At 46.6% G+C, this 70,244-nt stretch overlaps 3 protein-coding genes across 7 annotated transcripts; 2 read left to right on the top strand and 1 right to left on the bottom strand.

Moving 5' to 3' along the window:
* The first annotated feature begins 49,448 nt into the window (after positions 1-49,448).
* LOC101615166 (transmembrane immune signaling adaptor TYROBP) lies at positions 49,449-53,984 on the top strand. The gene is made up of 5 exons (XM_045155115.1): positions 49,449-49,566; positions 50,031-50,057; positions 50,196-50,330; positions 51,018-51,061; positions 53,756-53,984. Exons 1-5 carry the CDS (start codon positions 49,506-49,508, stop codon positions 53,819-53,821), a joined length of 333 nt encoding a protein of 110 aa, XP_045011050.1. The 5' UTR covers positions 49,449-49,505; the 3' UTR covers positions 53,822-53,984.
* Positions 53,985-54,136: 152 nt separating this feature from the next.
* Hcst (hematopoietic cell signal transducer) lies at positions 54,137-58,442 on the bottom strand. 5 transcript variants are annotated; one of them, XM_045155193.1, is made up of 4 exons: positions 58,021-58,442; positions 54,975-54,998; positions 54,587-54,733; positions 54,137-54,276 (listed from the first exon to the last, which is right to left on the bottom strand). In XM_045155193.1, the coding sequence occupies exons 1-4, from the start codon at positions 58,062-58,064 to the stop codon at positions 54,150-54,152; spliced, it is 342 nt and encodes a 113-aa protein (XP_045011128.1). In that variant the 5' UTR covers positions 58,065-58,442; the 3' UTR covers positions 54,137-54,149. The 5 variants fall into 5 exon arrangements, with proteins under 5 accessions (XP_045011128.1, XP_045011131.1, XP_045011129.1 ...); XM_045155196.1 differs by having other exon boundaries at positions 54,496-54,621; XM_045155194.1 differs by lacking the exon at positions 58,021-58,442 and adding an exon at positions 55,288-55,432 and having other exon boundaries at positions 54,496-54,621.
* Positions 58,443-59,256: 814 nt separating this feature from the next.
* Positions 59,257-68,828, top strand: Nfkbid (NFKB inhibitor delta). Its single transcript, XM_045155056.1, has 11 exons — positions 59,257-59,356; positions 60,103-60,203; positions 61,169-61,386; positions 62,588-62,775; positions 62,856-62,961; positions 63,085-63,231; positions 63,350-63,401; positions 63,488-63,636; positions 66,286-66,402; positions 66,650-66,814; positions 68,227-68,828. The coding sequence occupies exons 3-11, from the start codon at positions 61,321-61,323 to the stop codon at positions 68,278-68,280; spliced, it is 1,044 nt and encodes a 347-aa protein (XP_045010991.1). The 5' UTR covers positions 59,257-59,356; positions 60,103-60,203; positions 61,169-61,320; the 3' UTR covers positions 68,281-68,828.
* The last annotated feature ends 1,416 nt before the right edge of the window (positions 68,829-70,244 follow it).

Genomic DNA, 70,244 nt, shown 5'->3' with positions numbered 1-70,244 from the left:
GAAGGCTCATGGGCAAGTGCCCACTCCCATAGAGCACCACAAAGACCACAGAGGCAAGAGGTTTTTCCTCACAGTGGTGGAAGACCCAACCCCTCCAACCATAGGGATGTGCTGTTAATGGCTTCCAGCTACAAACATGAAAGAAGACACCTTTAAGCATGACCCTAGCTAGCAGGTGGGTTCTTCTTCATCCATAAGGAATTAAGAGATGATAAGACAGATGTAGCAAGATGGAAGTAAGTCTGTTGATAGGAAAGCTCCCTTCAAGGTGGCCGCTGACTGCAGAAGGGAATGGGTTCTTATTAATTTGGAATGTCCCTCCCATTTCTCTTGTTTGTCCTTGGGTTGGTCTGCAGGGAATGCAGGCTCTGTTCCTCTGCTATTTCTGGACTCATGACCAGATCCCCCACCTTGGTCCATGTCCCATCTTGGTCCAGCCAGGGAGGATCTGGATTCATTAGTTGGATCTGATTTCTTGTCCTCTTAGGGTACCCACCACCTTGGAGCCCCTAAGATTCTGGGACTGCTGGTGTCAAGCACATGAGGAAAAGTTTGCATTTGTATAAAGGATGGAGGAAATGTCTTTTTTTTTTTTTTTCTTTTGAGGTAGGGGTCTCACTCTAGCTCAGGCTGACCTGGAATTCACTATGGAGTCTCAGGGTAGCCTTGAACTCACGTCAATCCTCCTACCTCTGCCTCCTGAGTGCTGAGATTAAAGGCGTGCGCCACCAATGCCTGGCTGGAAACGTCCTTTTTAACTGTCAAGCTTAGATACTTCGGGCCACTGCACAAACCTCTGTATGAAAGCTCGAATGCCACAATTGGGATTCGTACATTTCACACACTGACTGCTGCTGAAGCTTTACGGATGTCAGGGCTCAGAGAGGCAGGGCAAATGGATTGCATTAGTGTAATACCAGCTGCTATAACAAATATTCCCCTGGATTTCAGTGACTTTATACAATATTTTATTTCTTATAGCGTTCTGGTTGGTTGGAAGCTGCCCTCCACATGGTGATTCATGCACCATGTGTGAATACTGTGACCCCATTATTTCTGTAACTAACACACCTACAAACTGAACTATTGGCTTCCACTTGGCAAATGGGAGGAAACAGGATGGAGTCTTACCAGCTTCTAAAAAGCTTGTCCTTGGCTAGGAAAACAGCTCAGCAGCTAGGAGCACTTGCCTTGCAAGTATGAGGACCTGAGAAGGTCCAACAGTCTTTCAATCCTCAGAACCCATGTGAGGAGATGGGTATGGGGCTGGAGAAATGGGATAGCAGTTAAGGTGTTTGCCTTCAAAGTCTAAGGACCCAGGTTCAACTCTCCAGTAACTATTTAAAACCAGATGCACAAAGTGGTGGATGTATCTGGAGTTTGTTTGTAGTGGTGAGAAGCCCTGGTGTGCCCATTCTCCCTTCCTCCCTCCCTCCCCACCTCTCTCATAAGTAAATTAATAAAATATTTTGGGTGTGGTGGTGCATGCCTTTAGTCCCAGCACTTGGGAGGCAGAAGTAGGAGAATCGTTGTGAGTTTGAGGCCACTCTGAGACTACATAGTGAATTACAGGTTAGTCTGGGTTAGAGGGAGACCCTACCTCAAAAAACAAATTAAAAAAAAAACACAACACAACAACCAGAACACAGACAAACAAAAAAGTTGGTTATGGCCATGCATGCCTGTAACCCCAATCCTGTGTTGGGGCTCGAGATCAGAGATTTTCTGGGAACTACTGGTCACACACCACACATACTACACATACACACACACACACACACACACACACACACACACACACACAAACTTTTCCAGGGGCTGGGAAGATCCTCAGTGGATAAAGTAAGTAATTGTCAAGCAAGCATGAGGACCTGAGTTTGGATCCCAAGAACCCATGCAAACAAAACAAAACAAAGCAAAACAACAACAACAAAATTGGTGGCAGGGATGGAAAGATTGCTTAGTGGTTAAGGTGTTTGCCTGCAAAGCCAAAGGTCCCAGGTTCAATTCCCCAGGATACGTATAAGTCAACAAGGGGGTCCATGCATCTGGAGTTCGTTTGCAGCAGTTGGAGGCCCTGGTGCCTATTCTGTCTATATACATCTCTCTCGCTCTCTTAAAATAAATAAATAAATAATTTTCTTGAGGCAAGCTGTTGCAGTTACACTGCTGGCAGAAAACACCTGACCAGCAATAACTTGTGGATTAAAGAGTTTATTTTGGCTTTCAGACTTCAGGGGAAGCTACCTGATGGCAGGGGAAAACTATGGCATTAGCAGAGGGTGGTCATAACCTCCTTACCAACATCAGGTGGACAACAGCAACAGGAGACTGTACCAAACCCTGGCAAAGGGAAACTGGTTATAATGCCCATGAGCCCACCCCCCAAAATACACTCCCTCCAGGAGACACTAATTCCCAAATCTCCATTAGCTGGAAACCTAGCATTCAGAACACCTAAGTTTACAGTGGGCACCTGAATCAAACCACCACATTCCACCCCTGGACCCCATAAACTGATAATCATCCATAATGTAAAATGCAATGCATTCAGTCCAACTTTAAAAGTCCCCATAGTTTTTATCAATCCCAATGATGTTCAAACATCCCCATAGTCCAAGGTCTTTTAACAGAGCCATGATACAAAAAAAAGAAAAAGAAAAAGAAAAACCAACCAAACAACAACAACAATCATGGCACACAATAAACACTCATACTACAAAAGACGGCATTGGGCATAGCAAAGAAATATTCAACCAATACAAGATCTAAACAGGGAAGCACATATACACAATGGAATTCTACTCAGCAGTAAAGAAAACTGAAGTTATGAAATTTGCAGGAAAATGGATAGATCTGGAAAAGATTATACTAAGTGAGGTAACTCAGGCCCAGAAAACCAAGCGTCGCATGTCCTTTCTCATATGTGGATCCTAGCTACAGATGATTGGACTTCTATGTGAGTAGAAAGAAAACTCAATAGCAAAGGCCAGTAGCTAGAAAAGAAATATAAATGGAAGAGAAAGGAAGGGAGGGGGGGTACTTAATAGGATGGTATTGTATATATGTAAGTAGAAGAATAGATTAATGGGGTGAAAAGGCCCAAAGTGAGGTCAGGGGAAGAGATTGAGTAAAGGAAAGGTAGAGGGAGGGCTAATCAAAATCTAAGAGGATAAAAATAAATCATATGGAATCCTACTTTTCTGGACAATGGAACACTCAGGAGGCATAGATTGTTGCTAGAAAATTTTCAGTGCCAGGGATGGGATACCCTCCAGTGAGTTGTTGGCCAGGGAAGTCCCTGATGCCCCTAAAACATTATAGGTCATTGCTGAGGCCCTTGGTTTCCCACCAGGAATAGATGGTAAGACCCTATTGCTGAAGACTTCACATACTTGGGCTCCAAGGCCTCTGAGAAATACTGCTGGAACTGAGCTGATAACCTTCTCCATGTAGATTAGCTGACAGAAAGCTGGAAGAAGCCATTCTGCATGCAGTTCAATGGGAGAAAGAGAAAACATCAGTGAAGATACTCAACAGTGGACACTGCAAGCCTTATATTTGGACAGCCAGGCCAAATGAGCCAATGGGTGCAATAGTAGCACATCTGTCATGCTGGAAACCAACTGCCCTCTAATTGGAATGGAGGCCTGTTCCATGGGAGGGAATACATCCCTGATACTGAAAACTTAAAACAGGGGTAGTCATGAGCCCTAGGGGTGTAATGTCTGCTGATGTCTGGATAAATGTATATACTATGCTTATCAAACTGCCCAGTACGCACTTCACTTAATGTTCATACCCTTATATTAATGCTACTCTCACTTTTGGTAGAGAATCTTCTCTTTTCAGATGGCAGTGACCTTGGGATGACTCAGAAGGCATCATGGTGCTGGAAAGAAGTGACCAGAGTGCTCAGTACTGTAATATCTCTATCATACCTTCCAAGGCTCAGGGTCTAATGCAGAAGAGGTGGTGGAAAGAATTTAAGAGCCAAGGGTAGGACTCCTTACAACGTGCTCCCCCCCAGACAGAAAATGGCTCGGATATCCATGACCTCACAATGCCTGACACTACCTACACAAGACCATCCTAAGAGGAGGAAAAGATGATGACATCAAAATAAAAAAGAGACTGATTGAGATGGGGAGGAGATTTGATGGAGAATGGAGTTTTAAAGGGGAAAATTAGGTGGGGGGGGGAGGGAGGATATTACTATGGGATATTTTTTATAATCATGGAAGTTGTTAATAAAATTTTGAAATTAAAAAAAAGAAAAAGAAAGGATTTAAACAGGGCAAACATCAAACTCTGTAGCTCCAAGTCCAACAACTCTAGTCAGTGACAAGTCTTCAAGCCTGATAATTCTAACCAGCAACAAGTCTCGGAGTTCCAATTCTGTGCCTCCAGCTAGGCTACTCACAGTCTTGGAAAAATTCATATGGGCTTGGCAGCTCTCCTTAGCAGCCATCTCATGGTCCTGTTATCTCCACTGGGTCTCCACTGCAACCCATGGTCTATCCTCACAGCTCCATCAGGTCTCCATGCAGGCATCCAGCAAACCTGCTTCACACTGCCATGGCCATTTCCAAAACACAAGACCGTGTTGCAAACTCAATGACCCTCTCCTACATTTCTTATGCTCTATACTACCAGGTGGCATGTCAATTTATTAATTCAGGTGGGAATAAAGCAGACTTTGAAGAATAGGACACTCCTTGAACATTCAGGCCCCTTTAAAAGAGTCTGCATTCTTCCTGTTGTCCCAATGCAGGTCAGCTGTCCCAATCTCAATGGTTATAATCTCTCAAACAATTGCAGGTGAATGGGCAGCAGTTCACCCAAAGATTTCAATTTTTCTGTGCCATATCCCTCTGCTCACACCAGTCCATTTATACACAGTGCAACCCTGCACAAAATCTCAAAACATGGGTGCAACAGCAAGTCTCTCACACAAACTTAGCCCAGTCTAGGCAAAACTCTTTTTCACCCTCACAAACCAAACCTCAGTCCATAGTTCTTACTGCATTCAGGTATTTTAACTCTGACCAGGACAGTCCATCAAGCTGTACTTACAGCACTGCAAGGCATCTCTTAGGCCAGGGATTCAAATCCTTCCACATTCCTCTTGAAAATCAGCTCCAAAAAACCAAAGCCACACAGTCAGGTTTCTAGCAGTAATGATCCCACTTCTTGGTACCAACTTTACTGTTGCAGTCAGGTTCTCATTGCTGGCAGAAAACACCCGGCCAAAACAGCTTGTGGGGGACAAAAGGTTTATTTTGGCTTACAGTCTTGAGAGGAAGCTCCATGATGGCAGGGGGAAATTGTGGCATGAGCAGATGGTGGATATCACCTCCTTACTAACATCAGGCAGAAAACAGTAAAAGGAGAGTGTGCCAAACATTAGCAAAGGGAAACTGGCTATAATACTCATAAGCCCACCCCCAACAATACACTGCCTCCAGGAGGCATTAATTCCCAAATTTCCACTAGCTGGGAACATAGCATTCAGAACACCTAAGTTTTGGGGGGGACACCTGAATCAAACCACCACATAAGCCCAACAGACTGGCCCTTATTTTTTTCTAATTCAGAGAGCAAGAGCGAGAATGAGAGGTGGGGGGAGATTGGCATGCCAGGGTCTCAGCCACTGCAATCAAACCCCAGACGTGTGCACCCACTTGTGTGCATGTGTGACCTTGCACACTTGAGTCACTTTGTGTGTCTGGCTAATGTGGGATCTAGAGAGTTGAACATGGATCCTTAGTCTTCACGGGCAAGTGCTTTAACCTCTAAGCCGTCTCTCCAGCCCAAATAAATAATTTTTAAAATGTTGGTGACAGGGCTGGAGAGATGACTTAGTAGTTAAGACGTTTGCCTGCAAAGCCAAAGGATCCTGATTTGATTCTTCAGGACTCATGTAAGCCAGATGCACAAGGGGGCGCATGCATCTGGAGTTTGTTTGCAGTGGCTGAAGGCCCTGGCGTGCCCATTATCTCTGTCTATCTCTCTGCCTCTTTCTCTCTCTCAAATAAATACATAAGTGCAATATATTAAAAAAATAATATTGGTGGCAGCATGCACCCTTAATCTCATTGCTGGGGAGGCAGAGGCAGGAGGCAACTGTCACATAGTCCTGGCATCTCCAACATCCTGGGGTCTCCACTTCAACCCACAGTTCATCTTCACAGGTCCATGCTGGAGTTCCCAATGGCTTCCATTGAGACCATAACCTGTTCCACACTGCTAAACCTTAGTAGCTCCTGGAGCCACAGTTGCTTCATGACCCTATTTCCTGCATTTATGATAATTCCAAAACCAGGACCAGGTGGGTATCACCATAACAAAATTTATAAATCTAGAATGGGATGAAGCCCAACATTGAAGAACAGGAAACTCCCTCAGTATTCTCCCTTCAGGTCCCCAACTGTCAAAAAATTGGCATTCTTACTAGCTTGAGCCTTGAATAGTCTGGATCTTGCTTTCTGGGCATCCTTTTGTCCCAGTGCAGGGTAATTGGCTTATCCTTTTGTTTGTTTATTTTTATTTATTTATTTATTTTGGTTTTTCAATGTAGGGTTTCACTGTAGCCCAGGTTGACCTGGAATTTACTATGGCATCTCAGGCTGGCCTCAAACGCACAGTGATCCTCCTATCTCGGCCTCCCAAATGCTGGGATTAAAGGTGTGTGCCACCATGCCTCGCTCCATTACTTTTTACTTTTAAAATTCAACTTTGTCCAAGTTCTCATGACTTGGCATAGAACATATACAAGTTCCAGAACAGCACAAAAGCTGCTTCCAGCCCAGTTCTAACAAAGACTTTATGTCCCTCCAAAACCCCAGAAGCCAAGCCTCCACAATCCACACTTCTCTCTGCATTTAAGTCTTGCAAATTCTCATTAAAATAGCCCATCAAACTCTGCTTCCAGCATTGCAAGGCTTCTAATCCAAAATTCCAAGTCTTTCCATATTCTTCCCACAAACCAGTTTTAAAAGACCAAAAGCCACGTGGACAATATGATCACAGTAATGATCCCCACTTCTTGGTACCGATTTTTTCTTTTGGTTTTTTCAAGGTAGGGTTTCACTCTAGTCCAGACAGACCTGGAATTCACTATGTGGTCTAAGGGTAGCCTTGAACTCATGGTGATCCTTCTACCTCTGCTTCCTGAGTGCTGAGATTAAAGGCATGTGCCACCATGCCTGGCCATTTTTTTTAAACAGCAGTTACCTTCTTTTTTTCTGACAAATCACCTGGCCAAAAGAAGCATATGCAGGGGCTAGAGAGATGGCCCAGTGATTAAGGCATTTCCCTGCAAAGCCTAACAACCTAGGTTTGATTTCCCCATATCCATGTAAAGCCAGATGCATAAAATGGCACATGCATCTAGAGTTGGTTTACAGTGATGGAGGCCTTGGCATGCGCATTCTCTCTTCCCTCTCTACTTTCTGTGTACAAGTAAATATATAAATAAGATATTTTTTCTTGGTTTTTCAAGGTAGGGTTTCACTCTAGTCCAGACAGACCTGGAATTCATTATGTGGTCTAAGGGTAGCCTCAAACTCATGGTGATCCTCCTACCTCTGCCTCCTGAGTGCTGGGATTAAAGGTGTGCACCACGCCCAGCAAGATACACACACACACACACACACACACATATGTATATATATATATACATACACACATATATATATGTATAAGATATATATATATATATATATATATATATATATATATATATATATATATATATAGTGTTTGTTATATATAATGTTAAAACCAGCATATGGAAGGAAGGAAAGGGTGTATTCTGGCTTGCAGTCTTGAGGGGAGTTCCATCGTGGTGGGGAAAGCATGGTAGGCATCATATTTTGTCACACCAACTGGGAGGAAGCAGCAAGAATGAACCCAGCATCAATACTTGGTGGTCTAAACTAATAAACCTCAAGGCCCATGCCCTAGTGATGCACCTTCTCCAAGGAGCCTCCACCGCCCAAATCCCCACTACCTAGGGATCACAAACACTTGAGGCTGTAGAGAGCATTTTACATCCGAACTACCCTTGTACCATATATGAATATGTGTACACACCACAGACAGATTTCCTCTGAATTGAAACACTGCATCTTGGAGCAACTTAGGAAGTTCCAAATGGAAAGAAGGGCTCTTTGAGGCTGAATGACTAACCAAGACTCAGATCTCAGGAAGTTCCTGACATTCACAGGATCCACAGGGCTCTTCCCCAAGGTTACATAAGAAATACAAAAACTGCTTGGGAGGGGTTGGAGAGATTGCTCAATGGTTAAGGCACTTGCCTGCAAAGCCTAATGACCCAGATTCAATTTCCCCAGTACCCACATAAAGCCAGATGTGCAAAGTGGCACATGCATCTGGAGTTCCTTTGCAGTGGCTAGGAGGCCCTGGTATGCCAACTCTCTCTCTCTCTCTCTCCCTATCTGTCTCTCTCTCTCTGCTTGCAAATGAATAAATTTAAAAAAAATATTTTTTTAAAGAACTGCTTGGGAGAAGCAGCTTTCCTATTGGCAGAACTGCCTGAAAGTCAAGCAGTGAGCTCCTTGGCTGCAGCTTTTGTGAGTCCTTACCTGTGGATGGGGGCCTTTTTGCTTAGATGGCTACCTACCTTTGAGGCATGTATGTAAGTAAATCCCCACCTGTGACCCTGTAAGTAATCCAAGCAAACTTACTAGTTCACTAAACTAGATCTGGGTAGGGTCTCACTCTAGCCCAGGCTGACCTGGAATTCACTATGTAGTCTCAGGGTGGCCTCAAACTCTTGACGATTCTTCTACCTCTGCCTCCTGAGTGTTGGGATTAAAGGTGTGCACTGCCATGCCTGGCTGATATCTTTAAAATTTTTTTTTTTTATTTGCAAGCAGAGGAAGATAGAGAGGAAAGAGAGAATGGGCATTCCAGGGCCTCTAGCCCTGTTCACTACAAATGAACTCCACATGCATGTGTCATATTGGGCATCTGGCTTTACTGGGGAATTAAACTTGGGTTATTAGACCCAGGTCGTTAGGCTTTGCAAGCATGTTCCTTAACCACTAAGCAACCTCTCCAGCCTTGAGATATTTTGTCTGGGTGGAGGGGGAGTCTTCGTTTTAAAAAAATTTAAGAGCTGGAAATATGGCTTAGTTGTTAAGGTACTTGTCTTCGAAGCCTAAGGACCCAGGTTGGATTCCCTATTACCCATGTAAGCCAGATGCACAAGGTGGCACACGCATCTGGAGTTCCTTTGCAGTGGCTAGAGGCCCTGGCATGCCCATTCTCTCTTTCTTTCTAGCTCCTCTTTCTATCTCCCCTTCTCTCTCTCAAAAATAAATAAAATATTTTGTTTCTAAAAAATTTAAGGAGGGCTGGAGAAATGGCTTAGCTGTTAAGGTGTTTCCCTGCAAAGCCAAAGGATCCCGGTTTGATTCTCCAGGACCCACGAAAGCCAGATGCACAAGGGGGCTCACACGTCTGGAGTTAGTTTGCAGTGGCTGGAGGCCCTGGCGCACCCATTCTCTCCCCCCCCCCCACCTCTTTCTCTCTCTCAAATAAATAAAATATTTTTAAAAAGTTAAGGAGGCAGAGGTAGGAGGATTACCATGAGTTTGAAGCCACCCTAGAGACAGTTTATATATGGAGAGGGAACATGCATAGGCCTGGCTTTGTGTGGGTACTAGGGAATCGAACTCAGGCTATCAGGCTTTGCAAACAAGTGCCTTTAACTGCTGAGCTCTCTCTCCAGACCAGGATAAAATTTTGTGTTTTTGGTGTCCTATCTGGGATGAATAGATGTTTGTTGATGTTTCCCTAGGAAAAGTGAATGTCACACACAGACACACAGACAGTCTTCACTTCTGCCCATATTTTATTGTAGAGAACTAGTCCTAGACTCACATGGGTTACAGGGCAGGGTTGAGAACAGATTCTGTCAGGGCAGCTTCCTTTCAGCCACAGTTGTGCTAATGGAGTGTGGATCATCATGGCCCCAGCATTAGCCACCAGTAGGCCCATAACTGTAGGGGCCTGGGAATTTACTTCAAGTTCTGCTCCAGGGAGAAGTTCCCAGCCCCACCCTGACCACCCAAGTGGTCACTTAGGTCACTCTGCTCCCCTGATTTTTGAGCAGGTAACCACAGACTTGATCCTTTTAGGGACAAAGTGAGCCTGATTTGATTTTTAGGTGTATTGATTTCAGGTTTTCTAGTCAATGTGACAAACTATCTGACAGATACAATATAAAAGAGCAGTTATTTATTTTGGCTTGTGATTTCAGAGGGTTCAGTCTCTCATAGTGGGTCAGAAAGCAGAGACAGAGAGAGGCTAAAGCTCAATTGGTTGCTCTCCCCTTTCTGTTCAGCTCATGAAACAATGTGCCCATGTTCTGGTTAGTTCTCTCCTGGGCTAATCCTCTCTGGAAAAACCTCATGGACACACATCCAGAAATGTGCCTCACCAGTCTCCCAGGTGCTTCCAAATCCAGTCAAGCTGGCAATGACGTAGGCTTTTCAAACAACATAAATGGATGATGGTTAGTGTTTAATACTCTTCCCCTCAAACACATACTGAGCCTTCACTCTGTGCCAGGCCTGGTGGGTGCCTGGAACATATCTGTGTCTCAGACATGGTCCTGGCTCTGGATTTGTTTCTCTTCATAGGGCTGAAAGAAAACACATTTCTGACATTGTGGTGGTCGCTGTGATATCCCACTAGGAACAACGTGGGGGTTGAAGGGAGGGCCCGGGAAATTGCCTGCCTGTTGAAGAGAGTGGTGATGAGTGCTGGGATGCGAGGAAGGCAGTGTCTGCAGAGGTTGTCTAGAGCTTGAGAGAATAGGTCCTTCTAGGCAAGACTCTGCATATCAGAATCTGAATGACTCCAGCTCCTGACAGAAACCACTGCTGATCCAAGTGCTAATCAGAAATCTGATTCATGTGACTAGAACCTATGTGGATTCATGTGCTAATTATAAACTTATGTTGATTGTAAATTTTGTCCTTGGAGCAGGCCTAAATCTCTAATTTGGAAAGAAGCAGGCACTGATAAACCATTTCAAAGGCAGTCTCACACTAACGACCATCTTGAGTTGACTCAGGCTAATTATAATCTTAACAGAATTTAAAAGGTGTGCATAGTCAAAAGGAGCACCGACTTTGAAGTCTGATAACCTGGGTTCAAGTCCCAGCTCTGCTGTAGACCAGCTGAATGACTTTGGGCCTTGGTCCCTTCTCTAGGCCTCAACTTCATTCCTGTAAAAGGGTTTGGTAATAGCTCCAATGGCTGCTGAGAGGATTAAAGTAGATAATGCCAGGAAAGCTCTGAAGCAGCGCTTGGCACGTGAAAAGTGCTTATTCTGTAATGACCAACTAGGCAGCCAACAGTTACTGTCCTGATTTCATTTAATCCTTATACCAGGCTCTCCTCCAATTTCATTACTACCACCACTCTTTCTTGGCTCAGGTCTACAGTTCTCACCCTCTGGACTGGCTTCCAGAAGTTCCAGAGAGACCCCCAGCTTTCCCGCCCCGCCCCTTCTCCTGGTTAAGTGTTTCCAGAGCAGAGCAAAACCGCTACATCACCACCAGAGGGCAGCAACACACCACCTGACGCTATGCGAGCGTGGCCTTATGGGGCACGTAGTTTTGCTGGTGGATTATGCGGTGGTCACAGACTGGAGAGAGAACTACATTTCCCGGAAGGCCTTGTAACACCCCCCCTCCACACCCACGTCGGCCTCACCCTGCGGTGGCCTGGCTGGCTCAGTGCTCGCCCTCAGGGTGATGGCGTGCAGAGGCTGAGCATGGGGGCGGGGCTGCGCAGGCGCACCTTAGCCGATGGGCAGGCCACTCTGGGTTTGGGAGTGCAGCCAGGTAGTCAGGGGAGGCCCTGCGTCCCTTATTCTAGCCAAAAGGAGACCTACACCTTGCACGTGCTGCAGCTTAGCCATCGCCTCGCTCTCCCGCGTCCAAGCTGTCCCTTGTTAGCTCTGGAGCTTGTTCATGGCCCTCAGATCTAAAAAGAAAAAAATCAATTTCCTTTTTCTGCACAGCCGAGCCTCCCCTCTTTAAAACCTTATTATGGTAATGTTTAGCTATACACAAAAATAGAATTATATAACGATCCTCCAAGTACTCATCCCCCGGCTTGAGCTATTATCAACATATGGCCAATCTTATTTTATTTATTCAGCCTCCCCCATCCAATTAGTTTAAAGCAAATCCCAAACATCCTATGATTTCATCCATAAATGTGTATCTCCAAAATATTGGGTTCTTAAAAAAATAATAACCGTAACATTTTTATCACATCTAAAGACTAACTTTTTTTTTTTTAGTTTTTTTGAGGTAGGTTCTCTCTCTAGCCCAGATTGACCTGGAATTCCCTATGGAGTCTCAGGCTGGCCTCAGACTCATGGCAGTCCTCCTGCCTCTGCCTCCCGAGGGTTGGGATTAAAGGCCACAAATATTTCTTAATAGTATCGAATATCAAATTCTCCGTCTTAAAATTCTCTTTTGAAGCCAGGCGTGGTGGTGCACGCCTTTAATCCCAGCACTTGGGAGGCAGAGGTAGGAGGATCGCAGTAGGTCAGCCTGGGCTAGAGTGAAACCCTACCTCGAAAAACAAAAACAAAAAACAAAAATCTCTTTTTAATTTTTATTTTTTTTAGAGAGACAGGGCCTCAGCCACTGAAATCGAACTCCAGATCCTTGTACCATCTAGTGGGCATGTGGAACCTTGCACTTGCCTCACCTTTGTGCATCCAGCTAACATGGGATCTGGAGAGTAGAACATGTGTTCTTAGGCTTTGCAGGCAAGCGCCTTAACCGCTAAACCATCTGTCCAGGCCGTTAAAATTCTTATTTATTTATTTATTTATTATGAGAGAGAGGGAGACAGAAAATGGGCATGCCAAGAATCCTAGCCACTGCAAACAGACTCCGAATGTGCCACCATGTGCATTTGGAATTCTTCATTCTTGGCTTGTTCAAATTATAATCCAATAAAGGTCTGTACATTGCATTTGTTGGAAGTTTCTTTTTTTAATTATTTCATCTTTCATCTGATAGTCACACTGTCTTTTTAGTGCTGGCTTTCAGTCTTGTCAGCCTGACCCATCATTATAAAACCACATCTAAACTTCTGGAAGTGTCCACATACTCTCTCTCTCTGTTCTTCCTCTGCCTCACAGAAATGAAGCTTTTAATTGCTAAAATTCATCCTTTTCACTCCATTCAGAAGCCAGCCTCCATCCTTAGTTCATCGCTCCTACAATAATAGTTAATGTTCCATACTTGCCCAGTGAAGACCACACAGAGGACTCGTGAGGATCTGATTAGTGCTAACTGAGATGGGCTGCAGGAATAAAATATACGCCAGGACTCCAAAGATTAATATGAAAAGTAGAATGTCAAATTCCTCAACCACTTAAAACTATGAATAACATGTTGAAATAATGGTGTTTTAGATATATTAAAATATTTGGGGCTGTAAAGATGGCTTAGCCATTAAGGTGCTTGCCTGCAAAGCCAAAGGACCCAGGCTTAATTCCCAAGGATCTATGTAAGCCAGGAGCACAAACTTCCTGTGCAGTGGTTGGAGGCCCTAGGGTGCCCATTCTCTCTCTCTTTCATAAATAAATAAAATAAATAAAAATAAAATACTAGAGGCTGGAGAGATGGCTTAGAGGTTAAGTGCTTGCCTGTGAAGCTTAAGGACCCCAGTTCAAGGCTCAATTCCCCAGTACCCACATTAGCCAGATGCACAAAGGGGCGCATGTGTCTGGAGTTCCTTTGCAGTGGCTAGAGGCCCTGGAGCACCCATTCTATCTCTCTCTCTGCCTCTTTCTCTCTCTGTATGTTGCTCTCAAATAAATAAAATTTAAAAAAACTTTAAAAAAAAATAAAATATTAATTTTTTGCACCAAACATATTTGCATTTTTTGGCAATAACAAACATCCAATTTACCAGCATATATGTATATGTATGTATATATATATATATTTTTTTTTTTTTCAGTAGGGACATATAGAGAGATAGAGAGAGAAAGGGCATATTAGGGCCTCTAGCTACTTTTTAATTTTTTTATTATTTTTGTATTTTGTTTTTTCTAGGTAGAGTTTCACTCTCGCCCAGGCTGACCTGGAATTCACTGTGTAGTCTCTTGAATTTACAGCAATCCTCCTATCTCTGCCTCCCAAGTGCTGGGATTAAAGGTGTGTGCCACCATTCCTGGCCCCAGCCAGTTTTAAAAAATTTATTTACTTATTTATTTATCTGAGAGATAGCAAGAGCAAATGGAGACGTGGGGGAGAGAATGGGCGCCCCAGGGCCTCTAGCCACTGCAAATGAACTCCAGACACATGAGCCACCTTGTACATCTGGTTTATGTGGGTACTGAGGACTCGAACCCGGGTCCTTAGGCTTTGCAGGCAAGCGTCTTAACCACTAAACCATCTCTCCAACCCAATTTACCAGTTTTGAAAAAAAATATTTATTATTTATTTGAGGGCGGTATACAGAGAAAGAGGCAGAGAGAGAGAGAGAGAGAGAGAGAGAGAGAGAGAGGGAGAATGGGAGCACCAGGCCCTTTAGCCACTTATGCATCTGGTTTATGTGGGTACTGGGGGAATAAGCCGCAAACCTCAAAATGGGGTCCTTAGGCTTTGCAGACAAGTGCTTAATGCTAAGCCATCTCTCCAGTCCCAATTTACCAGTTATATATATATATATATATTGTTCATTTTTAACTTATTTATTTGAGAGAGAGAGAAAGAGACAGAGAGAGAGATTGAGAATAGGTGCGCCAGGGCTTCCAGACACTGCAAAGGAACTCCAGACGCGTTAGTCCCCTTGTGCATCTGGCTAACGTGGGTCCTGGGGAACCGAGCCTTGAACCGGGGTCCTTAGGCTTCACAGGCAAGCGCTTAACCGCTAAGCCATCTCTCCAGCCCTTTTAAAAAAATTATATATATATATATATATATATATATATATATATATATATATATGTATGTATGTATGTATACATGTTTGTTCATTTTTAACTTATTTATTTGAGAGTGACAGAGAGAGAGAGAAAGAGACAGAGAGCCAGTTTTTTAAAATGTAAGCTCAACATTACATATTTTTTCAGAGCTTACAAATTTGCCAACATTTGCACACAACTAGAAAACATCCTTAACTTATACTAAACCAGAAATGTGGCACCATGAGTGTGAGAATATCTTCCATCACTAGATACCGGGAACAACTGAAGTCGCTGTGGAAGACTGTTCAGACGACTCACAGCAGCTGACAGCCCCGGGCCCCAGCAGGCCCGCCTGTGCTGAGAGTGCACACGGCACCACCTCCCAGTACTCGCCGCCTGGATCACCTTCAGTAAATGGCAACGAGCATGCTGAGATTACAACACTTTTGAAGACCCTGAAAGGTCCTATTGTGTGGTCCCAACAAGAAATGCAAAAGTCTGTGACAGGGCTGGGGAGATGGCTCAGCAATTAAAGATGTTTGCTTACAAAGCCTATCAGCCTGGGTTAGACTCCCCAGTTCCCTTGTTAAGCCAGATGCACAAGATAGTGCATGCATCTGGAATTCATTTGCAGTGATTAGAGGTCCTCGCTCACCCATTCTGTATGTGTGTGTGTGTCTCTGTTTCTCTCTCTCTCCTTGCAAATAAAAAAATATTTTAAAAAAACTTTATTTTATTTGTTTGAGAGAGAAAGAGGTAAATAAGAGAGAGAGAATGGGTGCACCAGGGCTTTTAGCCTCTGCAAATGAACTCCAGATGCATGTCCCACCTTGTGCATCTGGCTTACATACATTCTGGGGAATCAAACCTGGGTCCTTTGGCTTTGTAGGCAAATGCCTTAGCTACTAAGCCATCTCTCCAGCCCTAAAATATTTTTCTAAACTCTGTGACAAACAAGGTTTGATAAGTTGTTATTAAATACTTTAGATTAGGTACAGTTATGTCGAAAGTCAAATTCATTTATAATCTTCAAATAAAGAGTCCCTATTACTCCTCAAATGATACTTGTTACTGCTGAATGTTTTTGCTAAGTGTGTGTGGCGAATCACTTGTCACCCAAGCGGACAGCAGCAGCCCTCACAGCTATTGCTGACCATTTACCTGGCCATCTTCTTCAACTTCTACCCTTTCCTGACCATGCTCCATAATTCTCTTTGTAGTGATTTTTCTGCCATTAATTATTTTGGTCAAAATGGATATCGATTCGAAGATGCCATCCCACTGAGCCAACTAATGTTGAAGAAAATGCAGTGATCCCTCCATGACCTGGTGACCCACACTACACGAATCCTGTATCAATGAGGAAAAACCACCTCCAGATGAAGGGAACCCCCTGACAGCCCTGCACTCTTGACTTCTGCTTCCCTGCCCACCCCTTTGATTCCCAAAGGAGTCATCAAATGGGTCAAAGAAGTCAAATGAAAATGGGTCCCTACCACCAAAAAGTTCCCTGAGCACCTCATCTGGATTCTGGAATGTAGAGCCACTCACACTGACTGTCAGAATGGCTTCCCCCTCTCCTCCACCATTCCCTCCTTCTTTGCCATATTTGTCACAAGACATCTCTGTGACTCCCTTTTCAGCATGGGATAGCACCTCATACGTCTCGGCTACTTGTTTGAACTTTCTGTGTACTTCTTATTTATCCTCAGGATTTTTTGCTTTTGTTTTTCTTTTTTTAAATTTATTTATTTATTTGAGAGCGACAGACACAGACAGAAAGACAGATAGAGGGAGAGAGAGAGAATGGGCGCGCCAGGGCTTCCAGCCTCTGCAAACGAACTCCAGACGTGTGCGCCCCCTTGTGCATCTGGCTAACGTGGGACCTGGGGAATCAAGCCTCGAACCGGGGTCCTTAGGCTTCACAGGCAAGCGCTTAACCGCTAAGCCATCTCTCCAGCCCTGTTTTTGTTTTTCGAAGTAGGGTCTCACTCTAGCTCAGGCTGACCTGGAATTCACTATGGAGTCTCAGGGTGGCCTCGAACTCACGGCAATCCTCCTACCTCTGCCTCCTGAGTGCTGGGATTAAAGGCGTGCACCACTATGCCTGGCATTATCCTCAGGATTTTTATCTAGATGCCATGTTAGTGCCAGTTACCAATATGCCTTTTTGATATCCTTGGGAGAGGCAGGTCTCTACATACATAGAACTTCATAGTACCCGCCACGTTTTTGCAGATTGTTGGAGCAAGTCTGAGGACATGGTGGGAAGACCAGTGGTGGGTCTCCTTGTGGTCTGGGCATGGCTTTCACAGGTGGGGTGGGGTCTGATTTTTTTCTTTTTTTGAGGCAGGTTTCACTGTAGCCCAGGCTGACCTAGAACACACACTGTAGTCATATGCTGGCCTCAAGTCACAGTGATCCTCCGACCTCAGCCTCCAAAGTGCTGGGATTCAAGGTTTGCATCAACACAGCACCCAGTTTGGCCTAGCTAAGGATGTACTTGAACTCTTGATTCTCCTGCCTCAAATTTCCAAGTACTGGGATTGTAGGTTTGAATCATTTTGTCTGCATTGATTTGTAATTAATTAAATTATCAAATCAAGTGAAATATATTAAAATTGCCTTCATGTTTCTTTTCAAGCTTTAAAAAATATTTTATCAATTTATTAATTTGAAAAAGAGAGAGAGAGAGAATGGGCGTACCAGAGCCTCCAGCCACTGCAAATGCGTGTGCCCCCTTGTGCATCTGGCTAACATGGGTCCTGGGGAATCAAACCAGGGCCCTTTGGCTTTGCAGGCAAATGTCTTAACCACTAAGCAATCCCTCCAGCACTCCCCCCCCCCTTGTTTTTTTGAGTTAGAGTCTTTCCCAGGCCGTATCCCAGGCTGAGCTGGAATTAATCTCAGGCTGGTTTTGAACTCATAGTGATCTTCCTACCTCAGCCTCCTGAGCACTGGGTTTAAAGGCATGCACCACCATGCCTGGCTCTTTTTTAACTTAAAAAAATATATATATTCTATTTGAGCCAGGCATGTAGTGCATGCCTTTAATCACAACACTTGGGAGGCAGAAGTAGGAGGATTGCCATGAGTTCGAGGCCATCCTGAGACTACATATACTTGAAGTCCAGGTCAGCCTGAGCTAGAGTGAGACCCTACCTTGAAGCCCCCCCCCCACATTATTTATTTGCAAGAAGAGAGAGAGAGAGAGAAAGGGAATGAATGAATGAATGAATATGGGTGCACCAAGGCCCCTAGACACTGCAAACTAACTCCAGATGAATGTGCCACTTTGTGCATCTGACCTTACCTGGGTATTGGGGAATCAAACCCAGATCCTTAGGCTTTGTAAACAAGCATCTTAACTGCTAAGCCATCTCTCCAGCCCTCTCTTTTAAACTTTTTTTTTTTTTTTTTTTTTGAGGTAGGGTTTCACTCTAGCCCAGGCTGACCTGGAATTCACTATGTAGTCTTAGGCTGGCCTCAAACTCACAGTGATCCTTCTACCCCTGTCTCCGGAGTGCTGGGATTAAAGGTGTGTGCCACCATGCCCGTTTTTTTTTTTAAACTTTTAAAAAATACTTTATTTAGGGCTGGAGAGATGGCTTAGTAGTTAAGGGCTTGCCCATGAAGCCTAAGGATCCTGGTTCAAGGCTCGATTCCCCAGGACCCACATAAGCCGGATGCACAAGGGGATTCATGCATCTGGAGTTTGTTTGCAATGGCTGGAGGCCCCAATGTGCCCATTCTCTCTCTCTCTCTCTCTCTCTCTCTCTCTCTCTGTCTCCCTGTTGCTCTCAAATAAATAAAAATTAAATTTTTTTTATTTATTTACAAGCAGATAGAAACAGAAGGGAGAGAGAAAGAAAGAGAATGGGCTTGCTAGGGTGTCTAACCACTACAAATGAACTCCAGATGCACACACCACTTTGTGTATCTGGCTTTACTTGGGTACTGGGAAATCAAACCTGGTTTGTTAGGCTTTGCAGGAAAGTGTCTTAACTGTTGAACCATCTCTCCAGCCCCTCTTTTAAACCTTTTCAATGTAGCTATAAGAAGCTTCAAAATCACATGCTCAGGGTGGCCTCTAACTCACGGTGATCCCCTACCTCTGTCTCCCCAGTGCTGGGATTAAAGGTGTGCACCACCATGCCTAGATAGCTTCCTTTTAAATTTGGGTCTTAGTTACATGCCTCCATCTCAGAGGTGAGTTTGTGCTACCAAATAAAACTCAATTCCCCCCACCCCTGTAACATGTTGTTCACACCCCTCTCTCTCTCTCTCTCTCTCTCTCTTTCTCTCTCTCTCTCCAGGGTCTCATGTAGTGAAGGCTGGTTTTGAACATGTTATGTGAGGATGACCTTGAGCTTCTGACCGCCTGCCTCTATCTCCCATGTACTGGGATTATAGGCATATATAACCATGTCTAATAAAGTATATGCAATTAAGTTTATATGTGCCTGGGACGGACTCCTTCCAAGAAAGTGAAGTCCAGCTGGGCATGGTGGTGCACGCCTTTAATCCCAGCACTCGGGAGACAGAGGTAGGAGGATCACCAAGAGTTCGAGGCCACACTGAGACTACATAGTGAATTCCAGGTCAGCCTGGGCTGGAGTAAGACTGTACCTCAAAAAACAAAACAAAACAAAACAAAACAAAACTGGGTATTTTCTTTAATCCCAGCACTTGGGAAGCAGAGGTAGGAGGATCACTGTAAGTTTGACTCCAGCCTAGGACTACATAGTGAATTCCAGGTCAGCCTGGGCTAGAGGGAGATCCTACCTCAAAAAAAAAAAAAAAAAAAAAAAAAAAAAGGAAAGAAAGAAAGAAAGAAAGAAAGAAAAGAAAGAAAAGAACTCTGTGTGGACAGAGTTTACTGAAGCCAGGTGTGCTTGCAGATCCCTGGTCCCTGGTTCTGAGCTGATAAAAACTGACTGCAGTAAAGGACAAGGACAGGAAAGTCCCTCTGCATTCTAACCTTCTCCAGCTCAGCAGCCCTCAGTATTTAAGGGAGAAGTCTCACGGTTTCCTTTGGGCCAAGCGCAAGCGGTGAGGCAATGGGAAATGAGAGTCACAGGAAGTTGCCGCCCTGGTCTGGAGGAACCGGGAGGCGGTGTCACGAGAGGGCGGACAGGAGGCAGAAGCTGGAAGCCCCTGTGTGAGACCCAAACACGGGGAGATTTCAGAGGCTGCTTGCCCCCACTCTCCCCCTCCCGCTGTGACTCCTTGAGTCCCAAGCGAACCCTGGGGGAGACAAGCCGAGGCCGCGCCCCATTCCATGCTGTCTGACCCCTCTAACGTTAGGGGTGCTTTCTACAGCCCCAGGGTTTCCGTTATCTGTGGCTGCATAGCAAGTTACCCCCAAACTCTCTAAAGTCAGCAGTACAAAACACTTTTTTTTTTGGTTTTTGAGGTAGATTCTCACTCTAGCCCAGGCTAACCTGGAATTCATTATGAAGTCTCAGGCTGGCCTCAAATTCACAGTGATCCTCCTACCTCTGTCTCCTGAGAGCTGGGATCAAAGGAGTGTGTCACCATGCCCAGCTAAAACAGCTTTTTATTTTCCTCCAAAAACTTTTGTTTTGGAGACAGGGTCCTGGATGTCACTGTATAGCTGAGAATGAACTTGAACTTCTGGCCCTCCTTTCTCCACCTCCCAAGTACTGGTGTTAGAGGCAAGCAGCAACACACCCATTTTTCTCCTCCAATTTTAGGGACAGGAATCCTGAAAGGTTTCTGCAGCTCTTCTCGATTCAGTGTCAGATGCTGGCTTGGCTGGGCTGGGGTCACGTGACAGCCTTGCTGACTAAAGTCCAGGGTGGCTTCTTCACCTGGGTGATCTCATGACTGGCTATCGGCTGAGAGCTCATTTGGGCCTATGGATAAGAGAAACTACACAAGTCTACTCCAGCATGGACATCCTGCACGGCACCTAGCTTCCCCTAAGCATATGTCCCTAGAGGTCAAGGTGGACAATGCTGTGGCCTTTTATGACGTAGCCTCATGTTACCCAGCATCACTTCTTCTGTTGGCTGAGACTGTCACAAGCTCACCTGGGATGAGGCTACTACATAAAACCTAATGTGGGGTAGGATGTTGACTTCAAAGTCATCCTTCAGCTCCAGAGGAAAACCTTATCTCAAAAGCACCAAAATTAAGTGAATAAATAAATTAATAAATGGAACTCAAGTGTTAACAATGTATATATGGTTTGTCCTCTCCAAAATGCACATTGGAATTTGATTGTCATGGTGGCGGTACTTGGGAGGCAGTGCCCAGAGGCAGAACTATTACCTTTCTCTGGGAATGGGTTACTTACCACAGAACAGATTGCCATCAACCAAGGCTGCCTGCTGGGTTTTGCCTCAGTCCTTGACCATCGCCAGTCTGAAGACTATTAGACTTCTACCTTTCCAGGGCCTTGAGCCAAAACAAACTTTCTTTTTTTGTGTGTATTTATTTATTTGCAATCATAGAGGAAGAGGAGACTTTCACTCATTGCAAACAAACTCCAGGCACATGCACCACATTGTGCGTCTGGCTTTATGTGGGTACTGGGGAATTGGACCTAGGCCATCAGGGTTTTCCAGCAAGCACCTTTAACTGTTGAGCCATCTCCTCAGCCCCCCAAAATAAACTTTCATCATTCACTCAGTCCCAGATATTCTTTTTTTTTTTTTGAGGTAGAGTCTCACTCTAGCCCAGGCTGACCTGAAATTCACTATGGAGTCTCAGGGTGGCCTCGAACTCATGGTGATCCTCCTACCTCTGTGTCCCAAGTGCTGGGATTAATGGCGTGCGCCACCACGCCTGGTCCAGATATTCTATATAGACATAGATGACCTTGAACTCTTAATCCTCCTGCCTCCACCTCCCAAGTGCACAGGTTATAGGTTTGTGAGACTGAAGCTAGCTTCATTTGATTACAACAACAGAAAATGGACAAAACTACCCTCTCTGGGGCCTCCAGGCACTTAAGCTCAACCGGGGAGTGGCACCTGCCTCGAGGCTCGGAATGGCCTGGGCTGATAGTCATTGGTTTTCCAGAGATTGTATGGTCTACCACTGCTTGTGTTCCTTGCCATTCAATAGTACAATAATGAGCTAAGCAAATGGGGTATAAAAATTGGTTATACCAAGGATCCCAGAGATCTAGGTGTCTCTGCCTTGTATAATTCTCCTGTGCTCTGCCTTGGATATGCCGCTGCTTTTAAGCAATGTGATATAAATCAGCTGGGTATGGTGGTGCATGCTTTTAATCCCAGCACTTGAGAGGCAGAGGTAGGAGGATTGCTGTGAGCTCTAGGCCATTCTGAGACTGCATAGTGAATTCCAGGTCAGCCTGAGCCGGAACAAGACCCTACTTCGATAAACAAAACAAAACAAAAAAAGTGATATAAGTTACTTCAGCCAGTCCTGGCCTAATGCATGGGAGGATGACAGGTTTGCTTTAGTAGAGTCTGGAGCTGAGTTCCCTGTTGGGGTCACCATGTATAAAGACCACCTAAGGAGGCCACATGATGAGGCCACATGGCAGCCAATAAGCGCAAGAACTGGGGCTGAAGAAATGGCTTAATGGTTCAGGCTCCTGCCTCAGAAGCCTAATGACCCAGGTTCAATTCTCCAGGACCCATGTATATTAGATGAACAAGGTGGCACATATGTCTGGAGTTTATTTGCGGAGGCTGGAGGCCCTGGTGTGCCCATTCTTTCTCTCTCTCTTCCTCAAATAAATAAATAAATAAATAAATAAAATATTTTTTAACAAGAGCAAGAACTGGGCTTGGGGATGGAGCTTACTTGGTAGAGGGCTTGCCTGGCATGCACAAGCCTGGGTCTGATCCCCAACACCACATGAACCAGGCATAGTGGTACACACCTATAATCCCAGCACTTGGGAGGTGGAAGCAGGATGTTCAGCAGTTTAAGGTCATTCTTGGCTATGTAGTGATTTTGAGGCCAGCCTGGAATACATGAGAAAACAAACAAACAAACAAACAAAAAAATGGGCTGGGGAGATGGCTCAGCAGCTAAAGGTGCTTGCTTATGTAGTCTGCTGCCCAGGTTTGACTCTTCAGCACCACATAAAGCCAGATGCAAAAAGTGGTGAATGCATCAGGAGTTTATTTGTAGAGGCAAGAGATGTTAGCATTCTCTCTTTCCAAACAAATAAATGAGTAATTTTTTTATTTGTTCAAGGTAGGGCTCACTCTAGTCCAGGCTGAACTGTAACTCACTCTGTAGCTCTAGGCTGGCCTTGAACTCACAAGTAATTCTTTTTTTTTTAAATTATTTATTTATTTATTTGAGAGCGACAGACACAGAGAGAAAGACACATAGAGGGAGAGAGAGAGAGTGGGCGCGCCAGGGCTTCCAGCCTCTGCAAACGAACTCCAGATGCGTGCGTCCCCTTGTGCATCTGGCTAACGTGGGACCTGGGGAACCGAGCCTCAAACCTTAGGCTTCACAGGCAAGTGCTTAACCACTAAGCCATCTCTCCAGCCCACAAGTAATTCTTTTACATCAGCCTCTAAAGTGCTGGGATTAAAGATGTGTACCACTACACCTGGCCATAAAAAGATCTTTTTATCAAATGACCTTACCCCAGGTTGGCAGTTCTAGCTTTCTTCCAGTCATTTAAGGTGCCCAGTGAAATGTGCCAGACATGGAAGTGAGGGAGCCAGTTTGGATGTTTTTACCAGATTTTGGTGCACAGGGAGACCCCTTGTCTTGTGAATCCCAACTTTTAAGTTCATGTCCATTTTAACAAAGAAGTAAGGACACAGACTCAGAGAAGGCTAAGTTATTAATTATGAGGTTTATTTAGGGAAAATTGGTATCCAGGGGAAGGTTAGAAAAATGTGGGCCAGAAGGAAATTTCTTGCCTGGCTGGAAAGGGGGAGGAAGATGGAGAAATTTTCCTCCACAGAGGGAATCTCCCTGGGAAAAAGCTTTACGCACACACACACACACACATACACACACACACGCACGGGAGGACCCGAGAGCCCATTCTAAAAGACTTAAAAGAAACATCTACACACACATGGGAAGTGGAGCATGAGAGTACAAGCCCCTCACATTCACATAAGAAAAAGCTAAGAGGGCAAAGAGATGGCTTAGGGGTTAAGGCACTTGTCTGTAAAGCCAAAGGTCTCAGGTTTGATTCCCCAGGACCCATGTAAAGCCAGATGCACAAGGTGACACATGTATCTGGATTTGTTTGCAGTGGCATGCCCATTTAGCTTTCTTTCTTTCTCTCTCTCAAATAAATAAATATTTTTTGAAAAAGAAAAAGCTAAAGAGATTAGATAGTAAAGGTCCTAGAGCTTAGAAAAGAGTGACAAAGTGAGTAAAAAGAAATTTTCCTTCCCCCATCTCAGCCAGGCTGGGAATGGGGACGGACTTACTAGAACAGGGACCAGGAGATTCAGACGCCAGGATAATGAAGGATAATGAGTAGCCAAAAGACGGGTGATGCACGTGACAAGGCCTTTATAGTTAGTCAGAATGGTCTTTGTCATCAGACTCAAGTGTGTAAGGGCATGACTAGTTGGTGGACTTCAGGGGCTGACCCAGGAGGGGCCAGCCCACTCAAGTTGCTAAACTGGGGAAGAAGTAGGTATGCTGTTGCTGAGGACTTTCTTGTGGCCACCTTGGGTGAGACCGGATTTGATGCCGAGTCCTAGTTTTGCCAGGGCAGGCAGGGTGGCATCTCCTCGACCTTCAGCCTTGGTCCTGGCTGACTACTTATAAAAAACTACCTTGCTCCTGTTTCTCCTTCATTGTGACCTAAATCTGAAGTGCTCCCCACAGGCTCATGACATCATCAATGGACATCGCCAATGGATTAACCCCTGGATGGACTCATAATACAATGGCATTCTTGGAAGTGCTGAAGAGCAGGAGCTGGGCTTAATCATGGGAAGTAGGTCCTTTGGAGGAGTGGCCTGGAATGGTGGATCTTGTCCTCTGGCCATTTGAGCCTTCTCCACTGCACATTCCTGTCTGTTACTATTTGGTTCATGTTCTGCCTCACCACTAGCCTTTCACGATACAAGCAAATCATAGACTGAAGTCTCTCAAACTGTAAGCCCAAATAAGCATTACTCCATGTAAGTGGTTTTTCTCAGGCATTTGTCACAGCAACAAGACAACCCATCTCTACTCTGTCCTATCCAAATTCTTTTTGCAGTGCTGGGATTGCATGATAGGCAAGCACTCTACATTAAGTCCAACTTCTTGACACAGGAGCTGTGAGCAAAAAAAAAAAAAAAAAAATTTTTTTAAGACTATGGGTGGGGTGTAGTGTTGCATGCCTTTAATCCCAGCACCCAGAAGGCTGAGGTAGGAGGATGAGCATGAGTTCACAGCCAGCCTGGGCTACAGAGTAAGTTCCAGGTCAGCAGCATAGCATCCTGCTTCTACCCCCCATCCCAAGAAAAAAGACAATGATTGTTAGCTTTTGGGTGTGTGTGAGAAAGTATGCATGGTGGACATGCATACATGCAGGTGTGTGTGCATGCTTGTGTGCACATTTCTGTACATGTGTGTGGAGGCCAGAGGATGACCTTGGTTGTCACTGCTCAGGTTTTCTCAGTCAGGGCCTCTCACTGTCCAGGAGTTCACCACCTGTACTAGGCTTGCTGGCCAGTAGAGCTCTGGGGGTCCTCCTGTCTCCACCTCCTCAGCACTCAGATCATAGGCAGGTGCCGTCACACCCAGCATCTTCATGCGCGTTCTGGGGATTGAATGCAGGTCAGCATACTGTCGAGGCAAACATTTTAGTGACCAAGCTAGTTCCTGGGTATTTTGTTGTGTGGAGATGATTACCTAATGCAGGATAAGCAAACCGTATCCTCTTTATCAGTGGACTCCACAGAGGAATATTCTATTGCCCAGATCAGGGCAAACATGTTACAGCCCCTCATTTATTTGCTCATTCATTCATTTACCCATTCTTTTTTTTTTTTTTTTCTGGAGGTAGGGTCTTGCTCTAGCCCAGGCTGACCTGGAATTCACTATATAGCCTCAGACTAGCCTCGAACTCATGGTGATCCTCTTACCTCTGCATCCCTAATGTTGGGATTAAAGGTGCAACACCATGCCCTGCACACCCATTTACTCTTTCACCAGATGCTTATCAAGGTCCTACTATGTGCCAGGCTCCAGGTATGGTGAGTCTACAGGTGACAAGAAAGTGAAGTAATGGCACTTAGTTGCACACAGTGGTGTGTGCCTATAGTCCAATTACTTGGGAAGTTGAGGCAAGAGGATGTCTTGAATTCAGGAATGTGAGGACAGCCTGAGAAATATATCAAGACCTCATTAACAAAAATGGAGCTTATATAATTTAAAGTATGGCTTTAGTGTAAGATAACCATCCTAGGATAACCATATAGTGGAATGGCAGGCTGAAGACCAAGTGGAAAGGCAGAAATGGATGATAGAACAGAAGTGTAATGTCATACCAGCTGGATTTATTTCTGAACCATTTGGGAGACAACACCAATGTGGATTTTCATCTTACATGATAAATGAAAATAAATTCCAAATGGACTTGAGTAAAATGTGGGAAGAATATTGCACAATAAGTGTTGAATATGAAATAAATATTTAATAACATCTGGGTAGAGAAAGCTTTTCTGTACCTCAGAGTGGAAGAACAAATCACTAAGAAAAAGATTGATGCATTTCACTATATAAAGAGTTGATGCTGGGTGGGGTGGCACATGCCTTTAATTCCAGCAATTGGGAGGCAGAGGTAGGAGGATTACCGTGAGTTCGAGGCCACCCTGAGACTACATAGTGAATTCCAGGTCAGCCTGGACTAGAGTGAAACCCTACCTCAACACCCCCTCAAAAGAGTTGAAAGGCTGGGGAGATGGCTCAGTGTTTAAAGGCGCTTGCTTGCAAAACCTGCTGGCCCAGTACCCATGTATCCCAAGATGGAAAAAGTGGTATTCATTTCCAGTGGCAAGAGGCCCTGAAAGGCCCCTCAACATGCAAATAAGTGAAAATATTTAACGAGTTGATTGTTCCATATGTCCAATGATTAACATTAAAGTTAAATGAATAATAAAGATTTGCAAAAATACAATAGAAAGTGGTTGGCATCCTAAATGTAATGAAGATATTAATAAATTAATGTGAAATTAGCACAAGAACCACTAACGCAGAAGAAAAATGGGAGAATGTGGAAAAATAAAATCCACAAAAGAAACATAAGCCACCCCTCCAAAGAAAGGTCAAAGCCAACCAGGCATGGTGGCGCACGCCTTTAATCTCAGCACTTGGGAGGCAAAGGTAGGAGCACTGCCATGAGTTTGAGGCTACTCTAAGACTACATAGTGAATTCCAGGTCAGCCTGGGCTAGAGCGAGACCCTACCTTGAAAAAAAGCCAAAAAAAAAGAAAGAAAGAAAAGAAAAGTCAAAGCCAAGTTTACCCCTGCAGTATTTGAACCACTTGCTACTTGAATTATAGAGATGCTCCCCTTTATCAATCAGCACAGATGTTTGTTTGGGGTTCCTCAGAGCCCAGTGGCATTCCAGGTAATTCGACCTTAACCTCAGCTGGGAGAAGGATCAGGTAGCCTGATTACAAAGACTAAAGCTGTGCACCTGTTCATCACCACCTCTACTTCTAGGAGTTGAGTTTTTGGAGTCAGACATGCTATTGTTGTGCTGCAAGGTCCCTGACTCTAGTTCCTGGAAATAATGAGGCCAGTAGGAAAAGATTTCACTACAAGGATTTTGATTATACCAATTTTGATGATAGGGTAAAAAGTCCATGAGAAGAACATGTTAGGCAGGGTTTCCTAGAGGCAGTACCGACGAGACATGCACGTGTCGTGAAAGGGATTAGCAGGCTGGCCTTCAGCATGTGTTCTGCAGCTGCCTTCTGCCTGCATCCCCACACAACTCTAAATGCAGCCCAACACAGTTGAGGATGACAATGTCATGTCCCAAAGTCCAGAGGTTGAACCTCCGTGGACATGACAGGGCCTGTGTGTACCACAGAGGCGGTCTGCATGACAGAGAGGCTCAGAGCCTGGCAGCTAGGAGGCCTCAGGCCTGTAGTGCCCTGAGTGGTGCCGGTACTGAATTCATGCCAGAAGGCCCAAGAAGCTGGAATCTGATTTCAGTGGATGACAGCAGCAGCCGTGACTGACACACTTGATCAGGAAAAATAAAAGAGGGCAGGCTGGAGGAACGGCTTAGCGGCTAAGGCATTTGCCTGCAAAGCCAAAGGACACAGGTCCGTTTCCCCAGGACCCACATTAGCCAGATGTATAAGGGGATGCAAGTGTCTGGAGTTCATTTGCAGTGGCTGGAGGCCCTGGCATACCCATTCTCTCCCCCCCGCCCTCTCTCTCTCTTGCTCCCTGTTTCTTTGTCAAATAAATAAATATAAAATAGTAATAAATATTTAAGAAAAAAAAGAAAAGAGGGCAGGCACACATTGTCTGAGTAAGGACCTCTTTGTATGCGGTCACTTTGTGGAAGCTGCTGTCTGCTTTGAGGAAAGGTCTCTCCCCGCAGTCCATCCTTTTTGGAAACACCATCTCAGGCACACCCAGAGGATGTCTCATAGGTGATTCTAAATCCAGTGAAGATGACTATCAAGGTGCATACAAACTGTGAAGAAGCACTTGACAAAGATCCCTGGTATGTTAATAAGTACTTGAAGATAAAAGAGCTCTTTGCTAAATGAAATATGGGGGAAGCAGGAGTTAGTGAAGTCAGACATTAACTGTAGGAACTTCCCTTGGCCTGTCCATGACAACTGTGTAAGAAGGGCCTGCCTAAGCACTGCACTTGTGAATCTATTTGGTCAGGGAGGCAGTATCGTGTGGCTGGCTATCACTGGCAAGTGCCACACCATCTTTCTGCCTTATTCTTTAAAAAAAAAATAATAATTTATTTACTTGAGAGAGAAAAAGAGGCAGAGAGAGAGACAGAGAGAGAGAATGGGCATGCCAGGGCCTCTATCCTCTGCAAACAAACTCCAGACACATGTGCCACCTCATGCATCTGGCTTATATGAGACCTGGAAAATTGCACCTGGGTCCTTAGGCTTCACAGGAAAGTGGCTCAATTGCTAAGCCATTTCTCCAGCCCTTTGCCTTATTCTTTCTTTCTTTCTTTTTTTTTCTTTTTCTTTTTGGCTAAAGCTTAAGATCTTTTCTTTTTTTCTCAAATTATTTTTTTACTAACAACTTCCATGATTATAAAAAAATATCCCATGGTAATACCCTCCCCCCAACTTTCCCCTTTAAACTCCATTCTTCATCATATCCCCTCCCCCTCTCAATCAGTCTCCCTTTTATTTTGATGTCATCATCTTTTCCTTATTATGATGGTCTTGTGTAGGTAGTGTCAGGCACTGTGAGGTCATGGATATCCAGGCCATTTGGTGTCTGTGGGGAGCATGTTGTAAGGAGTTCTACCCTTCCTTTGGCTCTTACATTCTTTCCACCACCTCTTCTGCATTAGACCCTGAGCCTTGGAAGGTGTGATAGAGATATTGCAGTACTGAGCACTGCGGTCACTTCTTCCCCGCACCATGGTGCCTTCTGAGTCATCCCAAGGTCACTGCCATCTGAAAAGAGAAGATTCTCTACCAAAAGTGAGAGTAGCATTAATATAAGGGTATGAACATTAAGAGAAGTGCTTACTGTGCAGTTTGATAAGCATAGTATATGCATTTATCCAGACATCAGCAGACATTATACCCCCTAGGGCTCATGACTACCCCTGTTTTAAGTTTTCAGTATCAGGGATGTATTCCCTCCCATGGAACAGGCCTCCAGTCCAGTTAGAGGTCAGTTGGTTTCCAGCATGACAGATGTGCTACTATTGCACCCATTGGCCCATTTGGCCTGGCTGGCCAAATATAAGGCTTGCAGTGTCTACTGTTGAGTATCTTCACTGGTGATTTCTCTCTCTCTCATTGAACTGCATGCAGAATGGCTTCTTCCAGATTTCTGTCAGCTGGTCTACATGGAGGAGGATATCAGCTCAGTTCCAGTAGGATTTCTCAGTGGCTTTGCAGCCCAAGTATGTGGGGTGTTCAGCAATATGGTCTTACCATCTATTCCTGGTGGGAAACCAAGCCTTTGCCTTACTCTTTAGGCCAAGCAGGTCCAGGGACCTAGCCAGAGTCAAAGGAAATAGATTCCATTCTTCAATGGGGAGTGCTGTGTGGTCTGAAGGTTTCCAAGGCAATGGGGGGGCTGGAGCCAAGAGAATCTGGAAGCTCTAAGGAGCAGGAGCAAGAGACACTCTGACTGGAAAGATTGTGGAAGGATAGGACAAACATTTGAGGTAGTCCTGTGACTTCCACAGGTGGGCTGTGGCATGCACATGCCCAAACATACCCATCCATATACATACAGACACACAAATACATACATACGCAAATAAATACTGATTAAAATTAATTAATTATTTTTTTTTTTATTTTGGCTTTTCAAGGTAGAATCTCCCTCCAGCTCAGGCTGACCTGGAATTCACTATGTAGTCTCGGGGTGGCCTCGAACTCATGGCGATCCTCCTACCTCTTCCTCCTGAGTGCTGGGAGTAAAGGTGTACACCACCACGCCTGGCCCAAAATATATTTTATTAGTCTTATTTATTTATTTGACAGAGGAAGAGGGAAAGAGAGAGAATGGGTGCCTCAGGGCCTCCAGACACTGCAAACAAACTCCAGACGTGTTTGCCCCCTTGTGCATCTGAGTAACATGGATCCTGGGAAATGCAACCAGGTCCTTTGGCTTTGCAGGCAATCACCCTAACAGCTAAGCCATCCCTCCAGCCTGAAAAAAATCATTTTTAAAAAAGTCAATTGGAAGCCAGGCATAATGGTGCATGCCTGGTACATAGTGAATTCCAGGTCAGTCTGGGCTAGACTGAGACCTTACCTTGAAAAAACAAATGTCAGTTGAGGGCTAGAGAGCATTTAAGGTACCTGCCTGGGAAGCCTAAGGACCCAGGTTCAATTCCCTAGTACCCTGGTAAGTCAGAAGCACAAGGTAATGCATGTTTCTAGATTCATTTGCAACAGCTGAAGGCCCTGGCACACCCATTCTTTCTATCTGCCTCTCTCTCTCTCTCTCAAATAAATACAAATAAAATTAAAAAAATTTCAAAAAGTCAATTAATAGAGCTGGGAGTAGTGGCACACACCTTTAATCCTAGCACTTGGGAGGCAGAGGTAGGTGGATCACTGTGAGTTAATGGCCATCCTGAGACTGCATAGTGAATTCCAGGTCAGCCTAGACTAGAGTGAGACCCTACCTGAAAAATCAAAAAAAAAGTCAATTAAGACTTCCAGTTAAGATGGTGGCGTAGGAACCACACCAAAGCAGCCTAGGGGAGAAAAAGCAAAAAAAAAAAGAGTTAATTGAAAGTTAGGTGTGATGGCACATACCTTTAATCTAACACTTGGGAGGACTGCCGTGAGTTCAAAGCTACCCTGAGACTACATGGTGAATTTCAGATCAACCTGGGCTGGATTAGAGCTACATTAAAAAAAGAAAAAGTCAGTTGAAGAACTGGGGAGATGGCTCATTGGTTAAAGCACTTGCCACTCAAGCTGGACTAAAAGCCTGAAGCCCGGGCAGGCTCCTGTTATCCCAGTGTGCTGATCTGAACAGTGAGGTGCAGGTGGAGAGAGGACATCCTCTAAGCTCAGGGCGAGCAGACTGGAATCAGGGTGAGAGACCCTGCCTCAAATGAGGTGGACAGGCAAGGACTGACCCTGAAAAGGCAGCTGCTGACAGAGCTTCACTGCTAAGCCTGCCTGCTTTTCAGAGTTCTAACTAGAAAAACATAGCCTTTCTTTTCCCCCTTTCTATTTCTCCTTGGGACACTGCTGCAAGTCCTAAGCATGCTTGCTCTGGTGCTCCGGGATTTCTCACTGTTTTCTCAATAAATCTTTGCTTTACTAAAAAAAGAACAAGCCAGGCATGGTGGTACATGCCTTTAATTCCAGTACTTGGGAGGCAGAGGTAGGAGGACTGTCATGAGTTCAAGGTCAGCCTGGGCTAGAGGGAGACCCTACCTCAAAAACCCAGGGCTGAAGAGTTACTGCTTGGTTAGGGTGCTTGCCTGTGAAGCCTAAGGACCTGGATTTGACTCCCCAGGACCCATGTAAAGCCAGATGCACAAGGTGGGACTTGCGTCTGGAGTTTGTTTACAGTGGCTCGAGGCCCTGGCAGGCCTATTCACTCTCTCTCCACTTCCTTCTCTCCCTGTCTTTCTCTGCTTGCAAATAAAATAAATACATTTAAAAAAAAACAGGTAGGGGGCTGGAAAGATGGCTTAACAGTTAAGGTGCTTTCCTGCAAAGCCTAGGGACCCAAGTTCAATTCTCCCGTATCCATGCAAGCCAGATGCGTAGGGGGCACATGTGACTGGAGTTCGTTTGTGGTGGCAGGAGGCCCTGGCACACCCTTTCTTTTTCTCACTCTCTCTCTCTCAAAGAAGTAAATAAATAAAATATATATTTTTTAAAGGATAGGTCACGCTAAGAGACAGGGAATGGGAAAAATTGGAGCCACTTAAATTTTTTTCTTTCTTTTTCTTTTCTTTTCTTTTTTTTTTTTGGTGTGTGTGTGTGTGTGTGTGTGTGTGTGTGTGTGTGTGTATTCACTCCAAGGTCTCTTGCCACTACAAATGAACACCCAAATGCCAAAAGTGTCATTTTCATGTCTGGCTTATGTGGACAGTTTGTGAATTGGACCCTGGCTGGCAGGCTTTGCAAACATGTGCTGTGAACCCCTGAGCCATCTTCCCAGTCCCTTGACAAATATATTCTTTTCCAGTGTTTTACCGTCTATAGCTTTGGTTATGGAAAATGTTAAACTGAAAGTTCTGGAAATAGATGATTCACAAGTTGTAAATTGTTTGTCCTTCTGAGTAGCAAGATGAAATCCTGTACTGTCTAACTTTGGCCCTTCCAGGATACAAATGAACCCTGTGCCCAGCGAATCCACTCTGTAAATACTACCTACTCATTTTAGTTGCTTAGTAACCAGCTCTGTAACAGATCAATGGTCACCTATTACAACGTTCGTATTCAGGCAATCTTTTCTGAAAGGAGACCTTATTTGCAGAACTTCTATTGCAATATATATATTGTCAAAATGGTTCTATTTTGTCATCTGTCACAGTCAACCCCTTGGTTGCTAATTCATACATTAAACTTTTTCATGGGTACATATGTGTGGGCAAAGGAGGATGTATGCAGGATTCAATACTACCCCAGGTTTCAGGCATCTCTCCACATATAAGGGGGGCAACTTGTAGGCAGATGTAGATAGTCCAGGACTCCAGTGGAGAGCCGCAGAGTCAGCGATCTGGTTTGCTTCTCCTTCTTCCTGTGACCCTACCATCCCAGGGGCACTGCCAAGGCCTGCGTGGTTCAGGATGGCTCCCACTGTGTCCACGTTCCTGGCAGTGGAAAGGTGGGAAAGGAAATAGATTCAGTGCACAGCTCTTTCTAAACGCAGATAGATCTAGAAATGAAATCTCTGCTTTAACTTATTCTATCCTGAGGACTGCAGGGTTATCTCGGTAGCTCTTTTCCAGAGAAAAGAAGCAATGCATAACAGGAAGGTCAGCTCACCGGAAAGAAGCTACAGGAACACATTGCTCCTTCCAGGTTAGTTCAGTTAGTCTGGGATAGCACTTTACATGGTAGTACACACCTTTAATTCTAGTGCTGGGGAGGCGGAGGCAGGGGAATTGAGAACTCAGGGCCAGCCAGGGCTATCATAATGATATGTTGTCTCAACATCTAAAACAAGGGCTGGAGAGATGGCTCAGTGGTTAAAGATACTTGCTTGCAAAGCATGACAGTCTGAGTTTGATTCCCCAATACCCACATAAAGCTAGATTCACAAAATGGCACATGTGTCTGGAGTTTTTTTGCAGTGGTATAAGGCCCTGGCTTGTCCATACTCACTTTCTTTGTGTTTTCCTTTTTCTTTCTCTCTCTGTATCTCTTTGGTTTTTTGAGGTAAGGGCTCACTCTAGCCCAGGCTGACCTGAATTCACTATGCAGTCTCAGGCTACCCTCAAAATTATAATGATCCTCCTACCTCTGCCTCCCGAGTGCTGGGATTAATGGTTCATCTGGTTTATGTGGGTTCTGGGGAGTCTAACTGAGGTCCTTTGGCTTTGCAGACAAGTGCCTTAACCACTAAGTCGTCTTTCCAGCCCCACCAGCTTAAGTTTTTAAATATTTATTTGAGAGAGACAGAAAGAGAGAGAGAGAGAGAGAGCGCACGCGCGCACGCGCATCAGAGCCTCCTGCTGCTGCAAATGAACTCCGGACACATGTACCACTTTGTGAGTCATGAAACCTGGGCCACCAAACTTTATAAGCAAGCACCTTTTTTTGTTTGTTTGTTTTTTTTTTTTTTTTTAAATTTTTTTTAAATTTATTTATTTGAGAGTGACAGACACAGAGAGAAAGACAGATAGAGGGAGAGAGAGAGAGAATGGGCGCGCCAGGGCTTCCAGCCTCTGCAAACGAACTCCAGACGCGTGCGCCCCCTTGTGCATCTGGCTAACGTGGGACCTGGGGAACCGAGCCTCGAACCGGGGTCCTTAGGCTTCACAGGCAAGCGCTTAACCGCTAAGCCATCTCTCCAGCCCTTGTTTGTTTTTTTTGTTTTGTCTTTCCAAGTAGGGTCTCGCTTTAGCCCAGGCTGAACTGGAATTCACTATGTAATCTCAGGGTGCCTTGAACTCATGTCGATCCTCCTACCTCTGCTTCCTGAGTGCTGGGATTAAAGGTGTGCGCCATCATGCCTGGCTACAAACAAACACATTTAACGACTAAGCCTAATTTCAGAATTTTTTATTTTTTAATTTATTTTAGAGAAAGATAGAGAGGGAGCAAGAATTGGCATTCCAGGACCTCAGCCACTGAAATTGAACTCCAGATGCTAGCATTACCTAGTGGGCTTGTGCAATCATGTACTTGCCCACCTTTGTAAATCTGGCTTACATAGGACCTGGAGAGTTGAACATGGGTCCTTAGGCTTTGCAGGCAAATGTCTTACCTACTAAACCATTTCTCTAGCCCCAAAACTTTTAACTTTGATTATAAAGACACTGAACACATAAAATAGTGTACAGAGAAACTGGCATTCAATCCAATAGCATGATATATCATACTATTTATTTCATTCTTAATAAAAAGTCTTTTATAAAGTTTCTTTGTATAGACTTTCCATCTAGTTTATTAGATTTATTACTAGATATTTGGCCATTTATGATAATATGAATGGTTATTTTTCTCTACTTTGGTATGTGGCTGGCACACAGCAATAAAATTGACTTTTGTATATTGATTTTTTATCTAGAAACCTAGCTACCTTCTGTTATGAATTTTAATAAGTTAGTTTATGAAGTTTTGCAAGTTTTCTATAACCAAAATCATATCATCTGTTAAGAATGATGCTAAAGGGAGGGTAGTAAGGGGGGAGTTTGACATGGTATGTTGTCTATATGTGTGCAAGTTGGCAATAAACAGTTTAAAAAGTAAGAAAAAAATTGATGCTAATAACGTTCACCTTGTTTTACTATCATATTAAGGTCTTCAGGACAAAATGAACAGAAGTGGTGGCAACAGGCGCTGTTCTTTTGCTCCTGATCTCAGAAGGAAAGGGTTTAGGATTGAGCCATTACTATTTGTTATAGTCTGCTCCAGGTGGCTGGGATGAACTTCCAAACCAGAACCAGTTCAGGGGAGGAAGAGATTTATTTGAAACTTGCAGATCCAGGGGAAGGTCTGTAATGGCGAAGGAAGCTGGCTCCCTTTCACAGCTCCAAGCAGAGAAAGAGAAGCCCCTCTCTGGCAGCACCACCAGCAAGCGTGCCCAAGCTGCAGGGCCCAGGTGGAGCTCTGACTGCTCTGCACACCTTAGGCCTGGAAACCAGACCCCCACCTCCTCCAGCCAAGTGGCTGAAAATCCCAGTTTCAATAAAATACCTCAGTCAGCCAGGAGACATGCATTCAAATTACCACAACATTCAAGTACAAATTGTGTACACGGTATGTTTTGGCAGTGCAATTCATTAAATTAAGAGATTCACTTCTAGTCCTAGTTTACTAAGAATTTAATCAAGAGTTATGTTGAATTTCAATTATTATTTTTGCATTTGTTGAGATAAGCCTTTGATTCCCCTTTCACTCTCTAATGTGCTGATTTACATTAATTGTTTTTCTAATATTTAACCAACCTTGCTTTGTTGCCATAATTTTTTTAGAGAGAGAGAGAGAGAGAGAGAGAATTGGCATGTCAGGACCTCAGCCACTGCAATAGAACTCCAGACGTTTGCACCACATAGTGTGCATGTGCAACCTTGCACTTGTGTTACCTTTGTCTGGCTTATGTGGGATCTGGAGAGAGATTGAACATGGGTCCCTAGGCTTTGCAGGCAAGTACCACCTTAACTTATAAGCCATCTCCCCAGCCCTGTAACCACAATTTTAACTTGCTTAGACTCGATTCAACTATTTCTTCTACTTCCTTCTTCTTGGGCTACAATAAAATAAGTTGAGCATTCTCTTTTATCATATGTTTTCTATTTTCCATATTTTGTCTCTGCATAACTCTGGATGTTTTTTACTTACCATCTGTTTAAAAAATATTTTTACTTATTTACTTAAGAGAGAGAGAGAGCAAGGATATGGGCATGTCAGGCTCCCGTGTGACTGCAAACTACCTCCAGGCACATGGGTCACTTTGTACATCTGGTTTATGTGGATATTGGGGAATTGACCCTGGGCTGGTAGGCAAACAAGTGCCTTTAACCTCTGAGCCATGTCCTCACCCCTTACCTTCTCTTTTGAGCTCTGTTAAATATATCCACTCAGTTTTTAATTTTAGTGATTGTATTTTTCACTTTCAGAACTGCTTGTTTTTTTGTGGTATAACACAACCCTTTGCTTTTTATAGTTTCCAGTCCCCTGAAAAGATTTTTGCACTGTTTTTTTTAAAATTATTTTCTTGAAAGCATATATGGCCATATCACAGTCTGTATCTGACAACTCTAGCATCTGTTTTTAGACATTTTCATGTTTATTGTTCTCTTTCATGATATCTTAGATTTATAGGAAGAATTTGAAGAATGGTAGCATATTATGTGGTGACATGATTGCTTCTGTCAGTCATCTGGTGATATTATTAACTCAGACGAAGATCTGAGTTTGTCTAACTTGCTTAGTGGGCACAAAGTTGAGTTGTGTTATAGTTTGAATCTGAAAATGTCCCCACAGTCTCATATTTTGGTTACTGTGTTTGGTGGAAGTGCCTTTCTGGCAAGAGATCACTAGGGGTGGCCTTTGAACACTATCGCAGACAACTCTGGGTCATTGAGATGCATTTTCAGATTAGGCACAGTTATGACGGAAGAGATTTATTGAAGTTTACAGATCCAGGTGAAGTTTTATAATGGCAGAAGTTGGCCCTGCTTTTATAGGTCCAAGTAGAGAGAGAGAGAGAGAGATTGAGAGAGAGAGAAGCTACACCACATAGCACACACTTTAGGAACTCCAGGCAGAACTAGGCACTTTGTATATTTTTAGAGTGGAATTTAAAATCCACCACAGCACCTTAGGGTTGGACCCTAGGACCTGTCCAGTGCCACCTCTTCTACCCAGGTAGCTGGAAATCTAAAAAGTTTTAATAAAACTGAATCTATTGGAGAACATCTATTTAAACTACCACTTTTTTGTTTTGTTTTGTTTTTTGTTTTTTCGAGGTAGGGACTCACTCTAGCTCAGGCTGACCTGGAATTCACTATGTAGTCTCAGGGTGGCCTCGAACTCACGGCCATCCTCCTACCTCTGCCTTTCGAGTACTGGGATTAAAGGCGTGCGTCACCATGCCTGGTTTAACCTACCACATTTTGACCCTGACCCCCAATAGAGTAAAAATCATTTACATTGTAAATTGTATTCAGTCTAATTTTAAAAGTCTCCACAGTTTTAGCAGCTTAAAATAGTTTTAAAGTCTAAGCCTCCTCTGAGATTTAAGATTGTCTCTTAGATGTGAGTCCTGTAAAATTAAACAACTTATATATTTTTAACATATCATGGCAGAAAGTAAACATCTTTAACTGTTATAAGGCATAGCAAGGAGAGACTGGAACAATGTAAACTCAACAACCATTAAGCAAACATCAATCTTCTTCAGTTCAAGTCTGATATAACCACTGACTGACAGTCTCTAGGTTTTTAGTTTCACTCCTTCAGCTGGGCAGAGTAGCCAGAAAAAACTTTCCTCCCAGGCCGACAGTGCACTCCATGGAAGCCCTTGTATAGTTTTTGTATAGCCAAAACATCTTTAGGTTTCCATATTAACCACGGACCATCTTCCAATGGCTCTCCCAGACTATCTGGGTCATCACGCCCTGCCTCATGCTGCATCTCAGCAGCAGCTCTGCAGACATGAGAATTTTACAACCACTGCACATATTTTTTATGTTTTAGAAACCAATACCATGTGTGCAGAATGCAGCCATATTTTTAATTTAGGGACAAAATGAATCATGACCTTTAAAAGCAGGTTCTTTTCCCAGTTAACTCTTTTCCAAAAGAGTTTGAATTTTTGTCATAGTTTTTCCTCAGGCATCCTCTATATTGTTTTAATGCAAAGCAGTTGGGCCATGTTCCTTAAGATTGTTAATACCAATCTCAGTGTCTGTAATTTTAACTTGTTTGAAGTTTTTCACTTAAAATCTTAAATCCCCGGTCTAATATCTTTAGCCAAGCACATCAGTCCATTACAAACTTAACCTTGATCAAACTTGTTGGGCCTGGGGGCAGCAGAATACAGTTAGTCCTTATGCCAGTAGTCAGATTCCAACAAACTCCTCTGCAGTCTTTCCTTTCCCTTAGAAAGCCAAGCCTCAAAACACAATTCTCTCTGAACTTAGCATTTTCAAACTCTCATCATAATAATCCATAATACATGGCTTACCACTCCAGAGGGAATCTTTAGTTGTAAGCCCCAAGCCCATGTCTGTTCCTTCAAAACAAAAGTTCCAAAAGATCAAAATCCACATGGTCAGATTTATCTCACCCCACTCCTGGTAGCAATTTATGTAGCTTAAAAATTTATTTAGGTCATTGAGATGAACTTTCAGACCAGGCATAGTTATGGAGGAAGGGATTTATTGAAGCTTATAGTTCCAGGGCAAGTTCTATAATGGCAAAAGAAGCTGGCCTTGCTTTTATAGGTCCAAGCAGACAGAGAGAAAAAGCCACATCACACAGCACATACTTCAGGAACTACAGGCAGTACTAGGCACTCTGTATATCTTTAGATTGGAATTTCAAATCCACCACCACACCTTAGGGTTGGGCCCTAAGATCTGTCCAGTGACAGACACCTCTTCCACCTAGGTAGCTGGGCATCTATGAAATTTTAATAAAGCTGAATCTATTAGGAGACATTTATTTAAATTACCACAGATATTATATTCTTTCGGGTCCAACCCATGCTTTCTACTTCCTGTTCTGTGCTATGTATACAAGAAGTCACAAGCTCTGGCTGGGCACACTGAGTAGTGGCCACCATTTCTTCTTTATCACAATGGACAGGACCTTCTGGAACTAGGAGCCTAAATAAGCCCTCTGTCCTTCAGCTGTTTCTGTTGTGTGTTTTATCACAGAGATGAGAAAAGTAACTAATATGATCTATAAATTCCCAGGGGGCTCAAAGACATTTTTTCTTTTGCTTTTTAAAAACAAATATTTGAAATTTTGTTTTATTTTTATTTATTTATTTGAGAGCAAGAGAGAGAGAGAGAATGGGTGCACCAAGTCCTCCAGCCACTACAAATGAACTCCAGATACACATGCCACTTTGTGCATCCGGCTTATGTGGGTACTGGTGAATCAAGCCTTGAACTGGGGTCCTTAGGCTTCACAGGCAAGCACTTAACTGCTAAGCCATCTCTCCAGCCCTGCTTTTGCTTTTTTTTAAAAAAATATTTATTTATTTGAGAGAAAGAGAGAGATACAGAAATAGGCAGGTAGAGAGAGAGGGAAAATGGATGCGCCAAGGCCTCCAGCCATTGCAAACGAACTCCAGATGCATGCACCACCATGTGCATCTGGCTTACATGGGACCTGGAGAGAATCAAACCTGGGTCCTTTTTCTTTTCAGGCAAGCATCTTAAACAAACCTGGGTCCTTTTGCTTTGCAGGCAAGCGTCTTAACTGCTAAGCCATGTTTCCAGCCCTGGATCTATACTTTTGACCCACTTAGTCTCATTGTCTTGTATGGATTGGAAAGGTTTTTTTTTTTTTTTTTTTTTTTTTTGAGGTAGATCTCACTCTAGTCCAGGCTGACCTGGAATTCACTATGTAGTCTCAGAGTGGCCATAAACTCTCCGCGATCCTCCTACCTCTGCCTCCTGAGCGCTGGGATTAAAGGCGTGTGCCACTATGCCTGGTTCTGGAAAATATTTTAAGATTAAAGTTTGAAGCTTTTGTTTTATTCTGGATTTGCAACAGTATTTCCTTATCCCCTTACTAGTGTTTTACATTTTAGCACCCTTCCCTTCCTTCCTCCTTTTCCTTCTTGTTTTGTTTGTTGAGAGGGAATCTCATGTAGTCCAAATTGATTTCAAACTTGCTGTGTAGCTGAGGATGACCTTGACCTTCTGATCCTTCTGCCTCTGCCTCACAAGTGCTGAGGTTGCTGGTGTGTACCATCATACCTGGTTTATGTGGTGCTGGGGATACAAGTGAGCCCTTCATGCACACTATGCAAGTACTGTACCAACTGAGCTTCACCCTCAGCCTGTGGCATCACCAGGGCCTCTAGCTACTGCAAACGAACTCCAGATGCACGTGCCACCTGTACACCTGGTATTACGTAGGTACTGGGGAACTGACTTAGATTGTTAGCCTTTGCAGCAAGCACGTTAACGGCTGAGCCATCATCTCTAGCCCCAACATTACCTTTTTTTATTTTTTAAAAACTTTATCATTGGGCTGGAGAGATGGCTTAGCGGTTAAGTGCTTGCCTGTGAAGCCTAAGGACCCTGGTTTAAGGCTCGATTCCTCAGGACCCACCTTAGCCAGATGCACAAGGGGGCACATGCGTCTGGAGTTCGTTTGCAGTGGCTGGAGGCCCTGGCATGCCCATTCTCTCTCACTCTCTCTCTCTGCCTCTTTCTCTGTCTATCACTTTCAAATAAAAAACATAAAACAAAAAAAAAATTTAAAGTTATTATTTGCTTGAGAAAGAGAGAGGCTGGGGGAGAGAATGGGCACACCAAGGCCTCTAGCCACTGTGGACGAACTCCATACACATGTGCCCCCTTGTGCATCTGGCTTATGTGGGCCCTGGGAAATTGAACCAAGGTCCTTTGGCTTTGCAGGCAAATGCCTTAACCGCTAAGCCATCTCTCCAGCCCCTCTTTTTTTTTTCTTTTTCCTGAGGTAGGGTCTCACTATGTAGTCTCAGGCTGGCCTCAAACTCATGGCACAGTGATCCTCTTACTTCTGCCTCCCAAGTGCTGGTATTAAAGGCATGCACCACCATGCCTGGCTCCAACACCTAGAGAGAGAGAGAAACAGACATACAGACAGAGAGAATGGGCATGCCAGGGTCTCCAGCCACTGCAAACGAACTCCAGACACATGTATCTGGCTTACATAGATACTGGAGAATCCAACTTGGGTCCTTAGGCTTCACGGGCCAGCACCTGAAGTGCTAAGCCATCTCTCCAGCCCAACATTACTGTTTATTATCCCTCTCCTACTCACACTGAATCCCTTCTTCTCAACTAGTTTCCCTTCTATTTTCATGTCTTTTTCAGGGGGTGGAGGGCCACTGAGTTTGCATGAGCATGAGTGAGAGGCTATTCACTGGAGCATGGGCCACTTATTAGTGGCTACATCACTGAAGAGAATGACTGGCTCCCCCCTCTCCAGCAATCATTAACTACCAATAGCTCCTCAGATCATTCATGAGGGAATAGTGACAGGCTCAATCTTGTGCACATAATCACAGCTTTTAAGAGTTCATGACTACAATGACCTTATTGTGTTCCATAGCACTCCTCTCCATTCTTGGAACTTTATATTCTTTCCATTCTCTTTTCCATGAGTCTTTGAACCTTGCAGCAGGAGACACAGATGTCCCACATAGGACTGAGCAGTCAGTAGTCACTTTGACCATTTTGAGTCTGTACATTAACCACCACCCATGGGGAGGAAGCTTCTCTGACCAAGGGACCAAGGCTGGGAGCAGTACTAATTTGTAGGCATAAATATAAATATTTAGAAGACAGTTGGAAACTGAGTGTGGTGGTGCATGCCTTAAATCCCAGAATTCAGGAGGTAGAGGTAGGAGAATCACTGTGAGTTGGAGGCCAGCCTAAGACTACAGATGAGATTCAGGTCAGCATGGGCTAGAGTGAGACCCTACCTGTGGTAGTTTGAATGGGTGGCCCCAATATATTCAGTGTTTTATTAGTTTGTAGTTTGCATCTGAAGCCACCTGGCTGGAGGCAGGGTCACTGAGCAGATCTTAAGGTATGATGGCGGGTTTGAGATTTCAATCTAAAGATATGCAAAGTGTGTCCAGCTGGAGTTCCTGAAGTGTGCTATGCTGTGTGGCTTTTAGGCTTTTGCTTCTCACTGCGTGTTTGGTCTTGTAAAGGCAGGTCAGCTTCTTTTGCCATTATGCTGGATCATGTAAGCTTCAATAAATATCCCTTCCTCCATAACTGTGCCTGGTCTGGATGTTCATCTCAGCAAACCTGATGCTCTCAGCATTCAGGAGGCAGAGGTAGGAGAATCACTGTGAGTTGGAGGCCAGCCTGAGGCTACAGAGTGAGATTCAGGTCAGCGTGGGCTAGAGTGATACCCTACCTCAAAAAAAAAAAAAAAAAAAATCTGGGCATGGTGGTATATAACTTTAATCTCAGCATTTGAGAGTCAGAGATTGGACAGTTTCCATGAGTTCAAGGCTACCCTGAGACTACATAGTAAATTCCAGGTCAGCCTAGCTAGAGTGAGATCCTACCTCAGGGAAAAAAAAAAAGGCAGGTAGAGAACACATCTGTTTAGCAAACAATATTAGGGGCAGGGGAGATAGTTCAGTGGGTAAAGTGCTTGCTGTGCAACTCTGAGTACCTGAGTTCAGATCCCCACATCCCATGTGAAAGTCAATGCTATGGCAGGCTTCTGCAATCCCAGTGCTTCTAGGGCTGAGGAGATGCCAAGACAGGAGAATATTTCAGAAGCCTGCAAATGGAGTAGCAAACAATGCTTTCTGATCATCACATGCTCCGTGGGACACTTTCTTTTTTCAGAGGCAGGGTGTTGCTCTAGCCCAGGCTGACCTGGAATTAGTCTCAGATTGACCTTGAACTCACAGTGATCCTCCTACTTCAGCCTCCTGAGTGTTGGGATTAAAGGTGTACACCACCATGCCTGGCCATGGCACACTCTTGCCTGTACTCATACAAATGTGTTGGCATTCATATGCACACACACAAATAAATTTTAAAACAAGCTGGGTATGGTGGCACATACCTTTAATCACAGCACTCAGGAGGCAGAGGTAGGAGAATTGTCATGAGTTTGAGGACAGCTTGAGAGTAGTAAATTCCAGGTCAGCCTGGGCTAGAGTGAGACCTTACCTCCAAAAAACAAAACAAAACAAACAAACAAAAAAGAAAGAAAAACAGTAGTAGACTCCATTCTAGGGACTGTGACTTCCCTAGTCACAGGCTTTTGGGGATTCTGAGAATTTAGTGAATGGGACTTTGATGAATGCTCCTGGCTCCTGTGGAGCTTCCCTCAAATCCAAGCAGAAAGTGATGAGTTACCCCCATAGCAATTTCGGCACTATGCACCAGAGGCATCTTGCCTGACAGCTCAGCACTGTGCTGCACAGGGCTGAGAGCTGGGTAAGGCTGTTGGTGACGATCCCCCAGCAGTCTGCACAGCTCTACCAGTGCTACCAGTTAGACAACGGGAGGAAGCTTCCAGCTTACTTACAGCTTGATCTCTCTGTGTCCTGCAACCGAAGTATGTGGTGTCTTTAGCATTAGGGTCTTATCATTATGTTTTGGTGGGCAGCCAAGAGAAGGTATCTTATTTATTTATTTATTTGAGAGAGACAGAGACCAAATGGGTGTTCCAGGACCTCCAGCTGCTGCAAACTAACTCCAGATGCATGTACCACTTTGTACATCTGGCTTTACATGGGTACTGGGGAATCAAATTTTGGGCCTTAAGCTTTGCAGGCAAGCACCTTAACCACTGAGCCATCTATTCAGCCCCAGGTATCCTTTTTATTAGTTTCTTTAGGGCTTAAAATTTCCATTTCACTAAAACAAAATAAAACTTTGGACACAGGATTTCCCTATGTAGTCCAAGGTATAGGTCTAATTCACAATCCTTCCTCTGTCTTCTGAGTGCTGGAATTGTAGGGATGAGTCACTACACACACTTGACCCTACACATATTTTTAAAATAATTTTTATTGATTTATTTGCAACCAGAGAGACAGAATGAGAATGCCTGCACCAGGGCCTCCATCTACTGCAAACGAACTCCAGGTGCATTCAACTACTCTATGCATTTGACTATATGAGGTACTGGAGAATTGAACTCGGGTTGTTAGGCTTTGTGGGCAAGCAATTTAACCACTGAGCCATCTCTCCAGCTCCACATCTTTTTTATGTTTATTTATTGGGCTGGGGAGATGGCTTAGTGGTTAAGGCACTTTCCATCAAAGCCAAAGGACCCAAGTTTTATTCTACAGGGCTGGCATAAGCCAAAATGCACAAGGTGGTACATACATCTGGGGTTCATTTGCAGTGGCTGGAGGCCCCGGCACACCCCTTCTCTCTGTCTGTCTGACTTTTTCCCTCTCTCTCTCTCAAATAAATAAATAAAACTTAAATATAAAAAATGCTTATTTGCATGCAGAGAGAGAAGAAAGACACACAGAGAGAGGGAGGGAGAGAGAATGAGTACATCAGGGCCTCTAGCCACTGCAATGAACGAGCTCCAGATGCATGTACCACTTTGTGCATCTAGCTTTCTGTAGGCACTAGGGAAACAAACTCGGGTCATTAGGCTTTGCAGGCAAGAGCCTTAACTGCTGAGCCATCTCTCCAGCCTGACCCTGCACATCTTTATGTGAACATACTATTTTATTTCTCTTGGGTAGGTAATTAGTAGTGGAATTGCTGCATCTCTGGGTATGTAAATAGTTAGCTTTATATTAGAAAATCCTACGGCTGGAGAGACAGCTTAGCCGTTAAGTTGCTTGCCTATGAAGCCTAAGGATACAGGTGTGATTCCCTAGTGGCACATAAGCCAGATACACAAGGTGGTGCACGCGTCTGGATTTCATTTGCAGTGGCTGGAGGCCCTGGTGCACCCATTCTCTCTCTCTCTCTCTCTGCCTCCTCTCTCTCAAATAAGTAAATAAAATATTTAAAATTTAAAAAAAGGAACTCCTAAACCGTTTTCCTAAGTGGTTGCTCTGTTTTCCTTTTCTGCCAACAGGGCATGAGATTCCAGTCAGTCAACATCTCTGCTGAGGCTCGGTCAGGTCAGTCTTTTTCATTTAAGTCGTTGTGGTGGGGTGCAGTGGTATTTCATTGTGGTTTAATTTGTATTTCCCTAATGACTGCTGCTGTCGAGCACTCCACCATGTGCTCATGACTGGCCATTAGTGCCTCTTGTCTTGTGAAGTGTCTGCTCAGAAGTCTTTTAGCCATTTAAAAAAATCAGGTCAAGCCAAGTGTGGTGGAATCCACCTGTAATTCCAGCGGGAGGCAGAGGCAGATGGAAATGGGCAAGTTTTGAGCCAGCCTGGTCTAAACAGGTTCTAGGCCAATTGTACACAGCAAGACTGTGGGGTGGGAGGGGGTGTTTGTTGTCTGACTTCTCTTCTTCTTTCTCCCCACTCTCCTGCCCACTGTGGAGGATAGAATCCTGGCCTTTGCACATGCTCCGTGAGCATTCTACCACTAACCTAAACCCATCCCTATCTGATTTTTCAAAAGCTTCACTGACCTCTGTGGGGAGGAGGGGTTGCAGCTCCACAGAGAACAGCTGGCCACAGGCCCAACAGACAGCTTGGTTTCCGGGAAAGCTGGCTTTGACTTTCGCCATTTCTTGGCCTGCTGCCTGGAGAGGTTGAGCCATTTCACAGAGCTTGGCCCAGCTTCCTGTAGTCTGGCACCTTCATGGGGCAGAGCCCTGTCAGCAGATTCTTTTCACTCCATCTTCTTTCTTCACTCAAAGAAGAAACCTGAGCCATCCATCTGGCCAGAGACCAGGGCAGGACTGCGTCCTGTGGTCTGCACCTGCACTGATGGAGAGGTTGCAGAAAAATGCTGAACTATGTGACCCTTGAGCTGGGCCTGGTGGCTCATGCCTGTAATCACACTTTGGAGGCTGAAGCAGTGGCATCATGTGTTCAAGACCAGCCCAAGCTACATAACATGAGCCTGTCTCAAAAAAAAAAAAAAAGTCAAGAAAGAGAAAAAGAGGCCAAGGAGATGGCTCAGACAGTAAAGTACTTGCTGAGCAAGCTCTGGGATCTAAGTTCAGATCCCCAGCACCCACAAAAAGGCTGGATACATCCGTGTACACCTATAATCCCAGAACTGTGAAGATAAAGACAGGAGGCTCCCCTTGGGCTTGATGGCTAGCTAGTCTAGCCCAAGAGATGAGCATCTGTCTCAAAAAATAAGGTGCAGAGTGATTAAGGAAGACATCTAACATCAATTTCTGGACTCCACATGGACATACACACACACATGCACATGTGTGCATGACTACCACATATCTATAAAAATGCATATATAGGGGCTGGAGAGATTTCTTAGTGGTTAGGGCACTTGCCTGGGAAGCCTAAGGATCCAGGTTTGATTCCTCAGTTCCCACATAAGCCAGATACACAAGGTGGTACATATGTCTAGAGTTTGTTTGCAATGGCTAGAGGCCCTGGTGTGCCCATGCCCATTCTTTCTATCTCTATCTGCTCTCTCTCTGAAATAAATAAATAAATAAAATACTTATACCTGGAAAGTCAAACATGGGTCCTTAGGCTTTGCAGGCAAGCACTTTAACCATGAAGCCATCTCTCCAGACCCTAATATATATATTTTAAATGCATATACACACACCACACTCACACATGCAAAAAAGAAAAGGAAGAAATTACTTCTGATGAGTAAAGAACCTGTCGTCATTAGCTCATATTCCACAGCTGTCTGCTGACACACTAGTCCTATCCCTTGATGCTCCTTAAACCCCTGACAACTAAAGGGGCATCAGGGCCCCAATCCAGCTGTATGAGCACATTTGCTCTGACTGGGAGGTGCCCAGGTTTCCTGCTATTCCATGGCATGTCTTCTGGGGAGAGGCTGGCCCTGGCTGAGGTTGGAGGAGGAACCAGAGGCTGATACTGGGGGCTTCGGGCCAGGAGGCAGACTCACCAAGGGGAACTATAGCTCAGGATTGGACACGTTGATAACAGTGATGACAGCCATGGGGACTGACATTTCATGAGCAGGTAGAACGTGTCAGCCAGGATTCTAACAGATCACACAAAATCCTCCCAATAAACCAGACCATTTCAGCAGTCTGGTGCCCTGATCTGGTCCTGAGCCCCGCATCCTGCTCCAACCTGCAGCCAGAGGGGCCCTTGAACATGCGTGTCAGGTGGGGCAGGACCTCCCTGCTCACAACCTGGCCCAGGTCTCTAATTGTCTCTCACTTAGCTCAGGTTGCCTTAACAAGACACTTTTTCTCCTCCTAATGGGAAACTTTTGGCTTCTTTAGGGACAGGACTTGGCCAGGCCTGGGCAATGGTGGCTGTGTGCAGCCCATGTTGAGTCAGAGAAGCCCAGACCTTCCTTCCTGAGCACTTACAGCTCTTCCCTCCCCCACTGCCACCCACATCTGCCCCATGACCAGCATCCAGCTTCCCCATTTCTCACCTATGCCCAGGCCCTAGGAGGGCAGTGAGTGACACATGGCTGGGGGAGGGACTTCCTGTAGCTGGTTCATCCCCCAGAGCCCTGACCACAGTTCTTCCTTCTCCAGGCCTGGCTTGGGCTCCCACTGGGGGCTGGAAGTCCCTGTCTCCTCCCTGTAGGCCCTCTGTCCTCACCCCCAGCCACTGTTTCCTCATTCTGCAGCACAGCCCGGCCCCCAGTGGTTGCCCGTTGCCCCCACTGCCTCAGCTCAAGCCCCCAGCCTTTCTTTGCGGTGTGTGCCCCTGGGACAGTAATTCTCACCCTCAGTTTTGCCTTTGTTTTCCTTTCTGCTTTTGTTCATCTTTTCTATTTCTTTCTCCCTAAGAGTAAAATATCTGTCTTTGGGTCTTGAGTTCCATTTCATCTTTATTTGCTGTGGGACAGAGAACAAGTGTCTTTACCTCTCTGTAAAATAGAATAGGGACATCTCCCTCACATGAAGGTTGTGGAGATTAAACACTTGGGAGAGAGTACCTTTGTCATTAGTGCCCATGCGATTGGCTCTCTTTTGATATCCTATGACCATCACAAGGATCCAGTTATCAAATACTAATGGTAATTGATGTTTATAAAGTGCTGTCGAGGGCTGGAGAGATGGCTTAGTGGTTAAGATGCTTGCCTGAGAACCCTTAGGATCTAGGTTCGATTCCCCAGGACCCACATAAACCAGATGAACAAGGTGGTACATGCATCTGGAGTTCGTTTGCAGTGGCTAGAGACCTTGGTGCCCATTCTCTCTCTCATATATAAATAAATAAATAAAATATTTTAAAAAATAAAGTGCTTGGGCTGGAGAGATGGCTTAGCGGTTAAGCGCTTGCCTGTGAAGCCTAAGGACCCCGGTTCGAGGCTCGGTTCCCCAGGTCCCACGTTAGCCAGATGCACAAGGGGGCGCACGCGTCTGGAGTTCGTTTGCAGAGGCTGGAAGCCCTGGCGCGCCCATTCTCTCTCTCTACCTCTATCTGTCTTTCTCTCTGTGTCTGTCACTCTCAAATAAATAAATAAATTTAAAAAAAAAATAAAAAAATAAAGTGCTAAGCTGGGTGTGGTGGCGTATGCCTTTAATCCCAGGAAGTTCGACGCCACCTGAGACTGCATAGTGAATTCTAGGTCAGCCTGGACTAGAGCAAGACCCTACCTCAAAAAAAAAAAAAACAAAAACTAAAAACAAAACAAAGCAAAACAAACAAACAAACAAAAACACAACGTCTGACCTGTGAAGATTAGTGATGGAAGTCCAAAGCTACCACACATGCCACTTCATGACCAGCTTTTAGGGCCTGTGGCATGACCCCTAGGCCCAATGCTACTGGCGTTATTGTGTGTACTGTGTCCCTCCTCCACTGTTGCTGTCCCCTCCTCCTCCTGCCACCACCCACCTCAGACTTCCTCCTTCACTTGGTTGGACACCACACCACATCCCACCAGCCCCTGGACTGTGGTGTCCAGCAGCACCCTGACACTATGGGGGTCCTGGAGCCCTCCCGGGGCTTTCTGATGCTTCCTGCCCTTCTGACTGTGGGAGGTGAGCCGGGGGCTTCTGCAACTGTCTCCTTCGTCCTGTGCTCAGCCTAGGGCAGGGCCAGATGGGGAGCATGGAGGAATGAGCTAACCAAAGGAAAAGGCTGGTGGAAGCAGTTTCCTCTGAGAGCCTGTGTGGGTCTCTCTTTGAGCCTGTCCCCCAAGACTTCGAACCTGGTAGAAGCAAGGGGAGGGGACATCTAAGGGAGTCACAGCTGGACAAACTGGTATAGAAGTCACACTGACCAATGGCCAGCCCTCAGGTCCAGTGACATGTTATTTCTGCTTTCCCTAGCTCCTCAACCTGCCTTCTGCCAGTGCCTCAGTTAACCTCTTTGTTTTGTTTTCTGAGACAGGGCCTTGTGTAGCCCAGGCTAGCCTCGAGCTTGTTGTGTAGCTGAGGACGACTTCCAACGTCTGATCTTCCTGCCTCCACTTCGCTCAGTTTACCTCCTTTTCCCTTCTCAGGTCTCAGTCCTGTCCAGGCCCAGAGCGGTAAGTAGAGACAACCTTAATCCATCGTCCTCACTTTGAGGGAGCTTTCTATCCTGCCCCTTCCCGCCCTCTCCCTGCCAACACCCGTTCACTCCCAACCTACGCTGCCCTTCTCATGCATCTGTGACATATTCCCAGAATGCAGCTGCTCCCCGGTGAGCCCGGGTGTGCTGGCGGGCATCGTGCTAGGAGACCTGGTGCTGACGCTCCTTATCGCCCTGGCCGTGTACTCTCTGGGCCGGCTAGTGCCTCATCGCCCAGGGGCTGCAGAGGGTGAGTGGGCTGGCCCGGGGCACTCCGGGCCTGTCCTGGTGGGAGGAGGCACGGGCAAGCTCTTGGGTCACAAACATCCAAAGGGATGGTGGTAGAAGGGTTGGAAGTTTTTTTCCTTGTTATTGCTTATTCATTTTTATTTATTTATTTATTTTTACTTTTATGCTGTGCTGGGGATCAAACTTAGAGCCTCCTGCTTGTTTTGCAAGCATATTACGAACTGTTCCAAAGGACTATTTTTGGGGGTTTTTTTTGTTTTTTTTTTTTTGAAGTAGGGTCTCACCCTAGCCCAGGCTGACCTGGAATTAACTATGGAGTCTCAGGGTGGCCTGAAACTCACAGTTATCTTCCTGCCTCTGCCTCCTGAGTGCTGGCATTAACGGCATGTAACACCACACCCGGCTCCAAAGGACTAGTTTTAAGGCAATCTGTGAGGCCTGGGGACATGGGTCAGTGGTTAAAGACTCCTGCTTGCAAAGCCTGCCAGCCCAGGTTTAATACCCCAATCAGTTACGTAAAGCTGGATAGGTGTGCATTTGTTTGAAGTGTCAAAAGATCCTGACATGCTCAAACACACATACACACACACATGCACACACACACAAGCAAATAAACAAACAAGTAAGCAACTCTGGAGTTAAAGGTTCTTGTTTAAAACAACCCGGGTTGCCTTCTACCCCTCTGCAGGGACCCGGAAACAGCGCATCACAGAGACCGAGTCACCTTATCAGGTAAGAACACCAGACTAGTCCCTCCCCCCTCCCCCGCTACTCCTGCCTGCTGCTGCGGGTGGCTGTCTTATCCACACACTCTGCCCTTCGCAGCACCCTTTCTCCAGCAGCTCCCCTAACCTTAAAGGCAAAAGAGTTTGGTCTGTCCAACACATTGAGTGATCAACCACAACCTTATGCCCAACTTCAGATGTTTGGGGAAGAAATAAAGGGGTGGTCTACCTTCATTGGGGCAAGAACAGGTCTTACCAGGCCCACGCTGTTCTGGAAAAAGCCTGGCCCTGGGTCAGGATGATTTGTGGGGGAAGCCCTTGGTAGAGCATAGGATACAATTCATCCTGAGTTTGGTGTCTCCAGAGAGAGACACTCAAGAGGTTTGGAAGAAGTGAATCCTATATCCCCTGAGAGGCTAACAAAAGCTAGAGTCCTCAGAAAACACACACACACAAAATACAAAGTTGTGCTGGGCATGGTAGCACATACTTTTAATCCCAGAATTTCAGGGAAGCAGAGATAGGAGGATTCTGTGAGTTCTAGACCAGCCTGGGACTACAAAGTGAGCTTCAGGTCAGCCTGGGCTAGGGTAAGATCCTATCTCAAAAAGAGAAAAAAAGGCCGGGCATGGTGGCGCATGCCTTTAATCCTAGCACTTGGGAGGCTGAAGTAGGAGGATGGCTGAGAGTTCAAGGCCACCCTGAGACTACATAGTGAATTCCATGTCAGCCTGAGCTAGTGTGAGACCCTACTTCAGAAAACAAAACAAACAAACAAAAAGAGATAATTTAGCAGTTAAAGGCACTTGCTTGCAAAGCCTGATAGCCTGGGTTTAGTTCCGCAGTACCCACATAAAGCCAGACGCACAATGTGGCTCATGCATCTAGAGTTCATTTGCAGTGGCAAGAGGTCTGGGATGCCCATTTCCTCTCTCATTCTCTCTGTCTCTCTGCTTGTGAATAGTTAATTAATTAATTAAAAAATACAAGGTTGTGTAAGGTGTGGTGGTGCATGGCTTTAATCCTAGCATTTAGGAGGCAGAGGTAGGAGCATCACTATGAGTTCAAGGCCAACCTGACACTACGTAGTGAATTCCAGGTGAGCTTGGGCAAGTGAGACCCTATCTTGAAAAAAAACCAAAACTCACAACAAAGTTGTGATCTTAACAGTTGGAAGATGGTGGCAGGAGGAGGGGAGTTTGAGGCCGGTCTGAGCTGTAGACTAGGATAAAAAGTAGCGGCCGGCATGGGGCTAGCTCAGGGTTCTCCTAGCATTCATGAAGCCCTAGGTGTAATCGTCAGCTCTAAAATAATCAACCAATGACAACAGTCATACCTGCACACCTGTAATCAAAGCACCTGGGAAGCTGATTCAGGAAAATTATGGGTTCGAGGCCAGTCAGACCTACATAGTGTCTCAAAAATAGAAAATAAGGGCCTAAGAAATGGCTCAGTGGTTAAGGCGCTTGCCTGAAGAGCCTAACAACAGGAGTTCGATTCCCCCACACCCACCTAAAGCCAGATGCACAAAGTGGCACCTGCATCTTGAGTTAGCTTGTAGTGGTTGATGGCCCTGGCAGGCCCATTCTCTCTGTCTGCCTCTCTTCTCAGGGTGGCCTTGAACTCTTGGTGATCCTCCTACCTCTGCCTCCCAATGCTGGGATTAAAGGCATGCGCCACCACACCTGGCTTTGACCTTGTTTTTTGTTGGTCGGTTTGCTCGCTAGCTTTTAAAAGATAGGGTCACCCTCTAGCCCAGGCTGACCTGGAATTCACTCTGTAGTCTCAGGCTATCCTTGAACTCAAGGCAACCCTCCTACCTCTGCCTCCCAAGTGCTGGGATTAAGGGCATGTGCCACCATGCCCAGCCCAGGCTAAGCTTGAATTAGTTTCAGGCTAGCCTAGAACTCATAGTGATCCTCCTACCTCAGTGGTGCACACCCAGTTTTGTTGTTTGGTTTGGTTTTGAGGCAGGGTTTCACTTTAGCCCAGGCTGATCTGGAACCTACTCTGTAGCCCAGGCCTCAAACTCACGGAAGTCCTCCCTCAACTTCCTGAGTGCTGGGCTTAAGGGTGTGCCACAACACCTGGTTTCCTTATTTTTAAGAACATTTTATTTATTTGAGAGAGAGAGAGAGAGAGAGAGAGAGAGAGAGAGAGAGAGAGGACTTCTGGTTAAGATGGCGGCATAGGTGCCACGCCAAAGCAGCCTAGGGGGGAAAAAAAGACCAAAAGAACTCAGCAAAATACACACTTTTACTAAAAAGTGAGGTGTATAGGAAACTGAAGCGGCAGCGGAGAGGTAGAAGCGAGCCAGAGCATCCAGAGCCCGCACAGGCCGGCAAAAGCGGCCCGACAGCTCTGCCAACCGCGGCGGCGGGGCGCACCAGAAAGCGGCCAGGCTCGGCTCCAGCCGCAGGAAAAGCCAGGTGCGGGGATTTTCCACTCACACTGGAGCTCTCTGCAACTCAGGAGAGAGAGAATGGGTACCAGGTTCACTTCCCCAGTACCCACATAAAGCCAGGTGCACCAAGTGGCATATGTGTCTGCAGACCATTTGTAGAGGCTAGAGACCCTGGCATGTCCATTCTCTCTGTCTGTCTCTCTTTGCTTGGAAATAAAATATGTAAAAGCCATTAGAAGGCTGTGTTTGTTTTATTTGCTAGGCTTCTTCCACTAATGGCTACCTCTATCTCTTCAGGAGCTCCAAGGTCAGAGGCCAGATGTCTACAGTGACCTCAACACACAAAGGCAGCATTACAGATAAACTGAGACCACACCCATCAACTACAGATGCCTGGCTCCAGTGGATCCTGACCTCTATTCAGTACTCTGTTCTGACTCCCAAGGGGATTCAGACTCTCCATGTCCTCTTGAGATATAGGGGCCTCTCTCCACTACTGTCCCCAAATAAATGACTGTGCAAAGAACACTGTTGAGTTATGCTAGGCTTCTGGGCTAAGGAATTGGGGAAATGTGAGCCCTGGGGGTGGGGGTAGGGTGGCTCTTGGATTCAGAAACATAAGGAGGAAGACAGCCACTGGGGATCCTAAAGTTCTCTAAGGAAGAATAAGACCAGAGCTATTTTAATTGCTTTATTCGAATCCAAAAGGGCTGCACTCCCAAACCACCACACATGGTCCTGGATGAGAAGAATGAGAGGCTGAAATCAGGGCGGTCAGCCCCGGCTGGGCATGTTGATGTAGATGATGCCATCTTCTGCTGGAGAGAGAGGGAGAAAGCATGAAGCCTGACCACCCACCCTTACCCCACCTTCCTGGGGGACCCCCTTCCTCAGGGGTTTCCTCAGGGCTTCCCCAGGCACCCCTCCCCCCAGGGTTTCCCCAGTACCTCCTCTAGGGCTTCCCCAAGGACACCCTCTACTCCCCTGCCACCTTCCCTAGGGAATTGCCACCCGCCCCCCAGGCCCCGCCCCTGTACCTGGAGTAGGTCTGTGGCGTGGGCCCATGCATGCATACACCACCCCCACGATTAGCAGTGACATGACCGCATCTGCGGCCACCAAGCCTACCAGGAGCTGCAGGGGCCCACATCCGGAGCAGGAACCTGCAGGGTGGAGCCAGACCAGCCTATGCAGCAGAGATGCTGTCTGCCTCCCTGAAGCTGTGCTTCTGCCCCTGGGAGAGGGGAAGACCCCCACCAGGTGGATCCGAGATTCCTGCGGTTGGGGTGGGGACCTTAGAGAAAGGCTGGGCTGTCTCAGAACCCTGAAGGTGTACTTTAATAACATGAGACTCTTTCAAAGAGCTGCCAGAGTCACTGATTCCCACCCCTTTAATATGGTAACAAAGGGTCAAGATGGGACCTGGATAGAAGGGCTCCGTTAGGGTAGTGATGAGCCACCCAGAGTGCTGTGGGACCCCTCTGCTATGCTTTGGGGCCAGAGAGTGACTTCTTACCTGGGGAAGTGTGAGCAGTGGCCGCTGTGGAAAGACGGAGGAAGGAGATGGGGGAGGTGATCCCCAAAGCAGAGGAGAGGGGGAGGCTACGTATGTCCTGAAAAGTAAGCCCCCTCCAGACAGGAAGATAGGAAAAGGAGTTTCCAGGGGCACAGGGAGTGACTGAAAATGGGAAACAGTAACCCAGCAATGGAGGAGGAGAGCCCACATCTCCAGAAACCCACCCTCACCCTCAAGATCCTGAGGTCTAATGGGTATGGGGGGGACCACAGGCGCCACCCTTCCAGCTCCCACTCCCAACCACTGCCTTTACCTGCGAGCAAAAGCAAGAACAGGAGGAGGTGGGTTGGACTGGCCATGGAGGGTTGAAGCTGAAGGAACCTGGTTAAGTACTGTGGTCCAGACATGTCCTCAGAACAGTAGTGCAGAGGCAGCAAGAATGGTTGTCACCGTGCTAGTTCAAGGCCACCTACTTCCTGTGTGTGTGTGTGTGTGTGTGTGCGCGCGCGTGCGCGCAGGGGGGCCTGTAATGTAACTGCATTTGAAGAACAAATTTGAAGGGGGGGGGTAGAAAACCCAGGAAGGTTCCTGTGGCTGTTCAGGTGGGAGTGACAGGTGGATCAGGGTGTAGCAACTTGGGAGGTTCTGCAAATAGTTTAGAAGTAGAACATTTGTGGATGGTGGCGGCAGTGTGGGTGTGTTTGAGAGAGGGACTCAGGGTGACTCTGGCCTGAGCAACTAGAAAGATAGATGGAATGTGGGCTGACAGAGCTGAAAGAAGCAGGCTCGGGGAGGGAAGAATACCGAGCTTGGGACCCACTGAGGTGGAAATGCCCAGCAGATCTCCCTGAGGAGGTGCCCCACGTTGTGTTGATGAGTTCAGGCGGTAGGTCTAGTCCTGAGATGTAAATTCAGGGACCGTGGTTTAAGGATGGTATTCTGAGCCACAGGACAAAACTTGATGAGATCACTAAGGAAGTACACAAAGGGCACCCTACCCTATCTGTCCCCCTCCCTGCCCACAATGGGAGTTGAGGGAAGCTGAGGGGAGGAGCCCCAAGACAGTGTGCAGGGTAGGAAGTAGAGAGGGCTAGGGGTGTAGCTGAGTTGGTAGAATTCTTGCCTTGCATGCATGAAACCCTGGGTTCAGTGCCCAGCACTGAAAAACTGGGTGTGGTGGCCAATAATCCCAGCACTGAGGAGGTGGAGGTGGAATGAGGCGGATCAAGACTTCAAGATCACCCTTAGCTACACAGGGAGGTCAAAGACAGCGAGGGCTACACAAGACCCTTCATAACAAAAATCAGGGCTGGAAAAAGGATGGCTTAACGGTTAAAGGGCTTGCTCACAAAGTCTTACAGCCTAGGTTCGATTCTCCAGTACCCACATAAAGCTGGATGCACAAAGTGATGCAAGCATCTGGAGTTTATTTGCAGTGGCAAGAGGCCCATTCTCTCTCTTTCCCTTTCTCTCTCTCTCTGCTTACAAATAAATAATAAATGAAAACTCAAAAAAAAAAATCGGGGGAAAAATTTTGGTGAGCACAGTAAGTACTGAGGGAGGTCATCAAGTGAGAACTGAGAATGGCTTTCCCAGGAACGTCAGCGCCCTAGAGGGCTGGGAATTCCTGCCTACTCAGTTCACAGCTTTCTGCCCTAAGAACCTAGCAAACTGTCTCCGCTATGGTAACCGAGCTTTGGAAATGATGAAGAAACGAGATGAGTGTATGGTACAGGTCTGGAATTCCAGCAGGAGGGAGGCTAAGGGAGGAGAAATGCAGTGAGTTTGAGGCCAGCCTGGGCTACACAGCCAGTACCAGCCAGACTGTGACAAAAATAAATAAGAATAAAAAAAACCCCACAAAACATATTGAGAGCTAGGGGTGGTGGTCAACATCTGTCATCCAAACTTTTGGGAGGTGGAAGTTTAAGGTCATCCTCTGCTACCTACAGTTCAAGACCAGCCTGGGCTACATCAAACCCTGTCTCAAAATAAAAAAGGGCTGGGGAGATGGCTTAGTGGCTAAAGTACTTGCTACACAGGCATGAGGATCTGAGTTCAGATCCCCAGTCCTCACATAAAAGCCAGGTGTGAGGCGTGGTGGCGCATGCCTTTAATCCCAGCACTTGGGAGGCAGAGGTAGGAGGATCAAAAAAGAAAAGAAAAAAAAAAAGGAAAGGAAAGAAAGCCAGGTGTGGCCTGAAATTCCATCATGTGACAGTGGTGACAGGAAGATCTCTGAAGCTTGCTGACTACATAGTCTAGCCAAATTGGTGAGCTTAAGATTCAAAGAACAAGTGGGAGGGACTGTAGAGATGGCTTAGCAATTAAAGGTACTGGTTTGCATAAGCTAACTTCGCAGGTTCAATTCTCCAGTATTCATGTAAAGCCAGATGCACAAAGTTCTGCGTACATCTGAACTTTTAAAAAAAACTTTTTATTTATTTATTTGAGAGAGACAAAGAGAGGGAGAGAGAGAATGGGTGCCCCAGGGCCTCTAGCCACTGCAAATGAACTCTAGACACATGCAACCCCTTGTGCATCTGGCTTACGTAGGTCCTGGGGATTTGAACCAAGGGCCTTTGGCTTTGCAGCCAAAACGCCTTTTACCGCTAAGCCATCTCTCCAGCCCGCATCTGAAAAAATTTCTCGGAGGCACTGGTGCTCCCACTTATTATCTCTCTCATAAATGATTTTTTTAAATTTTATTGTTGGTTTTTCTTTTCTTTTTGGGGGCGGGGGAGGGGTTGAGGTAGTGTCTCTCCCTCCAGCCCAGGCTGACCTGGAATTCACTATGTAGTCTAGGGTGGCCTTGAACTCCAAGCGACCCCCTTACCCCTGCCTCCTGAATGCTGGGATTAAAGTTGTGTGTCATCACGCCCAGGTAAATAAAATATTTAAAGAAAAAAACAAGACGGAGCACAACTGAGAAAGACATTCAACGTCAACCTTTGGCCTCCACGAACATACACACACATGTGCATATGCACACATATGGATATACCACACACATACATACACATACAGGGGGAAAAAAAACACCCACCTGATGAATAAATGAAGCTTAACATCTGAGAAAGGAAAGGCCATGTGGGAAAGAGGTTTGAAAACGTGTATATTACCATGTCTAGGGACCTTTCCAAGACATGGGATCCAGACTTAGAGACCCTGCTCTACCAGGGCGCAGTAATACTGCTCTGCCCATCTCAGGCACAAGGGAAGGTATCACCTTGCGTACAGACTCAGAATTCCAGACGTCCAAAGTCCCCCAGTGTCTCGGAGACAGGACCCATTGAGATCCTTCAGAACAGAGGATTGGGGGGGGGCGGTTAACCCTCCAAAGTCAGACTGCTCGGTTCGGAGCTAAACTCGCTGGAGCGTGACGCCGGGGGACTCCCAGGCCGATGGGCGGGGCTCTACCAAGAACTGGGCGGCGTCAGAGCCTCAGTTTAAAAACTCGCGGGGGAACCCGGTTCGAGATCGGGCACCGGGCGGCGGCTCCGCGCGGGGGAAGCAGCGAGGCTGGCGCAGCGCCGAGGCCGCGGCCCTGGGGGCCCGTCATCCGTGCCACGGAACCCGCGAGGTAAACCGAGGCACACGCAGCTCTCGAAGAGGAGAGAGCTCCAGGCTGGGGGGGAGGGGGCGGGCCTTCTGAGCGTGGGGTCGGCCGGGGTTTTAAGCTGGGCCCTGAGCGTGGCGACCCGGTGTTTAGAGCAGGCAGGGGGGGCTGGAGAGGAGCGGCTGCGAGTCCGGGCTCTCGGGTCCTGGGGGCGCTGGAGATGGGAGATCCAGAGTCTGGGGTTTCAGGGTTGAAGGGAGGGTGGCAGGCCCGCCCGACCCGGGGTCTTGGGGTTGGAGGGGGTGACCCCGAGTCTTTACCCTAAAAGGGGGGTTTCACATTGCGTCCTTGGAGGTGAGGTCGTAGTGACCCCCCGGGGCTCGGTTCGGAAGAGGTCCACCTTGGCCGGGACCTGCCTGGCTCCCCGGGACTTCCCGGGGCTGAGCAGGAATTCCCCACGCGCGGGGATTCCACGAGCGCCGCGCTCGGCCGCCCACCTGCGGCCCGACGCCCACGCGCAACCGCGAGGGAGGCGGAAGGTTCCCGTGCGTGCGCACGCGTGACGTCAGCGCGTCGCCGCGCCCCCGCCCCCGCCCCCGCCCGGGCGGGCCGGACCCTCCCCTCGCCCGACGGCCCCGCGGGCTGGGAGTTGAGGTTCGGATCTTCCCGGGTCGTGGGAAGGAGTGTGCGCCGTGGGAGGCGGGCACCGAGGCCCTGCGCCGCTGGGTCCCGGAGGAGGGGTGCCGGGCTCCGGGATGAATGGGCCCTGCTCCCCTGCAGTCTGCGTAGTGAGGAGAGGGCCTCTGGACCTGAGGAGCTCGAGGTCGGTGGTTCCAGGCCCGGGCCTGGGGAGGATTCGAAGGCATTTGGGGGTCTAGCTTCCCTAGGAAAACATAGTAGGTCATCTTTGCTCATTTATTCTCCTGGTGCTGGAGATCGAAGCCTGGGCCTTCCACGTGCTCGGCGAGCACTCTGCCACTGAGTCACCCCCGCCTCCCCCCACCCCAGGCCTAGGTCAACCTTTAGTCTAGAGAAGAGAAATCTTTGGCGGTAGTGGCTGTTGTTTTGTCACAGGGTCTTAATGTAGCCCTGGCTGGCCCCGAACTCATGTAGACGTGAGTAGTGGAGAACAGAGTGGCCTTCTGTACTTGACCCTCCAGTCGACACCTCCCCGCCTACACCAACACTACAGAAAAAAAGCTGGTTTCGCAGCTCTAGAAAGTGGTGCCTGGTGACCCCTTCCTTACCTCCCGCCCTAAGCCTCAGAGCTAGGAACCCTGGGTAGGACTTTTCTTTAACGGAAGGGGAGGGGGCAGATGGGCGCTCCCCTCCCCCTTCCTCAGTTTCCACCGCGCTGGAGGAAAGTTGGGTCGCAAGAAAAGCAAGGGAAGGAAATGGGGGAGGCGGGCCCTTCACTCAACATCTACTGGAGTTGCCGTTCTCGGGCAGTATCGATGTGCCAGTTTTTCCACGTGGAAGAGCAGAGGGTGCCCTGCCACGGCTGGGTATATCTGAGCGACTTAAAGACAGGCTCCTGACGACTTCCTTCCCTCTTCCCCCCCCACATAGTGAGCCGCAGTGAGCGCAGTCACTGCCCTACACAGACCGTAAAGAAGCTTCTAGAAGAACAGAGGCGCCGCCAGCAGCAGCCCGACACTAGTGGGTTACCGGTGAGTCCTGGGAAGTCCTGGCTAGGACAACTCTCACGGGACCTGCGCCTTCCTGGAGGTCGAGGGTTGTGTACCTCAGTCTCATGCATTGTAGGTGCAGATGCCCAGGAATTTAACGCATGCATATAAATTCACCTTCTTTACATTTTCCTTACACCTACAGGGGCATTTCTCCCCTCCACTGGCCCAGCCCCTGACCCCATCAGTGAATGAGGTAGAGGCAGGTAAGTCCACAAACAACAGATTCTGTGAGCCTCAGCGCCAGCTTCTATTGGACACTCAAAAACCCCCAATTCCTAGAACAGTGTGGGTCAGGATCAGGCCCTCGTTGCAGAGAGCCAGTAGAAATTTGTTGTAGAACAAGGCATGATGGCTCGTGCCTGTGTTCCTAGCACTCTGGAGGCTGAGACAGGAGGATTGCTGCAGGTTTGAAACCAGCCTGGCTTACCTAGTGAGTTCCAGGCCATAAAATGAGACTATATAGTGAGACTTTCTCAAAAACAAAAGCAGAGCAAAAGTCTCAAATCCTAAACCTCAGATTCTCTGGAGCCCATTAATCTATACACATAGTACTTCAGGTGTCCAGCCTTTTGGGGACCCACATGTGGAGATCCAACTTCCTTGGTATCCCAGAAGTCAAGGCATCCAAACTCTTTTTTTGGTATTTCGAGGTAGGGTATCACTCTAGCCCATGCTGACCTGTAATTCACTGTATAGTTTCAGGGTGGTCTTGAACTTGGAGTGATCCTCCTACCACTGCCTCGTGAATGCTGGGATTAAAGGCATGTGTCACCATGCCCACCTGGCTCAAACTCTTGATTTCCCAGGATGGTAGGCTCCATGACTTTAGAGTCTTGGAATTCCTGGCACTTGGGACTCTGGGAGACTTGGGGTCCTCTAGCCCTGGCAGTGACTTCCCTGCCTCTGGTAACCAGACCTACCCCTGCCTCTCCTCTCTCTTTCAGGCCACACTCACTTCCCCGCCCTCCAGGAGACTGCTGGGTCTGGACTTGGCAACCTGGCTCCCCCCACAGGTGCTCCGGACTGGGAGCCCAGCACACACGCTGCCTACTCGGATAGTCCCTGTTCCTTCCCTGCTCCTGCTGCTGAGAGCTTCATGACTCCTGATTTCTACCCACTTCCTGACCCAGGGCGGCCCAGCCCATTTCCTCCAGGGATGGAAGTAAGCTAGAGTGGAGACTGGCTGTTGAAGGACCCCTAAAATTTCTCAGTTATGTTGGGATTGGTGGTTGGTGCAGGCCTTGGCTGTTTGGGAGGCTGAAACAGGAGGATTGGCGGACTTGCCTGCGCTACAGAGTGTGTTCAAGACCAGTCTGGGCACATTAGTGAGAACCTGTCTCCAAAGAAAAAACTGATACAGGATGATTGCGAGTTCAAGGCCAGCCTAGCTTATGTTGTGTCTCAAGAGTAGAAAATAAAATGGGCTGGGGATGTAGCGCAGTAGTAGAGCACTTGTCTAGCCTGGGGGAGGCGCTAAATTCAGTTTACAGTTCTATGCAGGGGGTGGGGGAGGGGAATTCTCAATTGCAGTTATGCAATATTGTGTGATGTCAGGGGCTGGTTTAAAATCTCATCCTCAACCAAGAGTGGTGACTTATACCTGGAGACCTAGTATTTGGGAGGCAGAAGCAAGAGGATGAAAAGTTTGGGACCAGCTAGGGCTATACTGCAAGACAGACAAAACCAACGTGAAGCAGGCGTGGCAGTACGTGCCTGTGAGCCCAGTGTTCAGAACGTCGGAGCATGAGGGTTGCTGCAGGTGTGAGGCTAACCTGGGCTTCAGTGTGACCTAGTCATAAGACAGAAACAAAAAAGGGGCTGGAGAGATGGCTTAGCCGTTAAGATGCTTGCCTGCAAAGCCTAAGGACCCATGTTCTACTCCCCAGATTCCACGTAAGGCAGACACACAAGGTGACTCATGCTCAAGGTCACACATGTGCAAAAGGTGACACATGTGTTTGGAGTTGATTACAGTGGCTGGATGCCCTGGCATGCCAATCTTCTCTCTCTTGCTTGTTCTCGCTGTCTCATAAAAAGGGGGGAGCCTAGTGTGGTGGCTCATGCCTTTAATTCCAACACTTGGGGGGCTGAGGTAGAAGAATCACTGTGAATTTGAGTCCACCCTGAGAATACATAGTGAATTCTAGGTCAGCCTGGGCTAGAGTAAGACCCTACCTTGAAAATCCCTCCCCCCCCCCAAAAAAAAAATCCCATTCCTTCTCTCCTGAGCAAGGCTGAGGCTTGAAAGGTCAAGGTTGCTTGTCATACATGGGACTCCTGGTCTCACTTCCTTGAGCAGGTCTGTATTTGCACGTGGTAGGGATTCTTAGCTGCCTGGCTTTCCTCTCTCCTGTACCCTTCAGGACCCCCTGGATTCCCGGCTCCATGCAGAATGTTCCCTGCCACAGGCAGGATCCTGGAGAGTTTCAGGGCTCCCCTCAGGATCCCCACTGTTGCCCCCATCCACTGGACCCTCCCTGGACACAGCTCGAGCTCATATACTGGCTTTGGGACCCCAACAGCTACTAGCCCAGGATGAGGAGGGAGACACGTGAGTATATGGAGGGGTGATCTGTAGACTCATAGGCCAACTGGGTGGGGCTCCTCTCACTGCTGCCCCCCTGTCTTCAGACTCCTGCACCTGTTTGTGGCTCAAGGGCTCCGCTGGGCAGCATATGCAGCCGCAGAGGTGCTGCAGATGTACCAACATCTGGACATTCGAGAACATAAGGGCAAGGTGAGAGCTGGCGGTCCCAATTCCTGCACCTGAGGACAAGGGTGGTGAGAGGCCTGGGCTCTTAGGTCTGAGGGCAGAGGGGGTGGGAGTGTGGATCCAGGCTGATCTTCCTGTGACCTGCAGACCCCTCTCCTGGTGGCAGCTGCTGCCAACCAGCCACTGATTGTGGAAGATCTGCTGAACCTGGGAGCAGAGCCTAATGCCACAGACCATCAAGGACGTTCTGTCTTGCACATGGCTGCCACTTATGGGCTCCCAGAAGTCCTTTCGGTATGGCCAGCTGGCAGGTGGGGATGTCTGGGGTAGGCTCATTGCCCAGTTCTTGGCTTCCAGGGCTAGAAGGCCTGGGGAGACCCTTCCACAGCCCTCTTCCTTCTCTTCCTCCCAGGCTGTGTTTAAGTCAGGCGTTCAGGTTGACCTAGAAGCTAGAGACTTTGAAGGTGAGCTGAGCTTGCCAGGGATGGTGTGGCAGGCCGGCTGGGTGGGTGCTCGGTGCAGGTCGTCCCTCACTGTCTCCATTCTGCAGGCCTCACTCCCCTCCACACAGCTGTCCTGGCCCTTGGTGCTCCCATGAGCCCGCCCAGCCTCTGTCCACAGATGCTCAGTGCCCAGGCCCGGGACAGGCTGGCTTGTGTGCACATGCTGCTGCACATGGGTGCCGATCATACCAGCCAGGTAAGCTGGACCCTGGGGGAGGGGTGGGCCTTTACGTGAGGGAGGGTGCCATAGGGTCACTGGGGTGGCCAGGAACACCAAACAAACACAGATTTTGTACCTTGCTAACAGTGTGACCTTGAGCAGGTTAGCTCACTTCTCTGTGCCCTCTTTGACCATTCCAAGTGATATCACTGATCTTAGCCTAGATTTGTCAGGCACAGGGATTCTTGGATTATTTTTTTTTATTCACCCAACAGCCCTTTGAGGCATGTTTATTACTTTATTACTGATAAGGAAACTGAGGCCAGAAATCGTATAGCTTGTGTATTGGAGAGGGAGCTAGAACCCAAGAAATCTGACCCTGGAACTTGGCTCTTAGTTATATATTTAATCCTTGTGCCTTAAACGCGAAGCCGTATCTCCAGTCCTCCCTTTTTCCCGTGATAGTAGCTCCTTCATAGGCAGGCTGAGAGAATTAAGCATCTCTTCATTTAAGACATCATCTTTTAGTTCAGGGAGTTTGAACATAGGATGCAGGCTGTAGTTGCTGCTCGGCCCACGACTCTCATGCCATATACTCAATAAATGAGTATTCCCTTTGAAAACATGTATAGGGATAGGTGTGGTGGCACACACCTTTAATTCTACCACTCAGGAGGCAGAGGCAGGAGGATCCCTGTGAGTTCAAAGGTAGCCTAGGACTACAGAGTGAGTTCCAGATTAGCCTGATCTAGAGTGAGACCCTACCTCAAACCAAATATGCACACATGTACACATGTATATTATAGATGGCTAGGGAGATGGCTCAGTGGTTAAAGATGCTTGCTTGCAAACCTGCTGGCTGGGGTTCAATTCCCAGTACCTATATAAAGCAAAATAAACAAAGTAGCACGTGCATCTGGAGTTCATTTGCAGTGGCAAGAGGCTCTGGTGTACCTATACACACATACACACACACACACAGCTCTCCATCTGCAAGTAAATAAATGTGTATATAGATGAAATACAGAGAATATTATAATGAACTCTGTACCCAGCGTCAGTAACCAGCAACCATATTAGACCTGCCCTATCCACACTCCCACTTGCCTACATTATTAATTGTTTAATTTTTTTGCCTTTTCAAGGTAGGCTCTAGCCCAGGCTGACCTGGAAATAGTCTCAGACCAGCCTCAAACTCATAGTGATCCTCCTACCTCTGCTTCCCGAGTACTGGGATTAAAGGAGTGTGCCACCACATCCAGTTGCCTATGTTTTTATTTTTCGGTGGTGTTGAGGATTGAACCCAGGACCTAGTACATGCTAGTCAATTTCCCTACCCTCCTGTGTTTACTTATTTTATTTTATTTTTAATATTTAATTATTTGAGAGAGAGTAGGAGGGAGAGAATGGGCACACCATAGCCTCCAGCCACTGCAAATGAACTCTAGACACATGTGCTACTTCGTGCATCTGGCTTTACATGGGTACCAGGGAATCAAACTGAGGATACCAGACTTTGTAAGCAAACGCCTTTAACCATTGACCCATCTCTCCAGCCGTTTTATTTATTTATTTTTAAAAATCACCCAATCCCACCTAGGCAGTGTAGAACATCATTTTTATTTTATTTTATTTTATTTATTTATTTTTATTTTGTTTTGGTTTTTCGAGGTAGGGTCTCACTCTACCCCAGGCTGACATGGAATTCACTATGTTGTCTCAGGGTGCCCCCGAACTCATGGCGATCCTCCTACCTCTGCCTCCTGAGTGCTGGGATTAAAGGCATGCACCACCATGCCTGGCTATTTTATTTATTTTTGAGACACGGGCCCCCTATATAGCCCAGGCTGGCTTTGAATTCATCATCCGTCTGCCTCAATATCCCAAGTGCTGGGATGACAGGCATGTGTAACTAGGCTCAGTCTCCGTCCTATATTATTTTTAAGTAAAACAAGGATATAATTATTTCTGTAAACATTTGTGGCTCTTTTCCCCACCAGTGAGGGGCTGGGGCATGGCTCTGCGGCAGAGCACATGGAAGCACAGAAATGCCAGGCCCCAGCTTCCTTGAGGGCAAGCAATAAAGTTTTGTTGTGTTTTATTTTATTTTATGAATTGTTTTTGAGGTCAGGTCTTGCTCTCTAGCCCAGGCTGACCTGGAATTCACTATGTAGTCTCAGGGTGGCTTCGAACTCACAGCAGTCCACCTACCTTTGCCTCCTAAGTGCAGGAATTGAAGGTGTGCACCCCACACCCAGCAAGATAAAGTTTCATTTTAGAAAATATCTTTTCTTCCAGAATATGAAGAGAATATCTCAGTATTGGAGTGCTATAGTTAATCTGTTGCTTCATTCCACCCAACTCTTATCTCTGGAAGCAATGCAGTTCGCGTGGACTGGGGGACATTTTATTGCAGGAACTAGGGTGCGGGGTAGACAGGACAACTGCTCACCCAGGGAATGTCTCTGAAGAACTCGAAGAGGGTGCCTGTTGACCAGACTTGAGCAAAAATGTTGCCATGAGAAGTGTACAATTATGGAGCATAATGCCACCCTCCCTTAGATTTGCCCTTGGGTGGCACACAAGGCACCCCTGGCAGATCCAGGATCTTTAAAGGCTCCCTGTTTCCTTGGGCAGGAGACGAGGTGGCGCCTGGCCTGACCTCTTCCCTCCTCCTCTCCACAGGAGATCAAGAGCAACAAGACAGTTCTGCACCTGGCTGTGCAGGCTGCCAACCCCACCCTGGTTCAGTTGCTGCTGGAGCCACCAAGGGGAGACCTGCGAGCCTTTGTCAACATGAAGGTGGGGCCTAGGTTGGGATGTGCAGATGGTATGAGATACAGTAGTGAGGGACAGACGGGTGTTGGGGTCATGGGGGCTGTGGACATGGAGGGACAGTGTGTGGGATGTGAAAGGCATGCGCGCTGTAGGCAGAGGTGTGAGTGGAGCATGGCTGTGAGGGCGGAGATGGGCAGAATGCAGAGTGCTGTCTAGAAGGCCTGGGTAGCTGGCTCTGGATCCCCATCTGCTCTCCCTCCATGGCTTGCAGGCCCATGGGAACACGGCCCTCCACATGGCCGCTGCCCTGCCCCCTGGGCCATCCCAGGAGGCCATTGTGCGGTACCTGCTGGCAGCGGGGGCAGACCCAACACTGCGGAACCTGGAGAATGAGCAGCCCATCCACCTGCTGCGGCCTGGGCCGGGCCTTGAAGGGGTGAGCATGGACTTGACCTGAGCTCACAGGGACTCCCACCACCCAGCCCTGACCGTAGAGGGCGACAGCTAACCGCAAAGATGATGTCAATCATACCCAACTCTCACTTCAAAGTGTGATCCTGCCTGCTAGCATACACCTGTAATCCCAGCATTCAGAAGGCTGAGGCGGGAGGGTTGAGAGTTTGAGGCCAGCCTAGGTTACACAGCTAGATCCCATCTAAAAAAAAGGGGGGGGGGAACCAGAAAGATTGCTCGGTGGTTGAGGTACGTGCTTGCAAATCCTAAGGACCCAGGTTCAGTTCCCTAGTACCCATATAAAGCCAGGTGCACAAGATGGTGCACACATCTGGAGTTTGTTTATAGTGGTTAGAGGGCCTAGTGTGCCCATTCTCTCTCTCTCTCTCTCTCTCTCTCTCTCTGCCTCTCTCCTCTCCCCCTCTCATAAATAAATAAATAAAATTAAAAGAAAATATGAAACAAAATAGTGACCTTTGACCTTAGTATCTGACCTGACCCATGACTTCTGATTTTTTAATATTTATTTATTTGCAAGCAGAGAGAAAAAGAGAGAGATGGAGTGAATGTGTGCACCAGGGCCTCCAGCCACTGCAAATGAACTCCAGATGTATGCACCATTTTGTGCATCTATCTGGCTTTATGTGGGTACTGGGGAATCAAACTCTGGTCATTAGGCTTTGCAGGCAAGCGCCTTACTCACTAAGCCATCTCTCCAGCCTGACTAATGTTTCTTATACTTTCAACCCTGAACCTTTTTAAAAAATATTTTTATTTATGTATTACTTATTTAGGCAGAGAGAGTATGGGCACACCAGGCCTCTTGCCACTGCAAATGAACTCCAGATGCATGTGCTACTTTGTGTGGGTGATGGGGAATCAAACCCAAGCAAGCAGTCTTTAACTGCTGAACCATCTCCTCAGCCCTCAACCCTGAGTCTTGACCCACTTGGTGTCCTGACCGCAGATGTGACTTCTGACCTGTGTGTCTGTCCCTTGACTCCATTCAGTGCTAATCTCCAAGTGGTGACTTCAGCTGTTGTGGATTCTGATAGTGTCTGAACCCAGAAAAAGTTGCATCCTCAACCCGCAGTTTTTAAATTTTGGCTTGTTTTGTCTTTTGATACTGGGAATGGAACCGAGGGCTTTGCACACATTAGACAAGCACTCTACTGCTGAACTCTGACCCCAGCCCTTCAGGTTGTTTTTTGAGACAGCCTCAGTATGTGGCCCAGGCTGGCTCCCAGCCCTCCCCTTAATGCTGGGGTTATAGGCATGCCCACCACATGCAGCTTTGACTTTGGACCTGTGACTCTTGAACCCAACTCCCTCATCCTTAGCTCTGCCTGCCCTGTCCCTCTGCCAACAATGTCTCACTGTTTTGCTTGTCCCCAGCTCCGGCAGCTGCTGAAGAGGAGCCGTGTGGCACCCCAAGGCTTGTCCTCTTAGGACTTAAACCCAGAACCTGGACTGATTTTCCAGTCCCCACCGTCCTGTGGGACAGTCAGCGTATGCTCATGTTGCAGATCTGTGATACTGTATGTGGAACATCCTGCCATTAGGGTCTTACATTAAAACCCCCAGATGGCACTGGAGGGGTGAATAGTCCCCAATATTTGGGGTGGTATGATACCCCCTCTCTCCAGAAGGGACCTTTTAGGTGATTTCTGTGAAATTGAGGGTCCTTGATTGTTTCTATGAAACACCCCAGAAGCCTTTAACCCTCTGCCTATCTGGATCCATCATGATCCGCCTCCCTAACTTAGCTCTACAACCCAGAAACCCATGTGGGATTCTCCTTCCTGGGATTCCCAGTACTAGCCCAGCCGATCTCCTCCAATGACCTGACCTCCCTGGACTCACAGCCCAGGTCCTAACCTGATAAGCGTCCTGCTGTTTTGTCATGTTGAACTCGGTGGAGTTCTTCCCCAGACTCCATAATTCCCAGTGAACTGCTCCACTGAATCTAAGCACCATTGAAGCTTTAATAAACTGAATTTGGACTGGAACTGTTCGGTCTCATTTCTGGGGGCGTTGGTGGCCATGATGCCCTACTGCGGGGTCATGTTTGGTTGGATGGGCTGAGGATGGGACATGTAGCCAACTCTCGAGTGCCACATCGTCTGGTACACATAGGGGCCTGTCTGCAGACCCAGTACATGTGGGTTGTCATTTCTCAGAAGCTGGGAAGTCCAATATGTGCCAGTAGACTCGTGTCTGATGTGTGATTTGAATGATGCCTCATAGCCTCACGTATTTGTGATGAAGCCTCATACTTAACCCCCAGCTGGTGGCATTTGGGAGGTGGAGGCTTGCTGGAGGAGGTGTGTCCCTAAGGATGCCCCAAGTCCAGTACTCACTACTTCCGCCCAGATTTGTGACCAGATGTGAGCCAGCGGTCTGCTCTTTACACACGACTAAGCTGAAATAACCCTCCAGCTGCTCTTGGCTGGGTGTTCTGCTCCAGCAACAAGAAGGTAACTGCTACCTACACCTGGTTTGCAGATGGCCACCTTCCTGCTAAGGGCATTTGGAGAGAACTGGTGCTTTTTGTCCTGTGTAAGATGTGACAAGCCAGGGAATTTATCAGGCTGGGGTTGTGGCTCAGTGGTAGAGCACTTGTCTATAATCTACTAGGGAGGGACTGGGGGCATGCCACATGCCTAGAACACCAGTGAGGGGGTGGAGTACAGCTCACCTTAGCATGCACACAGCCCTAGGTTCATCCCTAGGTTCTTCCCCCACTCCCGCTAAAAAGAAGCCAGGCCAAATGGCCCATTCTTTTAAGTATATCTTATTTATTTGAGAGAGAAAAGAGGGAGGGAGAGAGCTGGGTGTATCAGGGTCTCCAGCCACCGCAGACAAATTCCAGGCACATGTCCACCCTTGTGCATCTGGATTATGCGGGTTCTGGAGAGTTGAACCAGGATCCTTTGGCTTTGCAGGCAAATGCCTTAACCACTAAGCCACCTCTCCAGCCTCCAAGTTTCTGGCCAGCCTGGGCTACAGAGTGAAATCTGTCTCAAATAAATAAATAATAAAAACAAGTGAGAGGAAGGGAATAAATAAACCCTGGAGGTTCATAATTAGTTCCTACTCCGGCAACCCTCAACCAGTGACAGATAGGAGATGGTCTATAAATGTCCCAGGTCCTTCTCATCTCTGTTGGGACAACTTGTGTATGTTTTACTTGGGCTCTTGGAGTCCCTCAACAGAATGAAGTTCCAGTTCCCCACAATGCTCTGGGCTTGATAATATAATCTGTTTTGTCCTCCCTTCTCTGCATCTTTCCACCTCCCCAGTGACTGTTCTCCTAATAAACTTACCCTCAAGGTCTGCCTCAGGAACTGCTTCTACAGAAATTCAAACCATGCTTGCTTTGTGGACTGACCCCAAAGCCCGTAATCTAGCTC

This window comes from Jaculus jaculus, chromosome 7 (genome assembly GCF_020740685.1).
Source record: "Jaculus jaculus isolate mJacJac1 chromosome 7, mJacJac1.mat.Y.cur, whole genome shotgun sequence".
In the NCBI taxonomy this organism is placed as follows: domain Eukaryota; kingdom Metazoa; phylum Chordata; class Mammalia; order Rodentia; family Dipodidae; genus Jaculus; species Jaculus jaculus.
Note: the sequence above shows the minus strand (reverse complement) of the source record. Positions and strands in the feature narration are given on the sequence as shown.

Coding starts and splice junctions, on each gene's coding strand:
- LOC101615166 (XM_045155115.1), top strand. CDS start 49,506: ATGGGGGTCCTGGAGCCCTCCCGGGGCTTTCTGATGCTTCCTGCCCTT. Junction 49,567..50,030: donor TGCCCTTCTGACTGTGGGAG/GTGAGCCGGGGG, acceptor TTCCCTTCTCAG/GTCTCAGTCCTGTCCAGGCC. Junction 51,062..53,755: donor AGACCGAGTCACCTTATCAG/GTAAGAACACCA, acceptor CTATCTCTTCAG/GAGCTCCAAGGTCAGAGGCC.
- Hcst (XM_045155193.1), bottom strand. CDS start 58,064: ATGGCCTTTCCTTTCTCAGATGTTAAGCTTCATTTATTCATCAG. Junction 54,999..58,020: donor AAGCTTCATTTATTCATCAG/GTGGGTGTTTTT, acceptor GTCTTTCCACAG/CGGCCACTGCTCACACTTCC. Junction 54,734..54,974: donor CACTGCTCACACTTCCCCAG/GTAAGAAGTCAC, acceptor CCCCAACCGCAG/GAATCTCGGATCCACCTGGT.
- Nfkbid (XM_045155056.1), top strand. CDS start 61,321: ATGACTCCTGATTTCTACCCACTTCCTGACCCAGGGCGGCCCAGCCCA. Junction 62,776..62,855: donor CAGGATGAGGAGGGAGACAC/GTGAGTATATGG, acceptor CCCTGTCTTCAG/ACTCCTGCACCTGTTTGTGG. Junction 63,232..63,349: donor GGCTCCCAGAAGTCCTTTCG/GTATGGCCAGCT, acceptor TCTTCCTCCCAG/GCTGTGTTTAAGTCAGGCGT.